This window comes from Mauremys reevesii, linkage group 3, assembly GCF_016161935.1.
Source record: "Mauremys reevesii isolate NIE-2019 linkage group 3, ASM1616193v1, whole genome shotgun sequence".
Classification (NCBI taxonomy): Eukaryota; Metazoa; Chordata; order Testudines; family Geoemydidae; genus Mauremys; species Mauremys reevesii.
The window spans coordinates 8,110,761-8,182,849 of record NC_052625.1 but is presented as its reverse complement, the minus strand read 5'-3'; the positions used below and the strand labels follow the sequence as shown (position 1 = coordinate 8,182,849).

The 72,089-nt window shown below is 44.4% G+C and overlaps 1 long non-coding RNA gene across 1 annotated transcript; it reads right to left on the bottom strand.

Moving 5' to 3' along the window:
• Positions 1-35,853: 35,853 nt before the first annotated feature.
• Positions 35,854-69,202, bottom strand: LOC120401673. The gene is made up of 3 exons (XR_005596636.1): positions 69,072-69,202; positions 38,019-38,236; positions 35,854-36,063 (listed from the first exon to the last, which is right to left on the bottom strand). It is a non-coding gene; the product is annotated as an uncharacterized LOC120401673 (long non-coding RNA).
• Between the last annotated feature and the right edge of the window lie 2,887 nt (positions 69,203-72,089).

Here is a 72,089-nt window from a genome sequence, read left to right as displayed (position 1 = left end):
AGGCTTCCGTGTACCCAGGACCTGCCCGATTCAGAAGCCTGGAAATATAAAGATGAATATGTCCAAGTCTACCATGGTGGGGGCCCGTGGAAACAGACTGGGGGAGAAGGGAGGAGGCCCCCTGACTCAGAAGAAGGACTTCCATCAAAAAGGGGAGAGAAGGCTTCTAAAAATCAGTGGCAGCATTGTAGGCCTGATCCAAAGACCTTTTATATCAGTGGAGAGCCTCCCATTGACTTCGTTGACATATATACAAGTGCCTTAGGAACTCCCGGCAATCCGAGTGCCGCTGTGGAAGTTAATGAGTTACATCAAAATACTGATCATTCTCCTTACATCCCAGTTTCCAATCCACAAGCTTTTGCCATCCCCATAGGAAAATTCTTCCTGTTTTCTTGCTGGCATTTTGAAAATCCCTCTAGATTTCTCTATGAATGGCATATTGACAATTGCAATTTGGTTGTGAAGAAACCAGTTTGTTTTATTATTAGCCTATGTGATAACATAACCAGGCCAGGCTTGCATTTCAACTCCTTCATCAGCTCCCGTTAGAAGCACACCACTGCATTAGGCCTTTAATAGCTTGCTAACGAGTTTCACAAATTATTAATAGAACATACTTAAATGACTCACGTGAGTACAGTGTGTCTCACCCTATGCAGGGATCTCAGAAGAAGATGCATTATTTCTTGCTAATTAATATAGAAATTAAATATTTTGGGGGGAAGTCTCATCCCTGAATGGCAGTTCAGGTCTCTTCCCGCTGGGGCGTATCTAAGTGCTGATTATTCTGTACCTCCTGCATTTCCACTGATGTCAATGCTTTGGAAAAACACATTGATGAGGAAGGATCTGCTCCGCTGATCAGAGAAGAAAACTCTTCTCCCCCCTTTGGAGCAAATTCATACTCTATTGGCTCTGCCATTTAATGACGCAATGCTCAGCACCACTTACGTTGTCTCTAAACCGGACCCCACTAAGAATACAAGGTTTGGCCAGGAAGGAGAACAAGCTTCCTCACAACACTTTCAGCACAAGCTGCTTCCATCTGGGCCAGAAATACCATGAGAAAAGGCTTTCTCATGGTGTTTCAGCACGGATGCTTCCAGATGCATCCTAGAAATGCAGAGGCAAGTGGCAAGGAATGGCTGTGGGAAAAGCTAACTGAGCATTTTGGAAACATCCACAAAAGGCTCAGCTTTGGTTTGGTTCTTGCAATGGGCAAGGCAGAAGAGGAATTGCTTATGTTTTCCAGCAGATTCCTCCACCCCTATGAGTTCTCCTTCACCCAGGGACCGGCTATGTCCTCTTTATAACCTGCCTGATCTCCAACAGCCTGGCCATAAGGAAAGTGACCTGAAGCTGAAAATCCTCTGACGAGCTGAGACTACAGTTGCTGATTGTAGCCCATAGGGCTAGCTTGCCTTTGCTATATTCACTGCCTTGCCTTCATTGTATTTAGCTGCTTTCATTATATTCAGCTGTAATGCAAGAAGCCTACAGTATCCTGTAAGACATTAGCTGAAGTATAAGCTAGCATAAGTGTGGGTAAGTAGGCTTGGCATAGATCAGTGGTTACCTTTATATTTTCGGAACTAAGGAGATCTTGATCGATGGTAGCTGTTAGAATGTTCCAGTCAGTGCCACCGCAAGGAACAAGGAAGTAATAACTGCAAATCCGCTTAAGCAAGAGGTGATGGGTATGATCATGATCTGAAATGGTAGTTACAGGTCTCAATATACTAAACGATAGAAGGAAACCTCAGCTTTAGTTGGATGAGGAAATACAAAAAGGAAAGGGGGGGAAACCCCTACTGAACATGCGTTAGATATAGTGGCAACAGCGTAACGTATTATAAAAGTCGTATCCCAGCACGTGGGGGTAGGAGAGAGAGAGATGTAGTCCTTGGAAGGGGCCAGAAAGATGGCCACTGGTGATGAGGAGGAAGGTGATGAGGAAGATAATGGCTAACATTTCAGGTCATCCTGCAAGGGATGGTGTGAGGATATGGATGCGCAGATGGACATTCTGTAGTCTCTCTGCCTACCTTACTGAGTTAAGAGTGTTTGTCACTTTGCTAAATGTATTAATAAACTATTTGGAAATACAGAAGAATTCCTGTAGTGTGAGTGTTGCAATTGTGCACATCGGGGTTCCTCACTATACAGTAATTTTAATAACCTTGGACCTGATCTTGGGACAAGAACCTGTCAACCCTCAAAGTGACAACTGGGCATTCTTAGGTAGTCAATACAATTAATACATGATCTATAGATCAGGCTACATGATCACCTCATTTCTCTCCATTAACCCCAAAAAAACCCAACTACCTCTGTGTATCAATTGTGTGCCCAGGTTGTCTATGTGCATACATCCCTCTTGCTTCAACCTCCCTCCATCCCCTGACAGAGTTCATCCCCCTGTTATGGCCAGTTTTAAATTAAGATTGCAAGATCTTTGGGTTAGGGTTTGTCTTATTACAGCACCTAGCCTACGGGGCCGATCAGTGCTACTGTACAGACAGACAATAGCAATGTTAATAAAACTCTCCATGACTCAGGAGAAATCTCTGCCATACAAAGCCCACCTTTCTGTAGAACCATTTAGCACAGATCCTATACGTACAGTTTAAAGCCAGAAGGGACCGTTATGATCATCTAGTTTCACCTCCGAGACACAGGTGAAAGAATTTCACCTATTGATACCTGCACTTATTAGAACAGTCCCCCTAGCACAAATGCAGGTACAGTCCTAGAGGATTGAGTTCCACTGCATAAGTCAACATCATACATTAGATCCCAAGAGAAACCTTTTTAAAAAAAACAAAAAAACAAAAAAAAACACAACAACCCAACACATGTGTGAGGTTTAAGCCTTAGTAGTCATCAACTTTCCATGGAAAGGTTGTGCCATAATGTGCATAAGTCATTAAAGGTCTTCTAACCTTTAGTATCTCCAAAGGACCAATAACTGTGACCCAGTCAATATTTTATGTTTGCAGGCAGGAGGAATGAACTCATCGGAACCAGCAGGTAGTGTATGTTCAGCTGCTTGGAGCACTGTTGAAGCCTGCCAATTCCCAAGGAGCATAGCTGACATCAGAAGTGATGGCCTGTGAAGGTCTCATTCAGAAGCTAGTTGAGGCCTGGAGTTTATGTATTAGACATGAAAGTGTATTTTAACATGCAGCTATTTTCTGTGTTAAGTCAAGGGCAAGCTTTGTAAATGCCGCTCTTGTTTCTTTTCATTATTGCTGTGAGTCAGAGTGATGCCATATGACATAACGGAGCTACGCCAATTCACGCTGGTGGAGGATCTGCCCCATTGACTTAAATGACTCTAAGCAGATTTATATCAGCTGGGACCTGGTCCTATAGTTTTCTACCTAGCTAAGGAACTTCCTATTAAAAAAGACACAATGCTTACTAGATTCATATTTCATGATAGCCTTTTACAGGATATCTTCCTCTCTTTCCCCATCCCAAGTCAGTCTGCTCCCAACCCACCCTTTGCTCCTCTCCCTTGCTCAGATCCCTAATCCTGTTCCCCTTTGCCTCTGCACAACCAGTTTACCACCAGATCACCCCAGGGATTTATCTTCCCACTTCTGAGCTCGTTCTGCCCAACTCCCAACCACCTTGACCCAGTAACAGCATGGCTAAAACCTCATCTTTCATCCCAGACTTTCTCCTCTCCCAGCCAGACCACCACACTGTAACCTGGACATCATGTCCAAGACCTCTCTCTCCCTTTCCCCCCCAATATACAGACAGTGGCTGAATCCTGGCATTTCTTTCTGTACAGCACCTCAGATATCTATCCCTTCCTTTTTATTGCTGTGGTTAACGTACTTGTTTTGCTTTGATCATCCCCTGCCGGGACTATGGCAACATTCTCCCGCTTCCCGTCCCAATCCCCTAACTCAACTCCTTTCTACCCCGTCCAAAATGCCACTTGCCTGGCCTGCTGGTCAGACCATGTTATTCCCTCTTCAAATCCTCCACTGGTTTTCCCTCAACTTCCACATCAAGTTCAAGGTTCTCACCCTCTCCTTTGAGACCTTTCATCCCTACCTACACCTCTGCTCTCACTTCCTAGTACACACCCCCCCCCATCCCTTCATCTAGCTAGCTTAGGGTTTTATATAGCTGCCCATCACCCCACTTCAAGCTTCCCACTTCACTACGCCCTTTATAGCCTCATGCCACTCACATTTTTATGCCTTCTTCCAAGCTACGTCTGATGCCTCCTAGCCTCCTGACCACTCTCCGTCCCAATCCCTCCTTAAGAAACACCTTTCTTCTGCCAGCCCTACCCAACGTTACTCTCCCTAAGTCAGTAGCTCCATCCTACAAGGTCTTCTGCAAAATATATTGGACTGTGAGACCACTAGGTGCTACGTATCCCAGGTCCTGATATAGTTCAAATATACTGTGGGGTTCAAATACGGTAACATTGACAGCTACGCAAGATTACTAACTGATGAGAAGACCACATTCAGTGAAAACTCCCCTCCTTTACTTTATGAGTAGAATAACCACCAACCTGCACTGAAGCACACAAGTCAATGAATAGAATGAGAATAGGGCCTGGTCTACACTGGGGCGGGGGGGAGAAATCGATCTAAGATATGCAATTTCAGCTACGAGAATAGGATAGCTGAAGTCAACGTATCTTAGATCAACTTAGATTGACTTACTTTGCGTCCTCACGGCACAGGATTGACGGCCACTGCTCCCCCGTCAACTCCACTTCTGCCTCTCGCCCGGGTGGAGTTCCAGAGTCGACAGGGAGAGCATTTGGGGATCGATGTATCGCGTCTAGATGAGATTCAATACATCGATCCCCCAATAGATCGATCACTACCCACCGATCCAGCAGGTAGTGTAGACATACCCTAATAGTATGATAAGGCTCCTTTGAAGACCTCAGCCTAAGGGAGTCAGGCACCCAACTCCTATTGGATCTCAATATGAGCTAAGTATCTAACTTCTCTAGGCCCCTTTGATAATTCTAATATTAAGCTTTTGGAACCAACTTGCCTAGGATGTCATCGAGGTTTGAACTCTCTCTCATTAAAAGCATGAGTTGCTACTGCTTGGGCCAAGTGCTAAGCCCTCTAAATGGCCACTATAACCAACCCATTAACCTGTTGTACGATCAGCCACTAGATGGTGACAAAGACCCAACATGCGCCGAGTCCTGGTTACTCTGTCCCAGCAGGGATCTTGCCCTATTTCTCATAAGCAAAGCATCTAGCAAACAATAAATACTTTAAAAAAAATAAGCATCACAATAAGTTGGAAGAAAAATGTTGCTTGCCTGCATCCAGGGGCGTCACTGCGCTCTAAAAGACTTACTCTAAGGCGACGTCAACACTACGAGCGAGGGCTGCGATTCCGCTGCTCCTGTACACATGCTCACACTAGCGCTCACCAAGCTAGCACAAGTGTAAACAGCAATGCAGCCCAGCCTAGTGCGCAGCGTAAATGTAGCCTAAGTATTATGCTTATTCCAAGGGGAGATGCTACCTTGAGCACTGCAGAGTTCTTCGGCTTCTGTGGAAGACAGTTGATGACCATCACTGGGACCAGGTTATTCTGTGTACGCCTTCTGGCCCGCTGTTAAATTAACGCCCAAGCAAGATACCATCCTTCCCAAGAGCTAGCTTCCCATGCTGGTTTGTCTGCTGCTTTCTGTAAGATCACTTCCTCGGTGACTGACATTTCCATTCTTTTCCTGCTTTTCTGACATTTCTAATTTGCAGGCATTTAAAGTGCCTTTCAAATGGCCCCTTCCTAGTTAGTCAACAGCCCCAGATTTTCCTTCATGAAAAAAAGCACTAAGGCCCCGGGCTATGATTTACACTTTTTCATCTCCTGTATAGAGCTAGTCTTGTATGTGATGATACCATTCAGTTCAGTTTACCTGAGAACTTACAAAAATACCGTCGGAGGTTGTTTTTTCCATATGTGTAAATATTAGGGATGGGAGTATTCCTTATGGGAAATTTGAAACAGTTTCACTTTTGTTGGCCTGACATTTCCTGCAGCAATTGAAACTTTTGATGTTAAAGATCCCATTTAACTTGTCTCTTTAAGCCTGGCAGGGAAAGGGGCAGGGGCTGGGGGCAGAGTCAGGACAGTATTTCCCTTCCTCCCCCACATCCAGTCAATCAAACTGTAGTAGGTGGGATGAGCGGCTGGATGGGAAGGGGTATGAGGAAGGAAATGCCAGCTGAGTTGAGTAATTTGGAGCAGAGGAATTCAGGCGAGGTTACAGAAGCAGGGCCACATTAAGGCAACTTAAGTTGCTGGGGGTGGGGAGGGCATTGCGCCACCTTGGCTCCATGGCCTTCTACTCCTCCTCCAGGAACAATCTTCTGAGCTAATGGGGAACATACCACCAGCCTCTTTGAACAGGCCAGGCTTCCTCCAGCCTTGGACCACCGGCTAGGTCCTTTCCTGGGGCGGGGAGGAGGCAGGCAGATTAAGCAGAAAAAACAAATCAGTGGAGGGTGTAACATACCCACCTGTACTTGCACCGTAGGCGCCAACTTTCTCTGTTCTCGGGGGGTGCTTGACCCCCACTTGGCCCCAGACCCCACCCACCCACCCACACTCCACCCCTTGCCCCAAGCCCCTGCCTCTTCCTGCCCCCGCTCCTCCCCTCCACCCGGGGCTGCTCCAGGCACCAGCGTAGCAAGCACGTGCCTGGGGCAGCAAGCCGGGTAGGGGGGCGGCATGCCGGTCGTCGTGAGGGCGGCAGTCAGGCAGCCTTCGGGGTTGTTTCTATGGGAGATCCGCCGGTCCTGAGGCTTCGGCGGGCAGCAGATCACCCGCAGAACCGCCGCCGAATCCACATTACTGGCAGACCTCCCACAGAAGCACCGCCAAAGGCACCATGACTGCCGTGCTTGGGGCAGCAAAAAAAACAGAGCTGCTCCTGCCTCCCCCGTGTCCCCTCCCCCCACGCCTCCTTCACACCACTGAACAACTGGTTGCAGCAAGCAGGAGGCGCTGGGAGGGAGGGGGAGGCGCTGATCCATGGGGCTGCCAGTGGGTACTGAGCACCCACTTTTTTTTGGCCTATGACTTGCACCCGTTTAGGGTGAACACTGTCCTGAATTGGGTGGGGTAGTCCTGAAAGGTACAGGTCAAGTCCCCGTCCCGGGCTGAATGACTCCAAGGCAGCATTTGTCCTGGATTCCCTGCAGTGCCTCTCTGCACCTGCCTTAGGCTCAAGGGAGGCATCAGCCTCTTCTCGGTGGGGGGCAGGACCGAGGTGCACCTTAGCCCCAATTTGCCATGAGGTCCCGCCCCCTGGCCAGGCCACAAGCTGGAGCTGGGCTGTGATAGGAGCCACCCAGGGAGCCCAGGCTGCTGCAGAGAGACCCAGACCCTCCACCTGCCCTGGACAGCAGACCCCAGGGGGTGGGGACATGGGCCAGGGGCTGCTCTCAGGCCCCCTGGCCCCCTGCCTAGGACAGGGGGAGGGTCTAGGGCTCCCCACAGCGGCCCGGGCTCCCTGGGCTCTTCTCACAGCTCTGGTTTCTGGCCTGACCAGGGGGTGGTGCCTCAGGGGAAGAGGAGGAACAGGGGGCGGGGCCACCCCATGCGTTTCGCTTTTGCCTTTCGGAAAGGTGGTCCCCCTACCTCTGTTTCTTGACCTATTGCGATTTTCAAAAGCGTCCAGGTTGGCCTCATTCTGCCCCCTCTGAAGTCAATGGAGAGCACTTTTGAAAGTCTCACCCTCAACCATGTAACTAAGCCCCCTGCCGCCGACTCTGATCTGACACAGGCCTCCTTGTGTGTCTTTCCCATAGATTGTTTTTGTTCAGCCCGGAACAACCACCACCTCAAGTTGTTAGAATCCTGAACCCTGACATTGCCGTGACCTGTAGCTCTTAATAGTAGGAAATGACAGTCAGACAGAGTGCAGGACAAGGTGGATTCCCTGTTAGTAATGGACATAATTACATTAGTCAGTCACACAACATAACTTGATGCTAAGAAATATTTTTGGCATGTCACAAAGAAGTTAGATACTGTCACACCCCAACAGTTACCAATGTCAAAGGCAACATAATACGGGCTTTATTTTAACTGTAACATACATTTGCATAATAATATTCTTCATAATTACAATGAGATCTATGCTTCCCTGTTTGGGCTTTTCTTTTTTCCTTCATTTTCTCCCTCTCCGTGGCAACTCCCTCGTACTCTCTCACCTCCACAAGTAGAAAATCAAACAATTCTCTCTCCTGACTGTTTTTTCAGGCCTGGGGGGTGAGGGTGGGGGAAAATGAGGCTCAGCACTTTCTCAAAAGTAGGTCCCTCTAAGGCCTGGTCTACACTAAGGCGGGGGGGGGGTCGAACTAAGGTACGCAAGTTCAGCTATGCGAATAGCGTAGCTGAACTCGAACTACCTTAGTTCGAAGTACTCACCCGTCCAGACGCCGCGAGATCGAAGTCCGCGGCTCCCCAGTCGATTCCGCCACCGCCGTTCGCGGTGGTGGAGTTCCGGAGTCGATGGGAGCGCGTTCGGAGTTCGATATATTGCATCTAGATTAGACGTGTTATATCGAACTCCGAGAAGTTGAACGCTACCCGCCGACCCGGGCGGGTAGTGTAGACGTAGCCTAAGGTACCTCAAGTTGGACACCCAAAAATCGACCTAACCGCCATTCACTAGTCACTTTTGAAAATATTTATCTTCATCTTTAAATATGCCATATAGTCATGAGATTAGCCAAATTATGTCAGTAGTTATTCTTTTTGTTAATGCTTATAAATAATGAGCTAAAACTGAACAACACCGTGGGATGAGAAAACAGGAATTGGACCTATATAGACGCAATTATTTTAGAAGGAAAACTACCTAGTGCCAGACTATCCATTCAGTATAACTCTAATTGTACACAGATGCTTATTGGTCCCGCTCTAAGCCTATCACTACAAAGGATATTAACTACAGACTCACTCTCTCTCTATAAAAGACTCCTTGGGGAATTCAGAGAAACACACACGCCCCCTCAGGTGTAATCAGAGAGGATGTTATTTAACTCATTATTATTTGCATTATAGTTAACACCCAGAGGCTACGTGCTGTAAAAACACATAGTGAGAGACAAGCCCCAGTTTGAAGAGCTTCCATTCAGCATGGATAGAAATATGGGGGCACAGGGAAGTAACGTGATTTGCTCAAGATTGGTGGGGATAGGATTTGGGGCTGATTACTCTCTTTGGATGATGTATTCGGTTTTGTTTCAGAGCTTCCCTCTCCTGCTTCCACTCAAGAGGACAGCTGTATCAACACAGGACTCTTGAGTGGAGTAAAGAGGTTATTTTACTTCTGAATTTGGCACTGGTGTGACCACTGCTGGAATACTGTGTCTAAAGTTCAAGAAGGATGTTAATAAATAGGAGAGGGGTCAGAGAAGAGCCACGAGAATGATTAAGGGATTAGAAAACATGCTTTATAGTGCCAGACTCAAGGAACTCTATCTATTTAGCTTAACCAAGAGAAGGTCAAGGGGTGACTTGTTCACAGTCTATAGTTACTTACATGGGGAACAGATATTTGATAATGGGTTCTTCAGTCTAGCAGAGAAAGGTATAACATGATCCAGTGGCTGGAAGTTGAAGCTAGACAAATTCAGCCTGGAAATGAGGTGTACATTTTTAACAGTGAGGGTTACCAAAGGTTGTGGTAGATTCTCCATCACTGGCCATTTTAAAATCAAGATTGGACGTTTTTCTAAAAGATCTGCTGTAGTTCAGACAGGAATGGTTGCAGGGTGTGACGGGTTAGATCACAGAAACCCCCTTGGGAGCCGCCACCCGATGTGCCAAGACTACCTCTGCTCCTGCTTTCCCTGCCAGCTCAGGACCCCAGCACCTTGTCTTGCTGAGCCAGACACTCCCGTCTGCTCCAACACAGACCCAGGGTCTGAATTACTTGCCCCAAAGTTGCAGGTTTACCTGAAAGCAGCTCACCGAAGTGTTCCTGTCTTTAACACTCAGATGCCCAACTAGCAATGGGGTCTAAATCCAAATAAATCCATTTTACCCTGTATAAAGCTTATGCAGGATAAACTCATAAATTGTTCACCCTCTATAACACTGACAGAGAGATATGCACAGTTGTTTGGTCCCCCAGGTATTAATACATACTCTGGGTTAACTAATAAGCAAAAAGTGATTTTATTAAATACAGAAAATAGGATTTAAGTGGTTCCAAGTAGTAACAGACAGAACAAAGTAAGTAAAAATAAAATAAAATGTGTAAATCTGTGTCTAATCAAACTGAATACAGATAAGATCCTCACCAGTTCCAAAATGCTCCCCTTTACAGACTAATTTCCTTTTAGCCTGGGTCCAGCAATCACCCACAGCCCTTGCAGTCACTGCCCTTTGTTCCAGTTTCTTCCGAGTATTCTAGGGGGTGGAGAGGCTCCCTCTTTAGCCAGCTGAAGACAAAATGGAGGGGTCTCCCAGGGGTTTAAATAGACTCTCTCTTGTGGGTGGAGACCTCCTCCTCACTCCTATGCAAAGTCCAGCTCCAAGATGGAGTTCTGGAGTCAGCTGGGCAAGTCACATGTCCATGCATGACTGAGTCTTTACAGGCAGAAGCCATTGTCCACATGGTATCTTGTATATCTCCGGGAAGACTTCTTATGTGGATTGGAGCCTTCCGAGATGCATTATTCCCCAAGTGCTTCCAGATCCAGTACTTAACCTTGCGAATTCCTTCCTAAAGAAGCTGACCAAATGCCTCACAAAGCTTACTTAGAAATCAAGCAAGTGTACAGCCAATATTCTTAACCTCAAGTACAAAATGATATATGTGTACAAATGGGATGAAAGATATAGTAGACCATTAGATAAATGTCTATCAGGGATGGTCTAGACAGTATTTGGTCCTGCCATGAGGGCAGGGGACTGGACTCGATGACCTCTTGAGGTCCCTTCCAGTCCTAGAATCTATGAATCTATAACCTTTACAGAGATATGTTACGTGGCACAGGCAGCACAAAACATATTCCAGTTATGTCATATTCCCATAAAGCCTTATGGGAGGTACCGTCACACAGGGATGTTCTATTATGCAGGAGATCAGACTAGGTGATCACAGTAGTCTCTTCTGGCCTCAGGATATTTGAAGGTGGGGTGGGCTGAGAACCGTTAGCCAGCAGTTTCCTGCTGACTTCCTGCAGGGAGGCAGGAAACAACTTGGGATCAGAGATGGGAGGAGACAGAAGGAGGAAGCATGGTGTTCTCTATCTTGATTGGTTCCTAGGCTGACTGAAAGAAGGAGGAAATTCCAGCATCTACGCTGACAAAAGCCACATCCTAGAACTTAACACATGTGAGTGTAAGCAAAAGTTATGGAAGAAGAAAAAAGACATGAAATAAATGTAAAAGGAACGACAGAAAAACAGAATGAGAGAAATAAAGAGAATTGCTGCCTGGAACCTACAGCAATAATTAGTGAGCACAGAAGTTATGAAAAAACCTGAAATGGATTATACTGTGATGGGCAATAATCCATCCGAATGACAGCAGATCATGGGGGATCACTTTAGATGGGCCAAAACTGGTACTATGGACTGTGGGACATGGATAAATGGGATCTGGCTCTCCATCACACTTGAGTTTGGTTTTGCAACTTTTTGATCTTTGCACTCGTATGTTGTAAAGTGGTTTCTAAACCACCTGAACTAAATTTCTAACGCACTTGACTGTGAAATTCAGACAACTCCTGAGTCATAAAATGAATAAACAAACTAGATCTTAGGTGTGAGATTAATATTTGACTGTTACTTAATTCTTGGGAAACACCTACGGGCTGGTTGTACTGGATTCAGGAGGCAGATGTAGTTTTAAACTTGGATCAAAGGGATTTTAGCTGGAAACAAATTACTTGGACTTAGCAGACTGCCTTATTAATCATATCTGTATCACCACTTTACGGGACTTCTAAAGGGCACCGTAGTGCAGACGTATTTTATCTTGTTATGTCTCATAACTATATTGCGTGATGTTCGTGAAATACGATTCCTGTCATGCCGTATACCAGAGCCACAGGCCTTTGGCAAATTTAAAAACTCTTAACCTACTTTAGATATAACTAATAAATCAGGGCAGGTGCTCACGCCACAACTTAGGTGGTATCAATTAGACCAGTGGAGGCTATGATACAACCTAATAATCACTGTGACTCCACCTACACTTAATGTGAATGTTTCTTTTTATCTTTTTCCCAGAGGGTCAACACGAAAGCTTAAATATGCACTTCAACATTGTCAATTTCCAAAGGCAGCACTGAAGACAAATGTTGAATACTTATAGTGGTGTAAGTAAGGGGAAAGCTGGGGGGGGGGGGAGGACAACTATTATGGGATGTGAGTAAAGACATTTTAGAATGGAGACAGGGGAGAGAAGCCCTGTGGGTGAAATTCATCTCTATGTCACGTAAACCCCATTTATGTCCTCAGATTAGGCCTTTTAAGTGGGACTTAAGTGGCGCAGAGATTTTGTGCAGGCTGCGGTGAATTTCACCTCACCACACACAGGTCCCAGGTCAGTAAGGTACTTAAGCATGTTAGGACTCCTCTCAGGTTTAAATTTACTCAGATGATAAAGTACCTTGGTGAATCGGGGGCATAGCGCTGGCTGTTGTGAGCAGACCTGCTAAAGGTAATGGAACTATTCAGAGTAATAAACGAAGTGGAAGGATCGCCAGTGGTTAGGTTGCTGGGACACAGGGTTCTATTCGCTGCTCTGCTACACAATTCTTGCGTGACCTTGGACAAGTCCCTTAGAGTATGTCTACACTGCAAAGAGAAACACCCAGGTCAGATGACTTGGGCTTGCAGGGCTCAGGCAGTGGGGCAAAAAGTATCAGTGTAGACATTCCCACTTGGGCGGGAGCCTGAGACCTGAAACTTGGCGAGGGTTGAGGATCTTGAAGCTCAGGCTCCAGCCCAAGTGGGAATACCTACACTGATACTTTTTGCCCCACTGCCTGAGCCCCACAAGCCCAAGTCAGCTGACCTGGCTCTGAGACTCAACACTATACATTTTTCTCTGCAGTGTAGACATACCCTGGGTCTTCTGTACCTCAGTTCCTCATCTATGAATGAGGATGATAGAACTAGAGCTAAGGAAAATGTTCAGCCAAAACCTCTTTTTGGTGAAAAATGCAGATTCAGCAACACCAAAACTTTTCAAGAATTCATGTAGGTTTTGCTGAATTTGTTTAAAAAGCAAACAACAAATTCCAAAAAATATGAAGTTTTATTTTGACATTTTCAAAATGAAACCTTTTGATTTTTCAGTCAAACTATTTTGTTTCAAAACTTCCTTTAATTTTTTTAATTAAAATTTAAAAAAAAAATTGAAGTGGGAGAAATTGAAACAAAATGTTTTGACTTTATCAGAACTAAAAATATATTATTCGATAAAAACCAAAAATATTTTCAGCTTTTCAATTCATTGAAAAATTTGAAAATGAAATTTTTTGACTTTTCAAAATTGCCAAAAAACAAAATCTGTTATTTGCCTAGCTGATTACCTAACCTCCCAGGAGTAGTGTGAGGATAAATACATTAAAGATTGTGAGGTGCTCAGATACTTGTGATGACTATATATAAGAAATCCATGGATCACTACACACTTACCTCCAACACCTCTCCCACCTCTCACCCCCACCCCCGATGCACCAAGAAAGTGGTCATCTATAGCCAGGTACTCAGATACCATTTGCTCTGAAGAGAAAGTCCGGAATACACACCTAACCACACTTCACTAAACAAGGACACGCCACAGAGAAGTACATCACATCATGGAATGGGCCACCCAAATACCCCAGAAGAACCAACTTCGATATAGGAAGATATAAACAACTGACTACACAACCCTACTTGTCACCGAACATACCCCATATGGGTTCTAGTGTGGGATCATCAAACAATGACAACCCAATACCTGAGGGTGACCCCATCCTGAAAGAAATCTTTCCCAAGCCCCTTCTTTTGGCCTTCTAATAGACCCCCAGCCTCACCAAGCTGGTCATCAGAAGAAAGCTCCTGACAGACCAGAACACGTCAACTCAAAGCAGCACCAGACTCTGCCAGAACAGATGCAAAACCCACAGACATAGCTCTGCTGATCACAACCCCTCAGAATACACTGTTCAAGATCCAGGGGTCCTACACATGCCTATCACAACATGTTGTGTAGCTTATCCAGTGCTACAAATGCCCCAACAACTATGTGGTGAAAACAATCACTACGCTCTCAAATGAAATTTGCACAGAAAAATGATAAAAGACAAACACACCCTACCACTGGTGGGTGAAAACTTTTCGCCCAACGATCACTCCAAACCTCAGTTCTCATCCTCAAAGGAAACCTGCATGACTTAAACAAACCTGGGAATGTAAATTCATAACTCTGCTGAATACTAAAAAACATGGATTTAACAGAGACCCTGATTTTATGGTTCATTACAACAATTTGTAACACACCCTACTGCCTGCTAACGCACCGTTGTCAAATGACTGCAGAGCTCTTAATTGCACATTTCATTTTAAGTGGTCTCCTACAGCACCTGTGAGCCCTTACATTTCACAGCCTTATATTTCACTTGGACACTCTGGTTACATTCTCCAGACCTGAGGAAGAGCTCTGTGAAGCTCAAAAGCGTGTCTATTCCACCAACAGAAGTTGGTCCAATAAAAGATATTACCTCACCTACCTTGTCTCTGAGATAAGGAGATAAGTATTGCGCCCATTAGTAAGTGTTTGCATAACTGAGCCCTAAGTCATTTCTTGAGGTATTTCATAATCCTAAAATTATGATTACTAAAGTACCGCCAGGACAACTAGTGACTTTGAATTGGTAACTGACAATATTTAAAACAAAAAATAGGATATTTTGGGGGCACCGAGGGTTTTGTTTGTTTGTTTGTTTGGCTTGGCTTGGCTTTTGGATTAACAGCTGCCTCACCACAGTGATCAGAAGGTAAATAAGTTTTCTTTAAAAAAAAAAATCTTCAAAATGATATATTTCAGTGGGTTAATTACTGCTGTTCTTCTTTGACCTTTTTTGGTTTTATCTGCTTTTCACTGCATTTACAATCAAACATTTTCCTTTGACACTGTGCAGGGCTCTGGGTAGAATGAGTTTGGTGTAATCAGGTGTGTTGCTGGTGAACTGCAGCCCACAGTACAAAGGCAGCACTGTTTTTCACAAGCATATTCAGTAATATTCACTCAACAGAAGAGCCGAGCGACATGGCAATATCCATCAACCCTCTGCATTAGCTCATAATTAAAGAAAGGTCAGCGGCTTTACCTTTATGAGAACTACATTTATCTTTGTACGGTTAAAAAACAAACATATACAAATTTCACAACGGAAACTTTTGTTGACATTCAGAAACATGAAACCCGAGACATGTAAAAATGTTACACAGCCAGCTGAGTTAATCTAATAAGGCTCATGAGATTGATTTACCTCACCAGTTGCAGAGCTGTTGAGATAATTTTTTGTAGCTAACGGCTCATGCTGATGTACTCCAGTTTTTTCATGCCTCGCTAGTGAAGAAAGACCGTGATTCACCCTGGTTAGTTACCTTTTCTCATTTTCATAGCCAGCCAGAGCCAAGATATATTCTTAATTTTGTTCTTCTGGATCCATTGATTAGTAAATTACACATAGTGAGAAACAATGTTCACCTAGAAATTTCAGCTGGCTACAGCTTTTGTCTTCAAATACTGTGAGCTACTTAGGAAAATAATAGAAGTAAAACCATTCCCCATTTTTAGAACTCAGACAGATGCTCTTTAAGGTACTGAAATGGGATTTTTGTTTTTGCATGCTTTACCAGTTCTGGAGGGTCCGACTAGATGACTTCCTAAGGTCTCTTCCAACCCTAATCTTCTATGATTCCATACAAATCCAGATGCAGAACTGCCAGAAAACAGCTAGGGCTAGAAGAGAAGTTCCAGAAGTCTCATGAGAAAGCATTATTAATATTACTTTGTTTTACACTAGGAACCAGGGTCCTTGAGATCAAAACCCCACTGTGCTTGGCAACGGTGAATATGCATAGAAGAGATAGTCCCTGCCCTAACTTGCTTACAATTAGAGCTGGGTGAATAATGAATTTTTCGGGTCACTGGTAATTCCAAAAACTCGAATATAAAATTAAATAAAATTCATTTTGGGTTGAATGGAAAACAACAATTTTCAGTGAACTGAAGAGTTGAAAAAAAAATAATTAAGAGGTCAAACAAAATATTCTATTTGATCCGAAACAAGACATGTTTTGATTCTGAGCTTTTATAATGTTTTTAAATTAAAAAATTAAGAAAGGTTCTAAATGAATTCATGTTGTGCCATGTTTCATTTTGAAAATGTCTAAATCAAACATTTTGATTTTGTCTGATTTTTTTTTTCCTGACAGGAACAATCTGGTGAAATCAAACACAAATTTGTAAAAATGTTTCAGTTTTGCCAAATCTGCATTTTTTTTTTTTGCTGAAAAAAAGGTTTTGGTCAGCAGAAGAATTATACACCGAGATTAGTCAATAACAAATACAAGTATTTGAAAATAGTGATTTGTTCATGGACAATTCAAACACAGAATAAGAGGGGAAATTCATCAAATGAATTATTCATTATGGGTGACTAAACCAACTCTAGTTATAACCAGTAACCACTCACCTCGATAGCCAGAGAAGAGTTTGACAATTTTCTCACTGTCACTCTAAGGACAATGGCTTCCTCTTCCAAAGAGACGTGGGGCCAAATATTTCTCTTACATACACCAGAGAAACCTACTGTCTTCAGTGAACCTGAGAGGAGACGCTGACCTACAATACTTCTTTTACTTGCATGGCTAAATTCCAAGTAATCACCTTCATACCCATCTAAATTCCTGCTGTACTTGCAATTACCTAAATTTTTCTTCCCATCCTGTGCTAAATTTTTCTTAGTGTTGATGACAATAATTGGGAAATGTGAATGAAAATGGCAGCCAGATGTACAGAGGAACACTAGCCTACAATTCAGAAGGCTCCGGCATAGGCTTTCTGTAGGACCTTGCTTAAGTCATCTTTGACTTTGGTGAAAGTTAGCAGCCTAAATACCTTGGTGGATCCAGGCCTTTGTTCCCCATCTGTGAATGGGGATGATAGGTGTCTTGTAAGCATAAATACATTTTAAAAGCTCGTGAGGTGATCATATTCTCATAGTGGGGGCATGTAAGTACCTTTGACAGATAGACCTGATTTAGCTGAATAATTCTGAAAACTCCATTTTAATTCAGATTTCTAAAAATAAACTGCCAGTGGAAATAAAGGTCATCCAGGCCATGTTGTCTATTCCTGTTTAAATGTTTCAGATCCCCAAGCACTGACTGCATTTCCAAAGAGAATCAGAGCAAATGGTTAACAATAATGTGAAGTTATAGTACTTAAAAAAGAACTACACTTTGCTGATATCTATTGTCAGCATTGGCAAGCAGCGGGAGGGAAGTAAAACACTGATAACATTGCTGTATTGTTCATGTAGGTCCCCAACCTTAACATGCATCTATATCTTCTGTCCCAAGAAGCTGCTCTCTTTTCATCAAACACATTCCAGGAGTCAGCAGTGAAAGTACGGACAGAACACAGCAGATTGATCCATTAACTCTCACTCTAGCTCTGCATTCCAAATGGGAAGATTTGGAAAGCTCAAAATGTGAACATGCTCACAAGATCTGATTTAACGCTGCTGCTACTTTGACTTTGTTGTAGGTGCTGCAAAACTTTTCAGGTGCTACAACTTCTTTGATATGTGTTGTTTAATTAAGTACTGGCACAAATCAAGCTAGTCTTTATGTGCCTTGAGTTATCATCTCAAAAATGTAAGGCCAGATTCTCAGCTAGTGCAAATCCATGTAGCTCCACCGATGCATGAGACTCTTAATATATGTCTAAAATTAATAATGAATAATGTGTACTCTCTTTGCCAGAAAAGATGCAATTCAATGCACATTCGTTCCCCTTTGATGGACAGTCCCTTAAAGATCTTCAATTTAGCAATGGATAAAATTAAAAGTCCAACCTGTCACAGCTCTCAACATGCTTTTCATGCCTGATTGTTTTCATTTGGATTGGGTTTACCCACTAACACATCTTTGATGTTATAATTTTCTTACGTTGCTGCAGCCACAACAGTTGTATGTGCTTGGATAACCCACACAAGCAGAGTTTGGCTCTCTGTCTCTCTCTAGTGGTTAGTCCACATACAGAGATTTATGCTTCTGCTACAGCCAGTGAGCTGAGGTGCCTGGGTCTTTAGCTCAGACAGTAGAAGCTCTTTACTTTAGTTCCAGAAGTGCAATAACCACAGATGATGACTCATCCAAGACTGAAGACAGAAGACTGGAAGATTGTGGTTCATCAGAGGAAGAAATTGCCTTTTTTTTCCAAGTAGCACACTGGCCAAGTGTGTTTTTGTCCCCCTCTAGTAACAGGGCCATTTAAGAGACTATCAGCTACTAGAGCTGGTCAGAAAATACTCCATCTGCCCCTACAGATAATGTTGCCTTGTTGGCAATGTATCAAAAAATGAAATATTTCGGTCAAAAATATAAGTATTTATATTCAAAATAGCACCCTGGTGCCTCCTGGAGCTGTAGTTCAGATGCTGTATGTTCCCACAGCTGTCTCGCATGACCTTCTCATAAACAAACTAGGGAAATACAACCTAGATGGAGCTACTATAAGGTGGGTGCATAACTGGTTGGAAAATCATCCCCAGAGAGTAGTTATCAGGGGTTTACAGTCATGCTGGAAGGGCATAATGAGTGGGGTCCCGCAGGGATCCGTTCTGGGTCTGGTTCTGTTCAATATCTTCATCGATGATTTAGATAATGGCATAGAGCGTACACTTTTAAAGTTTGCGGATGAGGGGAGGGGTTACAAGTGCCTTGGAGGCTAGGATTAAAATTCAAAATGATCTGGACAAACTGGAGAAATGGTCTGAAGTAAATGGGATGAAATTCAATAAGGACAAATGCAAAGTGCTCCACTTAGGAAGGAACAATCAATCAGTTGCACACATACAAAATTGGAAATGACTCCCTAGGATGGAGAACTGGGATCTGGGGGTCATAGTGGATCACAAGCTAAATGAGTCGTCAATGTGATGCTGTTGCAAAAAAAAGCAAACATAATTCTGGGATGTATTAGCAGGAGTTGTAAGCAAGACACGAGAAGTAATTTTCCCGCTCTACTCTGTTCTGATTAGGCCTAAACTGAGTATTGTGTCCAGTTCTGGGTGCCACATTTCAGGAAAGATGTGGACAAATTGGAGAAAGTCCAGAGAAGAGCAACAAAAATGATTCAAGGTCTTGAAAACATGAGCTCTGAGGGAAGAGTGAAAAAAATTGGATCTGTTTAGTCTGGAGAAGAGAAGACAGAGGGGACATGATAACAGTTTTCAAATACATAAAATGTTGTTACAAGGAGGAGGGAGAAAAATTGTTCTTAACTTCTAAGGATAAGACAAGAATCAATGGGCTTAAATGGCAGCAAGGGTGGTTTAGGTGGCAGTGGAGAGGAGTGAGCAGGCAGACCGGGAGTGCCTTGGGGGAAGAGACGGAAAGGAGTGAGTGATGGGTGGGGAGGGCCTCAGGGGAGGATGCGGAGTGTAGCAAGCCGAGGTGGGATCAGGGAAGGGAGCAGATTGGGGGTGAGAAGAGGTGGAATAAGGGTGGGACTTCAGAGGAAGCGGCAGAGTGGGAGCAGACCCCTGGTCCAGGCACTGGTGGGCTCCCCGCACACTTCTATGGTGCTCATGTGTAAGCCTCCCCAAACAGAAGACTCACACGCTGCCTATGTCTACCGTGCAAATGTCCGAGATACTTCTCCCAGGTGACAAACCCTTTGTCATAGGGAAATTCAGTAAGATGGAGGACATAGAGAACGGCCACTGAGGAGAATTCAAGAAAACATTCAATGGGAGATAGATAACAGTAGGTCTGGTCCATGACCTCTACATGCTCTTCAGAGGCACCGTTTCCCACTGAAGCTCAAATCTGCTGAGTTTTGCCAACACCCAGACTCTCTTTTGGATGCATCCAGCCTCTGGAACTGTAACTTTACTGTGATTCACAGTTTGTTCATCTCAGGATGCACGTATACAGAGGCTCTCACCTTCAGTAGAAAGTCCAAGCCTTTTGGCAGATACATTCTGTGCTCCTTCCTCAGGCCACTGGCTTTGATATGAATTTTGTCTGACTACAAAGAGATTAAGCTTTGCAGAAAATGACTGTTAGATGGCATAGAATAAGCTTGTAATATATATTTAGGACTAAAAAATTGCTTGGTCAGAATTACTCTTCTCCTCCTACATATTATCCGACACGTAAATGCACATTTGCTGACAATGATGTTGGGTCCAGTTTTGCACCTGTTGAAGATGAGAATTTTGCCACTGATTTCACTGGGAACAGCATGCACCTGGTATCTGGCACACATTATATAAGTCAGATTTTACTAGCACATATGATAACATTTACAAGAGTCTGGTGTCAGACCATATAATCTTCACAGGACTTTGTAATCTTTCAAGATTGTAATCTGTACATTGGCACCATCTGAAATAAATTAAAATAAGAAATTGCCAGTTTAATAACTTGTAAATTTTTAACATAGATATATTTAAATATGTCCCAGACATTAGTCTTAATTTTTCTAAGTAAGCTGTTCTCGAGTTATGACAGAGAAGAGCAAATCACAGGCTCAGAAAACAAAAATTGTGCCAACAACTTTCTTTAGATTTTCCTGAGAACACTTCAGCACAAATATGGAGTGTGACCATCTCCTGGTCTATAGTGTTTTTCTTAAGCACCAGCTCCTGGAATCATATGACGACTTGGGAATCACAGCTGTTATTTTAAATAAGTCAAATTTCTAGCTCTCACAGTTGGGGAGAAAAGCTTGGGAATGTGATAAAAAAATCAGAAGCCAAATAAAAAGAATCCATAATTTATTATTTGAAATTCTCATTATTTTTTAGGTCAATCTTATGAACACTTGGGGTGGGCGATGCTGGTGTGTGTTATACAGATATCAGGGAGTTTATAATGTGCCACAAGGACTCCTAGGGTTTTTTTTGCTGATACAGACTAACACAGCTACCACTGAAACCTATAATGTGTTTGTGTATACTGGTCTATCTGGCAATCAGCCAGGAAACAGAGACAATTACGTATTTCATAATGAGCCAGATTGTGATCACCTTACTCAACAAGTGATCCTACTGCAATCTATGCGGGGAGTAAGGTGCTACTTAGTAGAAGGAAGGGAATCAGAATCTGGCACCTAAATAAGCCCAGTGATTTCCAGTGTGCATAACAGTGTCAGAATCTGGCCCCAATCAGGATACAGGTTCCTGCTCCAAAAGAGGATTTTTGTTTAGATTCACAACAGGGACTGTGAAATCCTTTGAAAATTCCCCAAGGTGTTAATTGGTTTTTATGCAAACCCATCTGATATCCTATCCGCTCCCAAATTTTTCTTCCAACTGCCTACCATTGCTAACACTGGTTCAACTTCACCAGAGTTAGCAATGTTGGGAGCGCTGGCGTACATGCACTGCTGGTATTGTTAACACCATATCAATTTAGTCTGCTCACAGCAGGGTCACATGACCCCAGCAGCTAGTGGTCTATGTACACTTGGGGGCCAGATCCAAATTGTATTAAGTCTTTCCATTGATTTCAACGGCCTTTGGATTAGGTACCAATAAAACTTCACTCCAGTTAGTGAGGGTGCAACTTTTTCCATAGACTTTTTGTTGGTGGGTGAAGGGGTTGTTTCTTTCTGATGGAAAGTGGTTTCTTCAACTAAAAATGGACATTTTCATTTGGGGGGGGGCGGAGTCACATCTTTGGTGGAAATCTTTGCGTTTTCATTGAAAAACTGAAAACTCCAAGCTCCCAAATTGAGCTTTTAAACCAAAAAGTTTCAGTTTTCTAAAACCCAGTAGTTTTTCAGCAGCTGAAAACTGGAAAAAAAATAAAAGTCGGATGAAAACTTGAGAAGATTCAATTAAAAAAAATGCGTAAAATCATTTTTTTCATTGGTGTGTGTCAGGGGATTTCACAGAATCATAAATCTATTATATACAGTAAAGAACTTCCTCTTTGCAGCAGCTGCAGAATCCTTTGAAATGGGTGAAAGATCTATGGAATGCACTCGGGCAAACAAGGCGGAAATTAGAGAGGGAGCTGTATCAAGAGGAATATACTATTTAAATGAAATCCATTGAGAGCCAGATTTCAATCCTCTGAATACAGCTATTCTTGCTCACATGGGGCAGCACCTTATGCTACAATTAGCCCATTTGGCTTCAGTGGGACTTTGTGAATTGCAGGTACTACTCAATGTGAGCATAGGCATCACAATCTAGCCCACTGTAATTTAGAAATAAAATTCTATTTGTGTATTGAGTTCTTATCTAAAGGATGAGGGAACCTACTGTATGCTAATGAAGGCTTATCAGCTGTGCTGGCAAAGTCCCAGGAGATGATAAAGAGAAAGAGAATGGGAAAGAGACACTTTGGCTATGAAAACAAGTCTCCCTGGAACAAGAGATGATAGCAGTGCTGCAACTGAGAGAGAAAGAAACTTCCGTTCCTGGGACAAGATCCCTTCCTGAGGCATGTCACTGAAGGAGACACACAGATTTCCATGGACAGATTGGTGCACCAAATACATTATGAATCTTGCTGCTGAGGACAAAAGGTCTTTCTACCATATAAAAGAGAGAATTACAAAAGCAACTAGAGCTACCCAAAAAAAAAAAAATCAAAATTTTTAGGTTCCCAGCCTGAGACATACAAAAAGAGCCTGATTTCAGATGGCAGGAGCTCAGCACATTTGGGGATGGGGAAAATCAGATCCTTTGAGGGTGTCTCAAATTGGTCACCCAAAATTCACTAGTCACTTAAATCTTGGCCTGAGTTTTTTCCATCTGATTTAATGAGCATTTTTCTAGCAAGGATTTTAGGCCTATTAAAGTGTCTCATTCCAGCTATGTTTATAGAGTCACTCACATTTAATAGTTTCCCTTCACTCTAATGATGATCTCTTCATCTGCCACATGCTGACCTGGATTTCAGGAGTGGTGGCAGGGACAAGCACTCCCAGAGAAAGAAGGGATAAGGAAACTGACTAAGGAGAGCTATAACCAGCTGGGGGCACGTCTACACGACGACACTGCAGCTATGCTCTTGTAGCCCCACAGTGTAGACACTTCCTACATCGATGTAAGGAGGTTTTCCCCCTCCGTATAGGTAATCCACCTCCCTGAGGTGGCAGTAATTAGGCTGACAGAAGAATTCTTCTGTTGACCTCGCCACGTCTACACCAGATGCTAGGTTGGCTTCACTAGGGCACTCATGGGTATGAGGTCGATCTAAATTTTACGCGCAGACCAGGTCATAGCGTATACACAAGAGCGAAAAGTGTTGCAATACCCTCCCCAAAAGGGATTGTGATGAAGATGGCTGCAGCGAGTGTGTGGGTGACAGGCTAAATACCTGGGGAATAAGGAGTTGCTGTGCTGAGCATAAGAAATTTCAGATGCAAAATTATTTATTTTGGGGAAAAGTTATGATCAACCCTGGTTAGAGCCTTCAGGGGGGGAAACAGTTGTTGGAAACAGAACTGTGGTGGCAACTGGACGCTAGGGGTGAGGGTTTCAAAGCCACCAATGAGATTTTCATTCCCAATTCCCCTTCATTTTAAAGGGGAACTTGGTGTCCAAGTCCCTTAGACAGCTTTGAAAAATCTGAGCCTAGCGGCCTGGTCTAAAGCCCCCTGAAGTCAATGGGAGTCTTTCCATTGATTACAGATCAGGTCCCGGGCTTATGGGCAGTTTAGAAATGAGGGTGGATGGATGGAGGCCACAATGGAAGGATTAATAAAGCACTTGAGAACAAGGATGTGGAATGGAAGCCTCCTGCGTCAGTCACTATGGGGCTATTGCTGTGTCCCCTTATACAGCTGCGACTGTATCCCCTTGTAAACATCAACCCTCAATCCAATCACCTGTGTCTTATTTAGTGTAAAGCCTACAGGGTCACATCACATGGCCCATGAAAAGCAGAGCTGCCTCCAGCCCCACACAGGGAAAAGAAAAATCCTCACCAGTCTCCTGCTTCAGATCCTGCCAGTAAGCAGGAGTGGGGCAATGTGAGAACATATTTGCTGAGCAGCGGCCAGTTGACATTTCCAGATGCCAGCCTGATGACAGTCAGGGCCTGCTCCCTCTCTCTGGGTCTCACAGGCAGGGTGGACAAAGAAGAAATCCATCTGTCCATGGGGAAAAGGGGTGAAGCATCCCCATTCCCAGCTATTCTCTCAGCAAGTTCCCCTTCTCATCTGCCTTTCTGTGGGGGTCTCGTCAATACACCCCAGTGCTGTTCCGCCTCCTCAAACATCTCCAGGTGGATCGCAAGCCCAGACAGTGAGTCTCCATCTTGTGATAGGGACGGTAAATCCTGGCCTTTTGTCCCTCTGCTCCTGGCCCTTTAACCTACCCAACAGAGAGCTCTCTTAAATGGTAGGTCCCATCGGACAAGGACCATAATTCCCTCTGGGCCATCAGTGCTTATCCAATAAGCACATCTCAGCTCTAGAGAGTTTAAAGGGCCAGTTTCAGGAGCAGAAGCAGTGTTGGCCAGTCCTACAGCAAGATGGGATTGGTGGATGGGTCTCCCATCTCCCTGCAGACTGTTCTCAGATATTTGAGGAGCCCGCGGACCTATTTCCCCTTTTCCATGCTCCAGAAAAGGACTATGGGGAGAGGAGAGGAGCTTTCTGTCTAATGGGAAGAGGCGACCAGCCAACTAGAGGTGAGAAGAGCACCCATCCACCGCCACCTACCCACAAGACTAATCAGAGCAAAAGGGGGAGTATGGTCCTGCTGCTGGAAAGGTCTTGGGGGACAATGGGAGAGGGTGGTGCCACTGACCATTCTTCAGATCCAGAAGGTACCAGTATGAAAGATCTCCCTGAATGCAAGGAGGGGATGAAATTTTCAAAACCAACTGGTTACTTGCAGTACCTCCATTCTCAGGTGCCCAGCCTGAGACAGTCTAAAGGGCCTTGATCCTCAGAACAGGCAGAGCATCTGCCCTCTCACAAATCAGGTGTCTCCAGTTGCGCAGTGGCCATGGATCGTCCCTTCTCAGGGTGCCCTCTGGCATCAAACCGCAGCAGGAGAGGTGTGCCTTCCTCAGCTCTCCCTCTCAGACTCCAACATGCCTTCTCTCATGTCCAGTTCTATCCCTAGCTGGAGCCAGTTCGTTGTCCCACACAGGGCAAGATAGTCCTTGAAAGCCCAACACAGTCCATTTATCCACCTCATGGCCTGTGTCTTCTCCCAAGCTGGCCTTCCTCCGGTCTCCATCTGTTCTTGTATTCCATAGCCACTCTAGCCCTTCCTTCTGGAGTCCTTTCCAGGCTTCTTCCTACCTCAAAAACCTCTTTCCTAGGCCTCACTGGCTTTACAGGCTTCCTATGTCTTTCCCAGAGGGCTCCCCCGTGATATGACATGACAGTTCTCCTCTGAGATCTCTAATCCCTAGAGGACACCTACCCTTCCTCAGCTGCACCAGGTTAATAAAACGGACTGGCTGGCACCAGCCCTCTAACCCTTAAATGGACAGACCATCCAGTCAGAGGCACCCACAGGCTCCCTAACTCATCAGGCCTTTGTCAAAATCATGGCCATTATTTATGGCCGAAAAATAGCCCATCCTCCCTTTCCCCTCCCTCTGCTTTTCAGACAGCAGTCTACAGAACCAGCATCACCACCACAGTTGGGTAGATAATCAGAATACCTAGCTCTGATATGGCACTCTTCATCAGAAGATCTCAAAGCACTTCACAAAAGGGGGAGTCGGTATCATTATCCCCATTTTACAGATGAGGAAATTCAGGCCCGGGGAGGTGACTTGTCCAAGGCCACCCAGCAGGCCAGTGGCAGAGCTGAGAACAGAACCTAGGTCTGCAGAGTCCCAGTCCAATGCCTTATCCTCTAGACAGCACAATGCAGAAATCCACATTTGTACAAGGTTCTCCCCAAACCTGGAGCTCCTTCCCACACCTGACTACTGTGATCTTTTTCAAGGTAGCATTGAATGTTATAACCCAGCCAGAGTCAGCCAATCCATGGAGTTTCTAAGACCTAACAACAGAGAAAACAAAGGGTAAATTCAACAGGATTCTCACTTTTTGTTGACAGTCATCCATCCAGAAGCAAGCTCCTGCACCTCATGTCTTCTTCTCCTAATGCTGCTCCTCAGTGCCATCTAGTGACGAAAGGAGCTACAGCTGCAGACAAAGAACTTGCTGGATTCCCCCATCTACTGGCAGAAAATAAGGAGAATGTGGAAGAAGCGGTGGAACCAGTGACAGACAAGAGCAGAGGAGGGAGAGGGAGGGGAAAAGAGAGCACTGCAGGGAAGGAGTGGAGAAAGAACCAAAGCAGGAATACCTGTAACAAAGACAGAGGTGAAAAAAGCCACCCACAACTCAGCTGCAGTAAAAGGCAACAAGAACAGCATTTGAGAGAAGACACCACAAGGCAAATCATCTAGGTTCTGTGTTTGTACAATTCTTAGCTCACAATGGGGTCCTGGTCCATAACCAGGACTCTTAGGAGCTACCACAATGCAACTTATAAATAATAAAAGTAACAGGTACAAAAAGAGCAAGAAGCAGCCAAGTAGAACACAGTAAACCAGAGCAATGGTGTCTGCTCGAAACTGCCACAGGTAACTGAAACCCGGTGGGAGCGGTTCTCCTGCCAAACTGAGTCTGATGGGACATTCATTGCTGCAAGTGGTTATAACAAGCTCAGGGAAACCTTGGCAACCTATGGCCAGATCCTCAGCTGGTGTAAACTGGCAAAGCTCTATTGCAGTCAGCGGTGGTAGGCCAATTTCTCCCAGGTTTTATTTTTTCATAGCATTTACAGCTGGAGGGGACCATTAGACGTCTAGTCTGACTTCTTGTACATCACAAGCCATTACATTTCACCTAGTTTATGCCTGTATTAAGCCCAATTACTTGTATTTAGCTAAAGCAGGTCTTCCAAAAAAGGCATCCATTCTGGGTCTCAAGCCATCAAAAAACCATGGAGAATCCACCACTTCCCTTGGCAGTTTGGTCCCAAGGTTCTCACTTTAAAAAAAAAAGTGCCGAATTTCTAATTGAAAGTGATGTCCTCAGCTGACGATATCCTCATTGACTTCAATGGAGCTAGACTGATTTACACCCGAGAAGGACCTGTCCAAAGACCCCTAATACACTACAACCCCCAAAGGTCTGTATGTTGTAAAATTTCTCACAGAACAGTCATCAGATGGTAAAATCTTTTACACCTTTATTGGTCTGAGTTAGATTTGAATTAGTTTCTTGGGTAGGGTTTCCAGGTTTCACTATCATTCTGCTCAAGTCATCCACTCACTTTGATCTGCTATGTTGTTACCATAATTATCTGCATTACCATCCATTATCCCCATCAGCATAGCTTCAAGGATCAACTTTACAGAGTCAGCTAAATCACCCAGAGTCATAATTAGAGCAGGGAAGATATTGCAAAAGACATTTAATAAATAGACATTTGAATTTTTAAAATTAATTTGCTTCAGCTGTGCTCATGTGCCTCGTGTATTTGCTTTTGGCAAATATTCTGGCAACTTAACTTTCTGGCGGCAATGTTTGTGGAAACAGTAAGTTTGAAACTATCCTGGAGGATGCACCTGAGAAGAAAAATTGGCATTCGTAATGGTGAGTGTTCTCACCAGAAACCTGACAGGAAGGGTTATACTTATCCAAACTAGTCCAGATGCTGGGCTGTAATTGAAAAGACCTGGGTTTGGTTCCTGGCAATACCACAGATCACTTGTGTGACCCTGGGCAAGGTTGGTGATCTCTCCAATTCAAAATCCTGGGGCAGTGCAGTTACCTCTAATCGGGGCTTGTGGCAAAAAGTCTAGGCTTAAACTGTAGGGCAGAGCCACTGGACAAATAACGTGTGGATTGCCCCCTCTTAGGCCAGACTCATCCTATAGAAAAAGCTTTCCCCTCCTCCTGATTACTCTACAAGCTGTTCCATTCCCAGGCTACGATCAGGCCAAAGATTCTCTGCTAGGTTGACTCCAGCTTCTACTCCCCCTTCCCTGAAGATATTCTGAACAGAGAGAAATGTAGGCCCTGGTCTTACAAGCAGCTGTGGGAGAGCACCCTGTACTGTTCACACAGAGCTCTGCGTCTTATGCGGCGCTCTGGGCGAGCGCAGGGTTTGTCTGCACAGGGGAGCTTGTAGGACTGAACGTTGCTGCTTTTCTTGTTTTCTCTGTCTCCCTTTGTTTCTTGATCCCTTTCCTTGTTCTCCCCTTCCCTCGTTATATCCTTTTCCTTTTTTATCTTTGCCGTGACATGCTTTCTTTCCCTGCCCCCCCCCCTTGTTCAGGTCTGCCGGTCTTGCTCTTCACATTAAAAAGCAATTGGAGCTTGTATTCAACAATTAAATGATTCCTTTATCCCAGCATATAGGGCAGTAACCAGAGCGAGCGGCCTGCTGCAGTTCCCTGATCTATCCCCGCAGACTAGAGCCCCACCTTCCAAGATGGAATATGAGCTTCGGTCTTTGTAGACACACCCTATCTTCCTACACAGAAACAGCCTCCTCCACATACCTCAGCCAACTTTCATCTCTCTCTGATGTTCTCCCACTTCAGTTTCTCCCTCCTAATCTCTCTTACCTTTGTCCTGGGCTGCGAGCCAAGTGCCTCAAGCCTGATAGTAAAAACTCCAAAGGGACTATGTAGAATAGAGTACAACCCCCCATTTACCAACGATGGTTTTGGAGACATCACAAGTATTCAGATCCATGGAGGTATGGATAAGCAGAGGACTTTCTGGGTAACTGATTCGTGCCTGGAGACATATGGGGTAATTTCACTCATGCAGATTTACACCACTTTATCAATGTAAACTATTGTTGATTATTAGTGTTCAAGGGATTTTCAAAAGTGACTAAAGAGAACATTTTCAAAAATGCCTGAGTGACTTAGGAGCCTAAATCCCAAAACATTGGGACTTAGAAGCTTAAGTCTCATTGAAAGTCATTGGGACTTAGATACCCAAGTGCATAAGTTACTTTTGAAAATGGGACTAGGAGCCTGTCAGGTACTTTTGAAAATTATGCCATTAAAAGTCACTTAGGGTACTTGTGATCCAAAGCGTTTAGATGCTTTTAAAAATCCTACTCTTGAAGAATATAGTTGTCAATATGTCCTAAAGGACTGATTTTGAAAGAATTCAGCCACCCACATTTGGGGCCATATTTTCAAAAGAGCTCAGCTCCCTTTTAGGTGCCCAGATGAAGTAACCAGACTTTCAGAAATGCTCAGCAGTTCTCCTCTCCCAAGGGGGAAGAATGGGGATTCACCATGGCCAGCAATGGTTGGTGAGTTCTTTTGAAAACCTAGTCTTAAATATATTTTGATCACTCATCTGCGTAATTTCAGTCTCTTTACATTGACGCTGCGTCAGAGTCTGAATCCCTTACTTACTACAGGAGTAGACCCACTGACTTTAATGGGAGTTAGGTCAGCACTGGATATTTCAGAAAAATCCCTCCTTACCTACTGTACGACAGCAACTCAGATTTCAGATATTGATTTTTTTTTTGACAAATTGCTGGTGAAGGATTGTATGACGAGAAAATTTCTGAGCAATGAAGCCATGTGAGAAATTCATGATCCTTGCACAGACAACTTGCAAACAGAAAAGGGGCAAAATTAATCAAATTACTCATACTTCTGGATACTGGTCAAACACTGTCCATCAAAACTGTTTCTTGACAGAAAATCAGGCTTTTTGACTAAACCAATTTCTCTGTGTGTGAAAAGTGCCTACTTTCCATTGGGGAAAAAAATGATTTTCATTGAAAAACCAAATGCCCCAAAACTAAAAAAACAAAACCTAAAATATTTGGATATGCTGTTGCAGTGCCCCATGGGACATGTACTTTGCTGTCTTCATGTCCCATTCTCATCTCCCCTTCTCATCTCCCCAGCTGAATGACATCTCGCCTGTTGTACTGTCTCCCCTCTAAGAGGGGACATTCTTGTGCATCATGGGAGATGTAGTCTGACCAAGAAGACCAACCTATAGAGAATGAGAGTATGAGGCACATAAACTACAACTCCCATAAGGCACCACAGCAGCATTTTTTAATAGAAATATTTTGGGTTTGGGCAGAAATTGTTTGGTTTTCAGCTGAAATTGTTTGATATTTGAATTTTCACACAAAAAAAATTGATTTTTTTCTGACCAGATCTAACCATGAACTCTATAGCCTTCTCTAATGTTTTCACATGGGTATTACTGCCACACATGGCATAAAGTAATAGAGCCATTTGATAAAATACATTTTCATGTGTATTTTTGGTCATTTGGATTCTGCCTAAGAATCCACCTTCATCAGATATAAATCGATCATTCGAAACCTCAAAACAGCTTCAAACAGCATCCACCGAAGATAAATACATACATGCATCCACAGAGCCATAAATACAAAACACCTGCCACATCAATATTTTCTTCTTTCTCCCCAGATGTGGAATTCCTCCACCCACTTCCCAGGTAAAAGGTCTTCTATTTAGTGACTCAAGGGCAGGTGAGCTTTATGAGCTACATTTTCAAAAGTGACTAGTGATTTTGGGCTTCCTCCTTTTTGGGTGCCCAGCATGAGACATGGGGGGGGGGGTGAAATCCTGGCTCCACTGAAATCAGTGGCAAAGCTCAGAGCCAGGATTCCCCCCACCCTCTGATTTTCAAAACAATGTTGAGTGCTCGCCCCATCTCATTACAGAAATAAAAGGAAGTATTTCTTCACACAACGCACAGTCAACCTGTGGAACTCCTTGCCATAGCATGTTGTGAAGGCCAAGGCCATAACAGGGTTCAGAAAAGAGCTAGATAAATTCATGGAGGATAGGTCCATCAATGGCTATTAGCCAGGATGGGCAGGAATGGTGTCCCTAGCCTCTGTTTGCCAGAATCTGGGAATGAGCAACAGGGGAATGGATCATTTGACAATTACCTGCTCTGTTCATTCCCTCTGGGGCACCTGGCACTGGCCACTGTTGGAAGACAGGATACTGGGCTAGATGGGCCATTGGTCTGACCCAGTAGGGCAAATTCTTATGTTCATGCTATGTGGTTACAGCTTGATTTATTCTGGTAGTGCTTAATCACTCAGCTGAAAGCACTTGTATAACCACATACACAGTGCCACCGAAGAATACACAGAGCAGTATGATGCGCTCCCAGGAATTATTAAACAAAGTAAAATGGAATAATGGTCAATACAGAACTGAGCCAGGCTTAACGTATTTCAACAGGAAACAAAGCAAGCACTGTTTTAATCTGCGCTGTCAGGGCTTGCCTTTAGGTACACAGGAAAAAATGTTTACTAAATAACTCAAATACTTAGCAGTGAGCTACGTTTTTATTTCAAGCCGAATTAGCTGCAAGCATGCACATGCACATGCAAAAACCAAAAAGGTGAGCAAAGGGCCAAAAAAACTGTTGAGGGTATCAAATCATTCTGCCTGGCTTTTGGGAAACAAAATCTTCCATTTTCAAAGAGTGGATCCTTTTTAAATAACAAGCTTCCCTATTTCCAACAATTGTGTCTCAGTTCCCATCACTGGGGCATTGTTGGGATCTGACAGTTAGGCTAGGGAAGCCCCCGGCAGGGTTGAAAAATGCAGAAGGGACAAAGGCCGCTTAAAGCGATCTTTTCCCACCTCTGTTCCTGGTCTGAGTACAGCTCAGCCAGGATGGAAATCAGGGCCCTGTGTGGTGTTGTTCCCTTGTGCACCGCATCAAACTACATTCTCAGTAACTCAACCCAGCGAGCCTCTGGCTTATGCTCCCTTCTGGGGCCTGTCTACCTCAGAAGGCTGGCCAGGCCTACAGGTGTTAAAAGATCAGCTTCTACTATGGAGCCAAATTCAGCTTGGCACTTATCGCCGCGTTTTGCAAGGGTCAGTGTTTGCATTCCGTGCATGTCCTACTACCAGTTATCTACAGGGCAGAAAACAGTGGTCAGCGTGAAGGACAACATGCTGCTTAATCTCCCAACATTTATTACTTTATACACTCTCCCTTTTATTAATTAATGTTATTAATTACATTAAGGGTCAAATAGTCCTTACTTACTCACAGAGAGCTCCCATTGACTACAACTCGCAACTGGCCTATCCAGGGTACCTCTAGCCTGAAAAGGGACTATGTGATCTGAAAGGCGGCCATGTTCTCGCTTACTCAGAGAATCTGCCCTCTGTGGGTATTCAAAGACTTTTCTGCTCAATGTTGCATCGAAGGACAAGTTCTGTTGCTGTTAGCACTGCAGAACTAACCCAGATCTGAAAGTGAGCTGGATTCTATCCTCTCTTGTGCATCCTCATCAGAATAACTGGCTAAATTTCTACCAGCTACACCTGTTATTATCTACATTCTGGTAGCTCCTGAAGGCACCAACCAAGATCAGGGAACTCTCTTTCTAGGCCCTGTATAAACATGCAGGAAGAGACGGTCCCTGCCCCAAAGAGAGCTTACAATCTAATAGACCAAAAGTTCTCAAACCAGGGGGAAGGCCCCTCCATCCCCCACCTGGCGGGGGGGGGCATGGAATGTATGGGGACGACATGAGAAGATTTAGGAAAAAATAAAAAAAACCTATTGCACATATTTTACCCCCAGCAATGAATAACTAGCAAAGCTGAATCCTCCAGACACATCAAGTCCTCAGCTGGCACAGTGCATTTTGACGGATTTCTGTTTAAGCTTGCCCAGCATTATACAAAGTCGTGGCCATCTGTACGTTCATCCATTTGTTATGACGCAGTGTGCACATTTAATTGTGAGTGTGGCCCACAATTGCAGTTTTGCTTTTGTTCTTATGACAATGGATCATTGGTCATTCGTGCAACAGAGAGAAAAAACCCAACTCAAGTGAAAAACAAAGAAGCCAAAACTTATTTAAGCGAAGCACAGGCACCACATATATCGGTTATGTATTTGTGTGGAAGGGGCATAAACTTCTATAGACCCAAAGAAAGGGAGTGTGATCAAATACGTTTGAGAACCGCCGTAATAGACAAAGGATAGCACTGGCTCACAGAGATGTATTGACTCACTGAAGGTCATAGGGAACCAGGAAGGGAACCTAGATGTTCTAGATCACAATCTAGTGGCCCATTACTGGATCATGCTATCCCTCTGCAGGTCCATTTTAGAAAATGGCAGACGCTGTAAGCAGCGGCGGCTCCAGGCACCAGCACTCCAAGCGCGTGCCTGGGGCGGCAAGCCACAGGGGGTGCCCTGCCAGTCCCTACAAGGGCGACAGTCAGGCAGCCTTCTCCCGCAGGAAGCCGCCGGTCCCTGGTCCCGCGGATTCGGCAGCAATTCGGTGGTGGGTACGCCAAAGCCGCAGGATCAGCAGACCTCCTGCAGGCAAGCCACCGAATACGTGGGACCGGGGACCTCCTGCAGGCAAGCCGCCAAAGGCTGCCTTACTGCCATGCTTGCGGTGGAAAAAAGCTAGAGCCACCCTTGGCTGCAAGTCACTGATCATACGAGTAAAGGTTTGCAGGACAGCAGCCTAAACAAGAAAAGAAGGTCGGCAGTGGGTTCAAACACCCCACTGGGTCCCAATTCCTCTGGGACTTTCGTTTTCCACTGAGGAGGGAGAGCATGCTATGCCAGCCCTTTAGATGATACAGTGCAAAAGTACTGCTTTTACACATCCACATTTCAGAGAAGAGCCACCCTTTCCACAGAGTCTCTTTGCAAAGTGGTCCCAGTTCATATGGAACCTGATCCGAAGCCAATGAGGGTTTTTTCCATTTCCTTCAATGGGCTCTGGATCAGGGTCAGAATTTAGACAGAGCAGAAAAAAAAACTGAATCTTACCATTGTCCATTGATAAGAGTGCAAGTTTTTCTGGAGGAGGCACATAGAAAAGAGAAGTTTCTCGAAAGACTGAGGAGAGATGATCAAAGATGCCTTACTCCAAGTCAATGGGAGTCGGGTGTTTTGCAAATCTCCCCGTCAGTCACAGAAAAAGACACTTGCAGCTGAACTTCGGGGATGCGGCATTTGCCATTCTCAGTAGTCTGTTATTTGACATGAGTTATAGAAAAAAAAATGGCTCTGTGTATAAATGAAAAATCAGTTGAATGTGCACTTTAGGCATATTTGCACAGATTTGTATAAGGCAATCCAAGTACTAAGGAAAAGAGGAAGTGTACTTTAATGTACAGGAGGTAAAACAAACATCAGTCTTTTCTGGTACAAAAGCATCCGTGGCACATTGTCAGCTTTTCAACATTTACAGTATGCTCTGCACAATAGCTGCTTAATACCCTGGCTTGTAGTCAAAACCATCATCTATCCACAGTTCTTAAAAAAAGAACTTCCTTTGCTCTCTGCACATGGATAATATAGTAAGGCCTTTCTACCTATTGCCATCCTAGAACAAAGCTGGCCTGTTTCCCTGGGGAAACTATGCATTTCTGCGGGCATCCGTTGAAACTTTTGGTGAAGGCGAGACCTTTTAGGGTACGTCTGCTCTGAAGAGTTAACTCAGGTGATTAGCAACCGGCTCTAAGCCCCAGGACTAGCCTAGCTGGGGTGTAAGCAGCCCCACTGCAAAGCCCTATCTGATTTACTATGTCCTCACTGGTGCTGCGCTCCGCCCAGGGGCGGCTCTAGGGATTTTGCCGCCCCAAGCAGGCTGCCTCCGGCGGTTTGCCTGCACAGGGTCCGCTGGTCCCGCGGCTTCGGCGGACCAGCGGACCATTCGCAGGCACGCCTGCGGGCGGTCCGCCGAAGCCGGGGGACCAGCGGACCCTCCGCAGGCAAGCCGCCGAGGGCAGCCTGCCTGCCGCCCTCATGGCGCCGGCAGAGCATCCCCCGCGCTTGGCGTGCTGGGGCCTGGAGCCACCCCTGGCTCCGCCACACGTGTAGCTAGGACTTCTGGGTTCTTTGCAGTGCAGTAAAGTGAGGCGCTCTATGATCCTTTGCAAGTGAATTGTGAGAGCACCTGTCTTTCCAGACTCACAGGGGAATTGTGGGAAAGCACAGGTGGATGATCAGCACTTGAGTGATTTAGTTTGAATCCTCACTACATGATGGCCAGGTTACCAGTGAAGGAGAACGCTGGTTCTAACCCATTGCTCCAGCAGTGCCAGCTAGCCTAGGGTTAAAGCTCCACCACACCAGTGTGAAAGGTTTGTGTGTGGGGATGGGAGAGGGGTTAGCAGCAACACCCTCATGACAGCCCAGGCTAATGCTACAGTGAAGACATGCCCTTAGGGTCAGAGTTCCAATGATAAAGGAGAACTCGGGTGTTCCAAAGCTTGCACAAAGACATTTAATATATGATGGGATGAAGTAGAGGAAAGCATATAATCTTTCTGGCAGCAAGGCTAGCTGATGAGCTAAGAGCTGTGAATGCCCAAGCAATTTGCAGACCTGAAGCAAAGCTCGGTGCAGCTCCACGACTTGTCTCTTTCAGCCACAGAAGTTGGTTGAATCAAAGAGATTTCCTCACCCAACTTGTCTCATGCAATCTGTACCCATTAAAGTATCTGTTAAAGCAAATAGTCACCTGTGGCCCTGCGCAAAAAGGAAGCTTCAACTATCTCCTCAAATCCTTCTTTTAACTCTGTCCATTCAAATGATTCTCATTCATTCCAACTCTGAATCGACCGCAACCACCACCAAAATGACAGAAGCAGAATTTCTCACTAGTGCTTCACCGTCTTTAATATAAACCCTCCTCGGAATCCCCTCTAGCCAAGCCAAACATTTCACAGTTCTATAGTAATCCGTATGTGTTTTCATCGAGATGTCAGTCTCAGCCTCTTTTTGGAAAGCTCCTCCCCTCTTGCAGACCTGAAAACAAGTACACACCAATACCAAATGCTGAGGTTCACTAGTTCTTGGTTAATCTTTAACCTTTCTGGGCTGTCTGAATTGATGGGAGGGGAAGGATGGTCTTCTGCATAAGATCCATAAGTTCCAAGGCCAGAAGGGACCATTGTGATCATTTTGTGTAACCTCCTGTATACCACAGGCCTCAGAACTTCCCCAAACAAATTCCTAGAGCAGATCTTTTAGCAAAACACCCAATCTTGATTTTAAAAAATAGTCAGTGATGGAGAATCCACCTTGGCAAGTTGTTCCAAAGGATGATTACCCCAACTGCTAAAATTGCATGCCTTATTTCCAGTCTGAATTTCAACCTCCAGCTCTTGGATCGTGTTTTACCTTAGTCTGCTAGACTGAAGAGCCCATCATCAAATATTTGTTCCCCATGTAGGTACTTACAGACTGTAATCAAGTCACCCCTTCTCCTTGTCTTTGTTAAGCTAAGTAGACTGGACTCCTTGAGTCTACCATAAGGCTGGACTAGGGCACAGCAGAACAAGGTTCAATTCCCAGCTCTGCCACAGATGGCCTGTTTGACCCTGGCCAGTCACTTAACCTCTCTCTGCCTCCGTTCACCATCTGTAAAACAGGCTTTGTTGCAGTGCCACTTTAAGAATGCTAATCCATAAAGGTAGCTGAAAGTACAGGTATGTTTCTGCCTTAATTGTCTGTTTCAATTCCCTTGGTGTTTGACAGTCAGTGGAATGGGCGAAGACATGAAGCGTAGATATACAGAGAATAACCCTCAACAATGCCACAGCCCTCAATCTGTCTGCTAGCTTCTAGAATGCCTCAACTCACCCTCCACTTTGATAACACTTAAGGATCTGGTACATTGATATTTTTGCATATAGTTCCTCCTTGCTTCCTCGAGAGAGTTGGAACTGAGGATCTGATGTTGGTGGGATAACTAACGAGAGCCCAACAATACCTACACAATCACCAAAGAGTCACAAGCATAAATACGATATACATGACAAATCCCATCAGGTAACAAACCCCACATCTTCCACCTCAAACACGTAGGGAGGAAGTGGGAGCCCAGCCTATTCCTAAAACAACCCAGATGTTCTGGGAAGCTGGTTGCAAATAGAGGCTGTTTCTCACTTAATGCTACATCTTCCGCAGGTATCAATCGGCACTGATTTCAGTGAGACGACACCATAGATTTGAAATTCCCAGAAGCAAGCCCTGACACTAATGCTAAAGAAGGAATGAACCCAGGCTAGTGTTCACCTACTGCCCAAGCATGACTACCTCGTCGCGAAGTCTTTATTGCCGGCAATGGCAGTTGGATGGAGAAAAATGAAGCTGGAACTATTTTACAAAGCACTGGAACCGGAGAGAGCAGTAACACTGGTGTCTATTTACCTGGAAAGATATGGTAGTGTCCTTTTTCAGCTATGGCAAGCTGGCCTCCTGGGAGATTAAACACCACCAGATAAAAGAATTCTTGTTGTTTTTTGAGGTGCTGCCAGTGTTATCAAAAATTAAATACAAGGTGAGACAGAAAGCTCCGTACCTCAACTGGGTCAAAGCTTTGGGAAGCTCAAATGTTTCCCTCTCAGCAAAAAAAACAAAAAACCAACCACCCCAGGCAAGGAACTGAGTCTGACACTTGTTTTCATTCTGCCAGTAATCAAGGGAGACACGTACCAGGCAACAACATGGAGTACTGACCACCTCCCAACACCCCAGTCACATCAGAGGTTGAGTGCGGAAGGATAAGAATTGGCTCACATGTTTTCTCATCTTCACTTTAGCTGGGATTTTCAAAGCTACCTAAAAGGAGGTAGGCATCCAGGTTTAATTGAATTTGACCTTTGAAAATCTGTCTCTGCTCTACAGGCACTTTGAAAAATGAGGGCTTATCTACATTAGAAATGCTAGAGCAGCACAGTTGCAGTGCAGACACTTACTTCAGCAGCAGACGGGGTTCTTCTGTCATTATAGTAAATCCACCTCTGCTAGAGTTGGTAGCTAGGCCGGCAGAAGAATTATTTGGTTCACCTAGCAGTGTCTGCGCTAGGGCGTAGGTCACACAGGGCATGACATTTTTCACAGCTCTGAGCAATGTAGTTAGGTCAACCTAATGTTGGAGTGTAGTCCAGGCCTGACTGGATATTAAAGTTAGTTCCTGCAGAAAGAGAAGAGTTCAGGTGTTGCATGTAAGTGTCAAAGCCACAATTCATAGATGCCATGACCAGAAGGGACCACTGTGATAATCTAGTCTGACTTTCTGCATAACACAGGCCAGAGAACATCCCCAAAAATCACTTTCGTTTGAAATAGAACATTTCTCTTAGAAAAACATCCAATTTTGATTTGAAACTTGCCAGTAATGGAGAATTCACCACAACCCTTGGGAAATTGTTCTAGTTTTCATAGAATCATAGACCATCAGGGTTGGAAGGGACCTCAGGAGGTCATCTAGTCCAACCCCCTGCTCAAAGCAGGACCAATCCTGACAGATTTTTGCCCCATATCCCTAAATGGCCCCCTCAAGGATTGAACTCACAAATCCTGGGTTTAGCAGGCCAATGCTCAAACCACTGAGCTACCCCTCCCCCTCATCTCTTAATAACGTACGCCTTATCCCCAGTCTGAATTTGTCTAATTTCAACTTCCAATCATTACCAATACAAACTTGTACCATCAGAGCCCAGTTTGGCACCAGTGAAGATTTGTGTGAAACTGGACCTAAAATCAGGAGTGACTACGGATAAAGATGACACCAGGAGAGGCTTTAGCTTTGTATAGTAGAACTGAGATTCACTTCCTGACTTGAAATGTGTGTGTGTCTGGTTGTTATAAGTAATAAGCCCAGGTTCTCATGCAATAGTGAAAGTCGCCAGAATTAGGAAAATGCAAACGTTAAGGTTCCATCAGCAACATTGCACAAGCTGTGCATTTTACGCTACTATTACAGCAAACAGCAATATGTCGAGCTACATTTTTCACCAGGAAAACAAACAGAAAATAAGTGCAACATGGCTAAGCTGATGTATCTACTGGAACCTTAAATTCTGCATTTCCTGACTTCGACCCCACAGTTTATAGATCCAAAAGCACACAATGTTGACTTAACTCTTCTCCCTTTTGAAGTCAATGGTAAAACTCTTATGGACGTCAGTGGGATCTGTTAGGCCAGTGCTGAACGCTTTGTAAAATCCTACCCTGCAACCTGAATGATTCTTTTCTTTGTTGCTGCTGTTTAAGGATTAAAAGAAAAGACGGTCTTAAGAGCAGCATAACTCTCCAGATGCCTCAAATTCTCGGGCTTGAGCTACCTCACATGATGAAGCAGACATCTTTTTAACTGCTCTACAAATGTAAGGTAGCACAAACACATAGGACTTAATCCACTTCTCATTGATGTCAATGGAAAGACTCTTCCCTTCAAAGGGCATGGGATTGAGCCCTTAAACCACCTCGTAACATGAGAATTTTTAAATGGCTGAAGAGATTTTGCTCAAAGTTTCCAGAAGTATTGACTTTTGTACCAAGAGTAAGCATGTCCCCAGAAAGTGATGTTCCCCTCAGAAAATGATGAGTATATAAAACACTGGGTTATAATGGAAACCGTTTGCACCTTGACTATAAAAGGAACTACCAAGTGTCCACTCTCATAATGCCAATCTGGCAGCATTTTTGGTTTGATTATTGCATTCTCTGTTAACCCCTTGATTACATTGTAATAATATAAATCCGTATTCACTGCAAACTGCAGGGAGAATTTAGTGGGGACATAACATGGTTTGATGGCTCTATAACACTCTTTAATTAGAAAGTGCATCATACAACTTGCTAATTCATTTGTGACAAAATTAGTAGATGCCCATGTTAGTGGATAGGTAATATGCCTCAAGTATGCTTTGGGTCTGATCCCACAAGTACCTCTTGCAAAATGATGATTGGCCCAAATGTCATTGACCCACAGAACCTCACAACAGGTCATTTATTATCAACATATCCATAAGATTATAGGCTTTCTTGGGGGGAAAAACCCCAAAGCCAGGGTCATAGTACCCTGACATATGTCCCTGCACTGTTAGTAACGCATAGAAAGAATAACAACAAAGAAATCGGAAAAAATGCTGAGTTTTTGAGCATATACAGATTGTACACTTCTAGCAAATGGGAATTCTTTATCCTGATGCACTGTCATAGACCTGGCCGGGCTTATGACAGGAAACATAATCTTTGTGGCAGTACAGTACGACAAGATCCATGCAACCTGACCGGCAGGCATTTAAAGGTAAATATTCATGAAAGCCTGTTGAACGGCTAAAACCTATTTTCTAAACTGTGCATTTTAGATCTCAGATTAAAAAGTCTATGAACATAATGCATATTATTGGAGACATGTGCCATGACCGCTGCTTGACCCAACGCCACATAGGTAGGGTTCCTCATTTTGGCATTACAGTCCCTAGTATAGCATTTCAAACACAGAGAGTCACAACATTTATTGCTTGTCAGATGGACTGTAAAATCTACACTAGTGTTCATAATAGGATTGTGCAAGTTGTTTATTGTTTGAAAAATAATATGAGCATTATCCTCTGTACCTTTCAAATGAGTTTTCACTTTTATAGGAATTAGGAAGTCCAATTTTTTATTACTTGAAGTAAATATCAGCTTTACAAATGACGGCTCATTTAGGGCACATATTTCAATGGTATTAAAAGGTGGAAAACAAGAATTTGCTAGGTAAATGGAAGCACAAAACATATTATAGTATAGAACCCTGATCACATACCTATATTTCTGACTACCCTTGAATACAGACTTAATATTGAAGAATGTATGATGATGCAATTTTAAAGTGCTGCTGAGAGATGTAGATATAGGACCAGATTGAGGAGAACATCCCCATTCCGGAAAGAATTTAACCACATACTTAACTTTAGGCATGTGCCTACATCCTACTGAAGTCAAAGGGATTTAAACACATGCCTAGATCCATCTCTATTCAGATCATCACAAGGCTTAGGGGCTTTCCTAAATCGGGACTGTAGGTTGTATCTATTTTATACACCTATTTATCAGATTGTAAATTTACCATAGTTATTAAAATATATATAGTTTGACTCATTTTTAATGCTGGAGATGAGACACTCTATTTTGGCAAAGTGGACTTCCCCAAAAACATATGTCTAGAGACCACCCGAGCAGGTTAGGTGCTCCCTCACGACTTGGTGGACGATGCCCTATTGACTTTCATTTTTCTAGGAGGGCTTCTCCCTGTCAAGCATTGTCGTTGCAGGGCTAACATTGCACTTCAGAAGGCACTGATAGACTGGCCTTCTGATGCCTTTCCTAGAAATCTTACCTGCTGGAGTTGGTCCCACCTGAAAATAGAGTATACCAGCTAGCAAGCTCATCTTTTAGCCATTCCTTTGTCACCTCCTTGTGGAAGTAGGGCAGAAGGTACTTTTGAAGGCCACTCAGAAACTTCAGAGAGCACAGAATGTGGCAGAACAATCATTTAGTGATATATCCCAGGTGATAAATATTACAATTGGGGCAGCAGTGGCTACTGGTTTGTTTATGGGAGCAATCCACAGTGTTCATTTTAAATCTACAAAGTCCTACACGATTTGCGTCTTGACTGATCAAAAGCTTTTTGAAGTCAAAGGAAAGATTCCCTCTGGGTTCGGATCAAGCCTTTACAGACCATCCCCCTCTTTAGACACCATCCCAAATTAGCTAATGATCTTGCTAAAAGTCTTTGGATTTGAACTCTAGGAGGGGATTGTTGATTCTAAGCATCACGTCTCTTTGATCTGACAAAGTCCCAAGTTTCCTGAGGTTCAGGGCATGGCAAAAGTGGAAGATATTTTCTTTGGCTTTTACTTAGTAGATTCAGTGGTATTTTTTTCAGGTGATCTGGCTAGATCTATTTTGAGTTACTTTTTGTTATTGCTATTTGTATTAGAGTAGCACTGAGAGGCCCTGACAAGGAGAAGGGTTGCATTGTGATAGGAACGGTGTAAACACAAGAGACAGTCAGCCCTGAAGAACTTCAAATTGAAATACCCAAAACAGAAAAAGGAAGTTTTGTTATCGTCACCACCACCCATTTTATAGATGAGAAACTGAGGCATTTAAGTATTTTACTTAAGATTACACACACACAGTCTGTGACCAAGCTGGGAATCGAACCCTAATCTCCTGACTGTCTAATGCCTTACCCATCATGCCTCTCTCAGGAACACAGGACTGGAATAGTCCTCTTGGGCCATTAATTCCACTCCCTTTCAATCAATCACAGACAATCCTGTCATAATAATAATAATCCCATTCAGAAAGCTTTTCCAATTTGCCATCTTTCTTGTGAAAATGCACTCACACTGTAAAATGACACGTTTTATAACTAAATCAGAAACAAACCACTAAAATATGCATTCTTCACTTCCTGCCTAACTAAAATAAAAATAGAAATGCATGCAGCATTGCTGGTGAAGAATCACTAGCCAGCTCCATCTACAGATGGCAGTATTTCCGTGGTAAATAAGCAATCCCTCTTTATAAAGCACATTGGATTCTGGGGATGAAAATTAGCTACAGAATACATAGGCTTAGCAGAATGTGATTTTTTTATATATCTATATAATTTTGGTAGAAACATTGATATTTATTTTAAGCATTTTTCAGGGTTTTTTTTTAAATCAATTTAAATTGTCATAGTTGCCTGAATTGGCAGGGGGGAGGTCAGTAGGTGTTGAGATTCAAAAAATAAAAAATTTATCAGCATTAAAACTCAAATTGTCAACATCACATGTCAAAATATACTAAGTAAATAGCCTTAACTCAAACTCTAACAAGTGCTCAAGCAGCATTTTTCTTATTCCTAAATGTTAATCATTATCAATGGACACATTTTTTGTCAGTGAGTGTGTGTACGGTGAAGTCAAACATTTACCAATAAAAATCAAATCCTTTTAAGCATAAGAATAGGTGTATATTGGTGTTTCATTATTGTGCCTTATGTCAAACCAGCTAGGAATGAGAAAAGAGATTGGTTGAGCTTCCCTGGGCTAAAGATGTTACAGAAGAGAACAAGAATGAATACTGGGCCGGTAGCCATGTACCAAGGTGAAATGTGGACCCTCAACAGATTTAAGAGCACGAAATTGAAGAGAATTAACTGATAAATACTTTTCACTTCCCTTCTCCAAGTAGGAGGAACAAAAATATTTGATAAGCCACAGAGGCTCACTTACAAAAACCACAGCATTAATTCTTGTGATAAGCTAGTGGTTAATTTGTCTTGAAAGGGTCTATTGTTCAGAAGCAATTTAAGGACAAATTCCAATTCATAAAAAACACATTTCCTATCAGTATCTGATGCAACATCCAAGAGCGACAGGAAACTCCGGGCAGTAGGCTTTTTGGCAATCCGTTTTTCATATTGAGTCATAAAAAATAAAATGTTGCTTTTGAATCTATTATTTATTGGTGGTTTGGCTGTTTTCTGGATGGGGTCTGAAAATATTCTTGAATTTGGCCAGATAGGGGGTAAAAATTACTTTCTAAATTTGACCCCATTTGTCTGCTCTGGGCTCAAGTATGATTGTGTGATAGTAGTGCCGAGAGAGCTCAAGACCCCATTGAGCTAGGTGCTGCACTACCGTATTGCTCCCAGCTGTCAAAAGTCAGGAGTCAGGCTCCCAAAAACTCCTTGGATTTTAAACAATAAATTTGGGGTCTTTTTATTTCCCTTCTGGTTTCTTAGTTGTTAGGAGTCATGTTTTCCAACTTTTCTCTGCAACCAGCAGGCCTAGAAATACATTTTTTTTAATGAAAGCTAAGATTTTAAACACAATCACAGGACTCCAGGAGCTGGGGCTTTATTGCAAGACTTGTGAGTAAAAAAAATTAATCACAAATGGTAGCACCGCTGGTACAAACACATAAGAAACACACCCTTTGTTGTTGTTGTTTTGTATTTGGACAATATTTGCATGCTTTTACTCTTTTAGTTCAAGTTCTTGCTCAGTCTGGGAAGCACATCACTCACGATAAGGCAAGGACAAATTAGAGCTATGGTCCCCTCCCACACCTATCCACAGAGCAGGGCTGGCATACCTAAAGGAGGTAGCGGCACCATCCTCCTTGTTGGTGCAGAATGTACATCTATGTGCACCAAGCACATGCAAGAGAGAGACTGCTTCTGGACGCTGAGCACCTAGGCAGTGCTCTGGACAAATTCCTAAGTATTCCTGAGCTTTAGAATGATTGTCCTCCCAGGCCACTTCATCCTGTCCTCTCCTCTCTCCATTTCCTACTGTTCCTTTAAAAAAAGGGCACTGAATTTACAGCTGGGTGAGAGATGCCCATCAGTAGCCCTGGAGCCTGAAATTGCCCTCAGAACAGCCATAGCACAGGAAGCACCAATCAAAGCTCTCCCACGGTGCGCTGCCAGCGTGCTCGCAACCTTGACCTGGAGGCCATCCCTAATACAGGTGAGGCATCCATCGGCAAGGGACCATCCACCAAAGAGTGCCAATTGTGATGGGCTCGTGCGTGCGACGAAAACCGCTTTGAGACTAGCTCCTTTCACACAGGACTGCAAGAAGCCATCAGACATAAGGAGACTTCCTGGCACTACCGAGATCTTCTGGGTTCAAACCAATGACCCGGAGACAAAGGGCTAGATTCACTTAGGTGCTGCCATACTGAGTATTGCGACATCCTACCGCCTAGTGGATCTCACCACCCTGAGTTTGGCACCTGGGACCCCTCTACAATGTACGGGCAGAGTCAGGCACCTAACACTGGGATTCACAGAAGCCAGCAGCCTGAGCGAGTCAGCAGGAAATACCAAGGAGAGGGGTGGGGCCCTAACAATCACAGACTGTTCCACTACAGCGCCTGAGAGAAACCTAGACCGGAATAGCCCATAGCCCAGGGCACTCTGCCGAGGTGGGAGACCCAGCCTTAAATTCCTTCTCCACACCATGCAGGAAGAGGGGTCCCATGTCCTGGGTGAGTGCCCTAACCACTGAGCTAAAGGGGCCACCTCTGTCCCCCCAGGCCATTTTGTGTGGGCATAGACATGCTCTAAACGCACCAATTGGATTGGGCCCCAAAGGCAAGAATGACAGGGAGTGCCTGGTTGACAAATCCCACTGGCGCTTAGGCGCCAAGCTGCTGGGTGGTGTCGGGACTTAGCTGTGTGCATGCTCAGCTAGTGAAATCTAGACGCTCTGGGGACATTAGTAGTGGAAACCCAGGCACTTGAAGCCCCTCCAGAGTGAGAGGACAGCTGAGTGGGGAAAGGGTGTGTGTGAATGCCAGCGGCACCTCAGTGTTGGACTCGGGTGCCTAAAGTGGCAGCTAGGCACCTAAATCCCTTTGTGAATCTTATTTGTACTTTAAGGCCTCTTTTCCCCACCAGAGAGGTGTCAAGGGGCCTTAGCGGCCATGAAAGTCAGGCTCACCCATCCTACATTTCATCATAGTCTGTTTCACCTTTAACATGATACTTACACATCCATTTCTGAAAAAAAAAATCTCAGTCCTATTCTTTTCCCATTCTCCACACACCTCTTTTCAAAACCAAAGTGTATAGCAAAAGTTCAGACATGTTTGGGACCTTGTTGAAAAGGACAGGATCTGATCTATGTAGGGTTGTGGTAGCCATGTGGGTCCCAGGACATTAGAAAGACAAGATGGGTGAGAAATACCTTTTAGCGGACCCATCAATGCTCTGATCGTGCAATCAAGACCACAGGTGCTTCTGGGCTGTGAGCATTACTGGAGATATAGTGAGCCAGGATCACATATGGCTGGTTTATTAGGCTGGTGCAGGCAGACAGATGGGGTGGGCGGGTTTCTTCAGACGTGCATGAAGTTACTGAGAGTCTCTCAAGCAAAAGCAAGCAAGCACGCACGCAAATGACTCCCCTCCCCTGCAAAGAGAGCTGGCAGATGTGAGGTTGACATGATGTAATTGTGTACAGAGGTGATGTGAGCTTTTTCTTGGTTCCTAGAAGCCAGTGCTGCAGAGGTAATCAAAATAATGACAGTATTTGCTTCAAGTTTGGGGACAAGAAAACAAATTAAGTGCCTTGCAAAAACAAAGAGTGCTCATAAAGAGTGAGAGGTCAGGCAGCGGCTTGCAGAAATGGCAGCGGGTAGGGCACTGAACATACAAAGTAGTGAGTAAAGCAAAGTGCTGACTCTTCCTAGGCCGCTGGTATTAAACACACGTCTCTTTATTCCGCAGCCCCTCTGGGTTTACTTCCCCCTCCCCAAGCCTCCTTTATTAGCAGCTGGTTATCTTATTAGTTTGGCTGTAGGAAAAACGATGGTATGGAATAATTGACTCCTCCTCGGCTCCCCTGGAGTAAATATGTGGCACTGTATACATTGGCAAAACAGGATGGACACTTAATGGTGAATCAGTAGCTGATGAGCGTTTTTTCTGGAGTTGATTTGTTTAACATCTGACTCAGAAAGTGAGATTTACAGCATTGTATTCTTTGGGGGACGCGCAGTGTGTTTTTACGGCGGCTGGCAAATTTACTAAAGTTAACTCTTTAAAAAGCAGGAGTTTTTCCATTCTCTATAGTATCAGAGGGTGGGCAGAAATCTATTTGACAGGTTGACTATCTTAAGAATAAAGAGTGTCTATGTCTCAAAAGCGCTGTGGGTTCTTCAGTAGTTTTGCACTGTGCTTCTAGCAATGCCTGTGTTTGTTTCTTACGTGGGTTCTATATTTATGAAGAATGATGTACAGTGGAGCTCCGAAATCGGCTATTTACTTGATCTTTGGGTAACAAAGTCAAGCCAAACTACTTTCGCTGGACAGCCAATTCCATTACAACTCCTAATTACTGTTACATAGATGCTGCTATTAATAAACAGTACCAGCCATCACCATGCAGCTCAGGTGTAAGCCTCAGTCTAATGGGATTGATTTTGGAAGAGAGTTAGAGATGGGTCGAGCAACTTGGCACACACAAAGAGTAAACAGACAGGTTTCCGTTGCTAAATTTTAATAAAGTAACCAGCTAATTAGAATATTTTCTGTGATGATCACCCCTTTGAGTGGCAAATAAACCTCCCTGTGCCACTGTCTGTTTGTTTTTCTGGTCGACACAGGCAAAACATCATACAGGTGTATATACAGTGTGGGTGATTCTGAACTCTTTTTAGACTCTCGGCACTGATGGTTGTGCCATACGTCATTCAAGAGTAAATAGCCCTCTTTGAAATAAGTCTGGGATTTGGCTTGCCAGTCTAACATCACAGGGAATGATCACTGTGCAGAGAAAAATGTGGACAAACTTTATTGAAATTAGCTAGAATGATGCTTATTTACATATCATTACTTTTAAAAACAAATTTAAAGGGGACCTTCAAAAAGGGCATAAGTCCAGTTGGCATTTCCCACCCTTTGCTTCAATATTTATAAGGAGGTTTTGTTTTGTTTTTACATCTTCTGCTTCTTTTTTACATTAGAAACTGACTTTCTAGGCTGGAACACTGATGACTGGAAAACTCGTGAAACGGTTATATCACAGCTATTAAGAGGGGAAGGGATTTTTAGATCCTCTGGTTTTGTTCATGCTTATTTGACGTGAGTGACTAATATTTTGAATAAAGGAAGCCTTTGTTAACAATTCACTCTTTCCCCTTCAGTAGTTGTGTTAAGAACTCACAGTATATCCCTTATAGCTCCTGCTGCTCCTCCAGAAAAGCCAAGACCAGGTTATTCCCGGTGTCTGTAGTGTAAAACAAACAAGCAAAAAGTTTGAAAAATTTAAATTTGTCAGTCTTTCTTTACACATCAGATAGAGGCAAAGACGACAAGCCCAGTTTTGAAAAATCCTTTGCAGGTCGCCTTTAAAATGACTGGTTGGGGCAGTGGAGGGGAAGAGGAGAAGATTTTCAAAAGTACTCAGCTTTTAAGGCACCAAAATAGTGTTCCTTGGACAGGACACTATTAATTAGGGCTGGTTGAAAATGTTTCGTCAGAACTGTTTTTCAACCAGTTTTCAACTATAAATTTTATTTTATTTTTTGCAAAGAGTGGAGCTTCCGGCAGAAAGCTTAGATTTTTCAGAGACCCATTTTGGTGGAAAACAAATATTTTGATTTGGAAAGGCTTCTGTGGTGCCATATGGGCGTTGTCCCTTGGTTCTTTCAAGTCTCCCATTCTCTTGATGGACTAGGCTCCCAGCTGGACCATAGCTCCCATACACCAGTACCGGAGCCACCCTTAAAGAACCACCTCCCCTCTGCAGTGGGGAACAGTGGGACATCATGGGAGATGTAGTCCAGCCAGGCAGCCCAGCCTGGAGAGGAGAATGGGAGCTTGAGGCATCTGAGCTATACCTCCCATGAGGCAAAGCAGCAGCATTCCCAAATCAAACTATTTTGGTATTCAAATTGCCACTGAAAATGTATTTTCTATTAAAAGAATTGACAGTTTTCCCATTGATACGTATCCCTAGAGTTACAACTGAAGAAGGCCATGAGGTATAGAACCAGTGGCTAGGTAATCTCTATTAAAAAAAACCCAACCCACTTTTTGGACTCAGAGTCACACATCTCCAGAGTGCACCACATATTTGCAGTTGGCAACATACTAGTAATGGGAAAACCCAAGTCGTTTTGTAACATCTATTTATTCCTTTCTTAAAGTTACTCAAGTGAAGATGTACAGCATGGGAAAGCTTTGACAATCTATATGAAATCAGCGGTTCTCAACCAGGGGTCTGGGCCCCCCGGGCGGCTGTGAGTAGGATTCAGGGGGTCCACCAAGCATGGCTGGCATTAGACTCACTAGGACCCAGGGCAGAAAGCCAAACACCCACCATGTGGGACTGCAATGTGAGGCCCTGAGCTCACCGCTCAGAGCTGAAGGTGACACCTGAGCAACTTAGCTTCATGGTGCCCCTGTGGTATGGGGCCCTGGGCAACTGCCCAACTTGCCACCCCCTAACACAGGCCCTGGCTTTTATATGCAGAAAACCAGCTATGGCACAAATGGGCTGTGGAGCTTTTATAGCATGTTGGGGGGCCTCAAAGAAAAAAGTTGAGAATCCCTGTTTTAAATCATAACCCAGCGCCCTAATGCCACCTCACTGTGCCAAAGAAATAGAAGTGAGTTTTGAGGGTTATTGACCACTGAGGATTTTCCCGATGAATCATAATTCTAGATTCTCTTTTTGCCATCTCTGCTAAGTAATTCTGTGATAAATGTGATTCACTGTGCAAACACAGCATTCAACAGACTGCAAAGTGGCTCATTTCTTAGTGGACACACGTGAGCTGGCAGGAACTGTAAGGCATTCAGAAGCACAGGTTCAAGACATGTGAAATTCCCTGCGAGGTCCACTTCTGTAGATGGACGCTGCCCTAGAGATAACCTAGCCTGGTACCTGCAGGCAAAGTGTCAGCTACCTTTCAGAAGTGGTGTGCCAAGTCTTCATTTATTTACTCTAATTTAAGGTTTCACTGGCCAGTCATACATTTTAACATTTTTAGAAGGTCTCTTTCTATAAGTCTAGAATATATAACTAAACTATTGTTGTATGTAAAGTAAATAAGGTTTTTAAAATGTTTAAGAAGCTTCATTTAAAATTAAATTAAAATGCAGAGCCCCCTGGACCGGTGGCCAGGACCCGGGCAGTGTGAGTGCCACTGAAAATCAGCTTGTGTGCCGCCTTCGGCACCCATGCCATAGGTTGCCTACCCCTGATCTACAACATTCCTTACATACCTCTAAAGACAAAGAGATGTCACTGTGACCCTATGAAGATGACCAGAGTATGAACACCTAGACAGCCAGATTAGATCATATAGAGACCCAGAGAGAGGTCTTGGGCCATATCCTCAGTAGTGTGAATTATCATAGCTCCATTGACTACTTAAACTAGCTGAGGATCTGGCCCCATATGTTCTCATCTGTCTTGGTAATAAAGGGTTTTCCTTTGAGAAATAACTCTGGCCAATCAGCAGTGCGCAAAGCCGGGCTATCACTCAACACAAAAGAAGCTGCTGCAAACTCAAGACAGATGTATCTGTTTCTGGAGATCACTGGGGTGACATTTTGAAAAGTGCTTTTGTGACTTCGGTGCCTATGTCCCATTTTCAAAAGGGACTTAGCCACTTAGGGGAGGTCTATACTACAGTTAGACTCCCGTGGCTGGCCTCTGCCAGCTGACCTGGGCTCAAACTAAGTGTCTGTTTAATTGCTGAACCCCGGGCCATAAGACCCTGAGAGGTGGGTGGATCTCAGCCCGAGCCAGGTGGTCTACATTCCAATTAAAGAGCCTTGCAGCCTGAGCCCTGCAAACCCGAGTCACAGGCCAGCCAGGGGTGTCTAACTGCAGTGTAGACATATCCTAAGGAGCCTAAGTCTCATTGGAAAAAAAAAATCCATGGGAGTTAGATTCCTAAGTGCCTAATAACTAGATCCATAAAGGGACTTAGGCATTGACTTTTAGGCGTACAGCTCCCCAGTGGAATTCACAGCCCTGAGTTAGGCATCCAAGCTGCCTAGACAATGGATAAGGAGAGTTAAAAGCTAGATCCACAAGGGGCTTTAGGCACCTCACTTCCACTTTAGGTGGCAAAGTCCAAATTTTGGATCCTGATACAGGGTTAGGCAGCAGCTAAGCAGGGGTAATTCCCCAGGCAGCGAAGTGTCTGACAATTGCACAGTCTTGACAATGAGGAGCTGCTCAGTACCTCACTTACACCTAAGCCCCGGTGGGATTCAAAAACTCAGCATTCCCCTTCCTCTTGCCCGCAGAGCCTGATCCGCTAGGTGTTTTCTGAGCATGCCTTGCCCACCCAACAGAAAGCCAGGGAGGAGGTGTCCTCCTTACATCTAACAGCCCAGAGGGTGGGGCAGCGGTTCTCAACCAGGGGCACCATGTGTACCCCTGGGAGTACGCAGAGGTCTTCCAGGGGGTACATCAACTCATCCAGAGATCTGCCTAGTTTTACAAACAGGCTACACAAAAAGCAGTAACAAAGTCAAACGTCACGCAGACAAAATGAAACAATTGGTCAGTAACCAAGCGCTGGGTCGGGGGTAGTATTTTTAAGTGAAGTGAAATGCGAGATAGGCAAGACAAATCAGACTCCTGGAAGGGGTACAGTAATCTGGAAAGGTGGAGAGCCACTGGGTCAGGGCACTCACCCAGGATGTGGGAGGTCCAATTTCAAAGTGGAACGGCTTCAGCAGCAGTGATTGAGAGACCGACCCTAGTGGTTAGAACCCTTAACACGGATGTGGGAGACCCAGGTTTGAATCCATGCTTTGGAACAGGGACTTGAAACCCAGGCCACCACAGGTTACATGCATATCCCCGGTTGTGTGGGTTAGATGTGCTAATGTGGCAGTTAGGTACCTAAGTCTCTGTGGATCTGGCCCTAAATCACTCGTGAAAACAGGACTTAGGCTCTCAAGTCAATTACATTCTGGAAATGTTACCCTTGCTCTATAAACCAATTTACTGTATGACCAGGCCTTGCAATAGCACTGGCCTCCCCACCAAGAGGGCTCCGGAAGAGCTAGAGCCTTGGCCGATGCTGCTCCGTGTACCGCTGTTGATGTCAGAGGAGTTCCGTCCATTGACAGCAGCTGAGCAGCTAAGCCATCAAACCGTCTTTGATACAGATTCCTTTTTCCACTGAGCACAAATCTAATGTCAGGTCTAGATTCTACGGTGGGAGAAACACCTGCAGCTGGTGTACACGAGCACTCCCTCCATCACAGGTATGCCAGTGCGATAAGCAACAGTGGGAGTTTTTCAGAAAAAAATTCAGCATGGACAAGGCCCCTAAGGGGGAGAATACAACCAGTTCACATACAAACTGTGAATGGCTAACAGCAAGCAACACAGCCACTGCAATTCCATTTTGTTCACACACACCCCTCTTCTCCATCTTTTGCTCATGTAAAGAAGCATCAGAATCACTGCCAGGAAGATGTGGCATTGGGAAGTTAGGAAGAGAGGTAACAAAGGGAAACTCTCGTAAGGACAGATCTGTAGTCTGGAAGGAATGTGAGTACCACTGACTTTGGGAATCGTGCAATTCCGTGACATGGGCCAGAAGAAAATTCCAGCTTGACTCCTGCAGGGATCATCTTATGCCATGAAGCATGAAGTTTTATCTCCTTTATCTTAGCATGCAGAACTACTGGTCATAGGGCGTAAGCAAATAGCTTTCCATATTGTAAGCATCTGCCCCATACTTTGAGAGACGAGGGAAAACCTCATGACTTCAAGCTTCAGTCCATCTAGTTTCAGGTGATATTTCAGAGGGGCAAAACAACCAACTTGGGACACCCATGGAAGCAGAGTGACAGGAATTCCCATCTGTCCAAAAATCTAACTCATCGCAATCAGATTTGCCTCATTCAAGATAAACAGGTAAAGTCTCTAGTTATGAGGCCCAAGAGAATATCTGCTTCCCAGTAAATACCATTTCTTTAGTACAGGACCAGGCGAATTGCATTTGTGTTTACTGATGAATAGGTGAGGCTTTGGCCGCATTAGAACATGGAGCAATAGTGACATAAAGTGGCCTGCCAGGTTAATCACAGGTGGGTCTCAGAAGTCTTTCCTGGCAGACCTATCAGTAGCTGTTTATCTTATTCTGGCACAGCATTTCTGTAATGAAATAAGCGTCAGTCACTTGCTCTCTTCTTTATGCTTTTGGATACTGTAACCAACCAAGTATCAGAGGGGTAGCCGTGTTAGTCTGGATCTGTAAAAGCAGTCTATAAGGTGCCACAGGATTCTTTGCTAACAGACGTTTTGCAGCATGAGCTTTTGTGGGTGAATACCCACTTCGTCGGATGCAAGAACCAACCAAGTGCAGCAATAGGTAAATACAGCATCAGCTAGGACAGGTTATCTGAGTGCTGCCAGCCCCTCTTATACTTACCAAACTGAAAAGTAGCAAATCCAGGAAAATCCCTCTTAAAATTGAAAAAAAGTTGTGACAGAAGGATGTTCCAGGTTAGTGTTTTGACTCTTCAAAGAGAACTAGTTGACCCTGTTTTCTTACGTATACCATTTAATTTTTGCCACCAACTTTTATCGTATTAAGGATATTTCCAGAATTACAGGAACAAAATTCCAAGGCCAGAAGTGAAACACAAGGCACCATCAGGTCTTTTCATAGTCTGTACATTCAGAGCACGCCACAAGTTTGACATGGGATCAGATTAACTGTCTACTTTACCTGCAAAACTGATCAATATTAACTATATTAGTGTAGAAAGCTAGGCAAAGTCCCCCCCGCCCCCGGGGATTTATTTGTGTTGGTTTTGCTGAATCATTTCCATCATCTCCCACCCCCAGAAAAAATAAATCCCCCAGAGGATTTCATTTTTAAATTTTCAAAATGAAAATTTTGAATATTTTGGTTCAAAACAATGTTTCATGGCAAAATTTCCTTTAAAAACCCAATTAAAAAAAAAAGAGTTGAAATGAAATGTCTTGAGTTTGTTGAAATAAAAAGTGTTTCATTTGAGCCAGGATGAAATTTTTGACAGCTTAGATTACCAAAAATCTCTCTTTTTTTGTTCATCCTGAAATTATTCTCCTCCACCCCCATTCAGAATTGCATTTGAACAGAAAAATCCATTATTCGCACAGCTCTGCTAGGAGATACTAGCAAACCGTGCTAGTTCTTCACCACACTCATTTGTTTGTACATTGCAGCCTCATCTGCTACTATTTATGTTTGTGTCTTTCTGTCTGCAAATCCTCCTGGGATAGTCTATTTCTTAGGTTTTGTACAGGGTCCAACACAACAGTACTTCAATCCCAACAGGGGACTTTCGGTGCTTCTATAATATAAACATTTTACTACTACCAATACCCAGGTCTCATTACAGCAAATGGATCTCGCATTGTAAAACAATTTGAAGTGTGTTTAAATTAAAAGGGAATCAACATTTAAGAATAAAAACCTCAGAAAAGCAATATCCACCATTGTAGTATGATGCTGCTAAAAAATTCAGGTTGGGATCATGGGACACGAATCTATAGCATGGCAAGCACTATTGTGTGTCTGTGAGAGATGGAAATCACATCTAACATCTGCGGCTTCAATTTTTACATCTGTACATGTATAATAAATAATAATAATAATACCTGCCCCACTAGCATTGTTGCAATTCTTCAGTGGACGTCAGTGGGACCAGGATCTGGGCCATGATGTTGTCATAATTGTGACAGAGAGTTAGCCCTTAAGCTCCCTTTACACCACTTTGGCAGTGTAAAGGGACCTTAAAGTGGAGGCAAGTTACAGTTACCCCTCTTGAAGGCCTGTTTACACTGTCAGAACAGTGTAAAGGGGGCTTAGTGTAAATGCAAACCAGGCCCCCGGATCCTGGTCCTGCAAATCTTATGCATTAGAAGTAACTTTATGCACGTGAGTCATCCCATTGGGACAACTCACAAGCTCCATAAGTGTCTGTAGGATCAGGGTCTGGGGGCCTTTGTATTTTAAGAAAACTAAGACCCAAATCCCCAGAGGAAGTAATCTGCTGTAGCCATTTCCTTGGTGCAGATCACATCCTGCTCCTTGCCAGCTCAGCTGTACTGGCCTGAGCATTGGAGGGAGAGTCAGGTCACCACCATCGCCCAGCCTGCTCACCTGAACGGGAGGGGGACTTACTGAGGCTGCTTGTACACTAAGGTGCTACCCAAGTAAGGGTATCCAAATCCAGCCCTAAATAATAGCCTACCAAGCTGTTAAACTACAATATGGAAGCAAAGCCCCACTTGCGATACAAGACTAGCTGCACTGGTAGAGGCTTTTTGGAATTTAGACCAGGGAAGTGGTGACATCATAGAAAGAAGAAAAAAAAAAATCTGCTGGGCATAACATCTTGCTAATCCAAAACGACTCACACTCATTCCTCAGCTGAGCACTCCCTATACCTTGTTCTACACCACAACAAGGCTGGCTCCAAAACATTTGGACAGAAGGAATAAAGCCATAGGTTTAAGGGGGCAAGAAAAAAAAATCCTTCCTGCTCTTTGATTAACTTGGCTTCTTGATGGAGTTAAGTGCAAACAGCTGCCTCGACTCCAACTGTAAAGCCTAAATCTAAACACGGTGTGTTTGCATAACCCAAACTTCTAATCAGGCAGCTGTATAATCCACCCATTTAAAGTATCCCTAAGAGTTTCGGGGAAATGTGATTTTCTTACAGCTAAGCCAATCAACAACCCCTTTAAAAATAAAAAACCTCTAGCTGCTGAGATACTGCTTAGAGCAGTGTATCTCAATGGGGTGGGGTCATGACCCCAAGGTGAATCACAAAGCTCTCCTCCCGCCCCCGAAGGTACGAATTTGAATCTAGAATTCCCACAACAGTCCTGTGTTGCTAGGTAATAAGTTAGCAGAGCTTGAGAAGTATATAGCAGGAGTTACATGCTTGCTGACATGTCTATTACTATGCACATTGGCTCGATTCACAGCCCACTGAAGTCGAGAGTCTTACTCAGACTCATCGGGACTCAAAAGGACTTCTTGGGGGTTGTTTCACGTACCACATGCTGGATAATAACACATGTTTCTAAAACTAAACTGGCTCTTCAGTAAGAGAACTATTTACAGAGATGCTGCAACTGTGGCTAACATTCCAGCCATGTGCACACAGACTGACTGCCTGGTGCCTTCTCCAAACTCTCCTGCAACCAGTGTTCCTTCTTCCAATTCCATGCAGGCTGCTACAATGGTTATAGTACCCCCTCATCCCTATTGAAGGGAAGAACATCTGGGGCTGAGAGGGGAGTGTTAGCAGTGGGATCTCAAGGGCAGGAGTCAGAAGAGATGCACTTGATTTTCAAAACACACACATATGACCTAATACTCTACAGCCCATTGAGATCAATAGAAGGACTCCCATTGACTTCAGTGGGCTTTGGATCCAGCCCTACACTTTTTCTTTTAGGGCTCACTCAGCTACACTGGTATAAATCAGGAGTAACTAAGTCAAAAAGCAATGGAGTTCTACCACTGTAAATTCAGTGAGAGATCAGAATGGTCTGTGTCTGTACAGCACCTAGAATAACTGGGACCTCGCCCATGACTGGGGCTTCCAGGCGTTATGATAACAGTGAATACTCCGTTCTTCTACTTCTTCGGCTAGAATCTTCTACTTTCCCTGCACTTTATATGGTTATTTGCCAGATTTTCAACATAAAACCTGTCTTGTAATTTAGTGATTTCACTATGTAAATCACACCTGGTAAAGCCTGATATACAGTAGGACAGCCTGAATGCAAATGTTTCTCAGTCAATACCAGGGATTGGTAACCTCTGTTAAGATGTTCTCAACTCATCATCCACAAATCAATTTTTTTGTAGCTGAAGGAACAAACTTTATGGCCATCATAAGGTTATGTAGAGCCAGATCATAGGAAGCCAGTGTGGCCTAGTGCAAAGCACACAGGCCTGTGATGTACTTCCAGCTCTGTTGCTGGTCTGATGTGTGACTATGGGCAAGCCACATAACCTACCTCAGTTTCCCCCCACCCACACACATCTGTGAAACTAAGCTAATGATGCTCATCTCCTTTGTAAAGCACTTAGAGCACATCTGATAAAAGGAAGCATTACAGGGAGCGATTTGTTAGTGTAGCATTTTAGAAATTAGCCATAAAACAGATACATTTTGAATCTTTTGACTTAAGATGATAAAAAGTACAGATTCAACCTACCCAACACCCCATAAAAAACAACAAAATGAACTTACACAAGTTCTAATAAATTGGTCCAGTTAGGCCATAGAAAGAAATTCACACAATTCTTCGCTCATTTTTGCCACTGTCCAGGCAAATAGGGCAGCGGTCCATAGAGCGGAAATGTTATTGCTGCACAACTATTCTAATTTGAGCCAATGAGGTAAAAGGCTTGTGGGCTGAGATTGGAAATAGCCATTTATTTTTCAGATACAAACTGCAAGGTAGTAAGTAAGATGGCAAATCTTGAACCTGTCCAGCCCCACATAAACAGTTTTGCCTCTCAATGCCAGTATTAGAGCTGTGTGAACACAGGAATTTTTTGGTTCCCTGGCAATTCCAGAAAATAAAAATTAGTTTTGGGTCAAACAAAATAGGAATTTGACATTTTCAGTGAATTAATAAGTTCAAAAAACAAGTTATATTGGGTTGGATAAAACATTGCATTCTGACAAAAAACCTGTTCTGTTTTGATTTTTTTTGCTGTTTTTAAACATTTGATTTCTTTTCATTTTATTTAAAAACAATTTTGAAAAGTAATTTCAAACTGAAACAAAATCAAAAACAAATATATTTTCCTCTCAAGGTTTTTTGCAACCCAAACAGCTTGGCAAAATCAATGCAGGTTTTTGAAATGTTACCACATCTGTGTTTTTCACTGAAAAATTCAAATTTCATCCAGCTCTAGCCAAGAGATTCCCTTCTAAATAAGCTAACTGCGTAGTTTGAAACTGAAGAGCTGTAAAGGCCTTCCTTAGCTTATTATTCAAAATTGCCAAATATTTTCTGAATCTATGGGTGGCCTTTAAATAAGGGAGTCTAGGAAACAGGTTTGTTGTGTCAACATCCACCGTACCCTGCTGTACTAAATTATAATGTGACTATTACTCTGACTCCTCAGTTCCCCACCCCAAACCCCTTGATCTTTATCAAAAGGCCTGTTACTTGGGTGATGGGTACACAATGGCTAGAATAAAAATATTTGGTGCGGCACACTCATCTCCGAGTGCCACTTAGGAGGAAGCCCATGTAAATGCTTAATGTTTGAAGTTCTAGGTCATTCGCTTTGCCAAGAAATCAGAACTCACAGCAGTGCTATTTACGAATGCTACAGCGCAGCCAAATTAGCTGCCTCCTAGTTTTCCAAATGAGGTTCCACCGCCTACGCGTGTCCATAAAACAAGCAAAATCCTATTGTTCTGGGAGCCACAGCTCGGTTCACCTTTCCAGATGCTCTTTCGCTCTTTTGGCCGATCTCACACACAGAAGCAGCAGAACGTCTGGCAAACAGACAGAGTAGCACAGTCCGGCAGGAACCCCCAGAGAGATGGAGTGGCAGGTGATGGGAAATTGGAAGATTATTTATAAAACACCAAAATAACTTCAGTTCATCCCTGTCCTGATTCTCTTTTTCATCGCCAGGAGGGGAGACCACCTCTATTTGGTTTCTTGGAGTTGGTTCCAGTTTCAGATTCCCATTTAATTATTTGTAAAGGGCTGAGGGCAAGGTTGGAAAAACGGAGTTGTACAAACAGAAAGGTCTATATTCTCCTCTCAATGCGAGCCTTTAACTCAACCCCCGCTGTGAAGTGCAGGAGAGGCCTGCTGCTAAGGCCAGATCCTGCACTGGGAATACACCTTTGGTGGTTCCTTCTCAGTGACTGAGCGCGCGCTTCAGAGGGAACATTTCCAAAACGGTAGAACACAATCGCAGCCTGGGCTTAGAATTACAGCATTGTCTAGTAGGAAACCGAGGCACTGTGGGCCAACTGCCATCCCATGGGAGGCTTTAAGGGAGCATAGGTAACCCACTTGCTCTCCAGCAGGCCTGCATTGTGAATCACAAGTGGGCAAGGGCAGAACAACTGCAAGTGGGCCACTGATCATTCTCACATGCAGGTGGGCAGGCGTGTGAGGGGAAGGGCTGGAGCCTTGGCTTGCCACTCTTTCCTCCCCTGCAATGTGCCAACCTGCACAGCTGAGTTGGTGCACCCAGGGAAGACATTTGTGCCAGGTTTAGGGCTGATGCAGATTACTTCCTCCTCAGAGCAAGCTGGGAACCAGCCTATATGAATTCTGGGGAAAGGTGAGACTCAGACCCCCGCCCCGAGAACCAGAGGCCTGCCCCTTCAGAGGAGAGAGGGGCCATGGGAGCCCAGAGATCATTTGGGAGAACCATGGTCGGGGGAGAGAACAGGGATGGGTAACGGGGAGGGAAGGTCAGAGGCCCAAAAGGGGACATCAAGCAGAGCAACAACTGGGATCCAGATTGTGACCCTTAGGTTATGTCTGAAGTGCCACTGGAGATGTGATTGCAGCACATGTAGACATGCTCAAGCAAGCTTTGCTCTAGCTAAGTGGAGTACCAACAACAGTGAAGCCACGAAACACGAGCTTCAGTGCTAGCTGTACAACCCCTCCCCCCCGGGACTGTGGGTGGTTACTCGGGCAGCTAACCCATGCTGAAACCTGTGCTGCTGCGACTACATTGCTATTGGTACTCATGTTAGCTAGATTAAAGCTCAGGCATGTCTACACGTACTGCAGTCACCCTCCCTGACTGCAGTGTAGACAAACGTAGAGTCAATCTGGTTCCTGATCTGCTTCTGGGTCATCACAACTCTGTGCTGTCCCTTCTTGAGGACTTGGGGCAAAACCACTGTTAAACCATCACCACTGTGGGGTTTGAGCCTTTGTTGACGAACAGGGCACAGCATTCATTAGTTTTGCTACAGCAATTATGCCCACTTTAACGCCTTTTCTTGTCGTTTTCGGTTAGTCTGCCTTGATACACAACATCTCATTCCGGGCACAATTTATTCTCATTTGAATTCAGTTTGGCCAGTTTCCCACTAACTACCTTGAGTACAAAAATAGAACCATTTCCATTCAAATTTGTACTAAAAATAAATTAATAAATAAGCAAGCAAGCTGTAATTGAACATTTGAAATAGAGCAGGCAGCTCGTGCTAGTGAAAAGAAATCAAAATAGTAGCGACATTTCCCTTAGAAGTGGCTATGACTAGTTTCCATCGGCATACTCTCCATTCTGCAGGTAATGTAAACGCAGGCTTAGGCCTTTCAATAACAGACGTGTAACTGGATCCACTCACCACTCTGGCGCCTCCTCAGCCTGTCTTGGGAATTAGCTCTGTGGTTGAGTGCGCCCCCTTTGGGTGGTGCATTGCCGCCGTGACTCCTGCTCTTAGACCCGCATCTCTCCAAAGACCACGGCGTCCTCTTCAGCCACACAGCCCTCCGGCCCTGTCGCACTCTGTGCGCCCCCCTCTCAGGGGATCTGCAGTTCGCTGTTCGGCCACTTCCCGCCAGTGGCAAACTGCAGTCTACAGTTTAGCCACTTCCCGTGTGGCTCCAGCACCCTCTTTACCCTTGTATCAAGGCCTCAGTCTGCAACTCCCTGTCAGCCAGCCAGGAGCTGTCTCTGGCTCCCTCGGCCCCCATTTGCAGCACTGCTCTGTCCAGGGTGCTGGCACGTCTCTTGGCCCTTCAGGGACACAGTCCTTCCTCCCTGGGCTCCCAGCAGAGAACTGCCTTCCTTTGTCCTGCAGCTCCCTTTTTATATGGGCCTGCTTGGCCCTGATTGGCTGCTCCCTTCAGCCCTCCTCTGATTAGCTGCCTCTGGCGCAACCTCGCTAGGGCTGCTTTTAACCCCTTTTCTGCCAGTGAGGGGCAGCTGCCCCATCACCAGATGTCTTCAAATTAGGCTGTTACGTCCATGCACTTGGACCACTGTGAGCTCTTTTGGGAGAGGAACCATTTCAGTTTGAATGTGTCCATTGTTATTGACTGGGCTGGCTGATGGAACAGTATCGCCTAGTGGACAGGGCACTAGGTCTGGGGAATCAGGAGGCTAGTCATTCCTCAGGTGTGGGACTCTGGGTGAGCCTTTTTGTCTAGTAACATTGTAATCTCTTTGGGGCAGAGACCATCTCTCACTAAGTGTTTGTACAGTGTCTAGCATAACGGGACCCCACTATCAGCTGGTGCTCCTTATAACAATGACTTAGTGCGTTACGCCTGGATTGCCTATGACCAGGAGTTCAACTCCTAGCAAATGTCAGTTCAGCCCTTCACTCTAAGGTACAGGATCCTGGAAGAGCAGGTGAAAGCCATGCAACTTTATGTGTAGATAAATTTCTGTCACAGCCACATCAAGCTTTATGTATGCGGCTCTTTTAACGCTTCCTCCAGGCTCCTATTGGACTTCTGTTACTCATCTCTGAATTCACAGCACTATGTAAATAGCGTTCCGTTAGTGAGGTGCCCAGAACTGAACGCAGTATTCTAGAAGTCGTATCACAGTATCATATAAAAATGACTTCAATCTGATTTTTTTTTTGGTACTGCCCACAGTTACATTGCCCTTAATGCCACCCTATTACTTACATAGAAAGTGGGTTAAAAAAAATCACTAAACTATTGACAAGATTGTGTAGGGTTTTTTTTTCCCCAAAAAAGAGTCTGGTTTTTTTTTAATTTTGAAAAATATCAAAAATGTTGATGTATTAGTCACTTAGGATTTTTTGACCTGCTCGTGGCTGGATGCAAAACCTGACAAACGTTTGAAGAAAATGAATCAAGATTGTTTTGTTTTTTAAACTCAGAAATCCTCCAGATTCAGAAGAATTTGACATGTTCCACTTATGTGCAATTTCCTGCCACTTCTCTTCCAAAAAGTTGATTTTAGCTTTACTGCACTGCAAGTGTCTCCACTCTACTGAATGAGTTTTTTGAGTGACAAGAGAAATGTGCTTTTGAAGGAACATCCTGGCAAAGGCATGACTATAATGATACCCAACATAATTAATTAGATCTGTGGCACAAATGTTTTCAATGAGTGCCAAACTGTAACATGGGGGAGGGCCATTAAATGGATTCCAACAGCCCCCGTGAACCACGGAACATTGGTAGTTTTGAGAAGTCATGGCAGCTGCAAAAAAATTCGGAGGGGGGATTTTTAGATCAATCAAAAGGACTAGTGGCCCCTTCCACGTGGACCCACTGCAGTAACATGCCTGGCAACAGTCCACACATAGGGACACAAAGAGTACACATCTGCCATGCTCCATGTGAAGTACAAGTTTACAAGAAGAGGAAAAATGGGTTTCTCTCACAGAATCAGAGTTAAGCTATCAGTGGTCCCCAAGGAGCACTAGCTACTGTCTGTCATCGGACTCCTACCAACAGTTTATTAATCTACTGACCTCTCCCTCTCAAAATGGTAAATTGTCTAAGGATGAGAAAGGCAACAGTGAGCGAATAGAGCCTTCCATGGCAGGGTGGGAGCGGGCAGGATTTTTTAGACCTCTATACTTACTTTGTGATAAAATGTTTCTAAGATGGTGTCACTTCCCTTCCAGACAGCCTCGCTTTTCTTAGCGCCAGATACCGAATCAGTGACCTTCTGTGGATCTCAGCTAATCTCAGGATATGTCACATCTGCAGCAGCAGGAACAGCTGAGCAACACTTATCCAGACATAATTGAATCTTAAGATTGTGGAGCAGTGTGTGATTAATTGGCTGCAGGGTTCCTGATAGAGAGGACGACGCTAATGGCCATTCTGGGGCACTGGATGGTACTCTACTTATCTCAGAACATAATGCGCATTAAAATAAATGCTCCTGATCAAGGTCACAAGGAGCTGTGAAGGGTGGATTCAATGCATTTCAAACCCCACTTTCAATTCCATAGGCGTGTGTGTAAAAATAAATGCCGATTATTTTAATGCCTTCGACATTTCATTCTGATTTGGGACAGGAAAAAAGTTTCCCATCCTGAGTGTTTAAGGAATCTGGAAAGTGTTTCCCCTGCAGCGCTAGTTTTCAGTCCCTAGAGGAAAGTCTTCCACATCATAAAACCAACACAATTGGGCAAAATTAACATTTCCTGTTTAGAAAAAGTATAGTCAGAGTTTTAAGGTGCAAGATGAAGAGGCACTAGCAGTACCACGTAGGAAAGTCATTGTGCAAGAAGTTTATCTCTAGCTAGTGCTAATCAGTCTCCCAGTTTCATCAGTAATAAAATTTAACCAAAGAAGAACATTTTAGAAAAGGCCTTCAGACCTACAGCTCCAATACATTTTTATTCACCCTATTACAAATAGGCTGCATTCGGAATACTAAATAATTGGCTGCCAATTGACCACATTGTTTAAGTCAATGGGGTGGAAGATTATATTCTCATATTAAGTGATCCGGCCCCTGCAATTAATTCTTTGACGGGCTCTTTTCGGCAGCACCTATCTTCTCAGTAAAGTGAAAGCGACAAGTTGTTGTGAACAATCCAAGCTTCGATTTCCCTGTCCGCCACTGAGTGTGCGCCAAGGTCCCAGAGAAGAATGGCATACATAGCTATGATTTCTAGTGGGAAAGGATCTGGTCACTTGACCCATGAAGATTTATAGCTAATAGTCATACAAAAAGAGCTGGGTATGTTTTATGAATCCTTCCAAACCCACTTCTCACTGTTGTCTGATTCACGCTTATTCAGCATCCAAGTCACAGGGCATTAAAGCATCCCATGTTCTCTCTTCGGTGGCCTGGGCTTCTGAATCACAGACAGCGCAGTGCTGCTCTTTTACAAACCTGTAATCCAGTCGTGTGGCTCTGAACCTGCCGAGCTGCAGAACATTTTATTAGGTTGCTTCTTGCTCATGTAAGCACTTTCCCTCTTGCCAACCCGAGGCTTTGTAACACGGGGCCCCTCGGGGCATCGTCAGCAGTGGGGATCCAACCCTGGACCGAACAGCGTGAGCCACTGCTGCCAGAGTTAGAAGCCCCGGGTCTGTTAACACCATCTGCAGCCGGGAGTGTTCACCCACAGCACAAGTAGACAGACACGTGCTAGCTCTGCTCAAGCTGGCAAGCTAAAAATAGCCGGGTGACCGCAGCAGCCTGGGGGCAGTTTGGGCTAGCTGCTTGAGCACGGCTCACCCGACGGCCTGTGTATGTACTTGGGTGGCTAGCTCAAGCCACTGCGGCCACACATGCTAGCTGGAGGATGTCTGTCTATCTGCACTGAGGGGCGCACTCCCTGCTACAGTGTAGACATACCTGAAGGCTGTTGGGGACTCCAACCTCTTCGTGGTCCAGCCACTACTTGAGAGTGACGGGGCATGGACTACGGGGCATAGAATCATAGACTATCAGGGTTGGAAGGGACCTAAGGAGGTCATCTAGTCCAACCCCCTGCTCTAAGCAGGACCAATCCCCAGACAGATTTTTACCCCAGTTCCCTAAATGGTCCCCTCAAGGATTGAACTCACAACTCTGGGTTTAGCAAGCCAATGGTTTGGGTAAGGAAATGCTTTGCTGGGTCTTTATCTGAGCCACACTCAGATCTGTGCAAACAGAGAGGACAACAATTCTCTACCTTATTATTTAAAGCATCATAATTGAGAGCTTTGTCCCTCAAAGTAATCTATTCCTAAATCTTTAAGCTGTGAGGGTGAGTCTCATCGACACTAGTGGCACTTTACACTGTTCCAGCAGGACGAAGGAAACTTAAAGGGGTCTTAGTGCAAATGAGCAGCTAGTCATCACTTTCCAGTTGACTGGGAAGAAGGATGGTCTTGTAGTTAAAACTCTAGGAGGCAAAAGATCTGGGCTCAGTATGACCCTGGGCAAGTCATTCCCTTTGACTCCATTTTCCTATCTGCAGATTGGGATAATATTCCCTTTGTCTGTTTTCATTGTAAGCTCTTTGGGGCAGAAGCGTTTGCACAGCACCCAGACACAATGGGGTCCTGATCTCAGCTGGGACATCCAGCTGCTACCGTGGTATAAATAATGATTGTGTCTTTTACTTTGCTTTTGACTTCCTTTCTTATGCTGCTCCATCGTAAAATGTAGTCTCAATAAAGCATCTAAATTAAAATGCAGTTGTCTGTTTTCAAGCTTCATGAAAGGTCCAGTGGGGCCCTGAGGTAACCAGTTCAAAGCCTCGTTTGGCATGAAAAGCTACAAAGGTGTTAAAGTGCACAGCAAGTATTAACTCTTACAGCTCCAGTCCCACAATGGAACATGCCCCTGAACTCACGGTTGTCTACCTATTCATAGTACAAAGGACAGGGAGCCTAGATCCCTAATGTGCTTATGGGGTCAGTCAAGTTTGCCTTTGTTAATGAACTATGCTATTATGGCCAAATCCTGGTCACTATGAAATGAAGAGTGAAATTCTCAGAAGCTTCTATGGAACGAGGGTTTGGTCATTAATAAAGTGTTTGAAAACCATGGAAGAGTAGCAGGATCTTCAAACACACTCTGGAGCATAATGATCTTCTAGGCTGGCTTCCTGCACATCACAGGCCATAGAATTCCACCCAGTGATTCCTGTAGCAAGCCCACAACGTCTGGCTGAGCTACTCCATACCTTTTAGAGAGATACCCAGCTTGGCTTTAAGAACTTCAGGTGATGGGGAACCACTGCATCCCTACATAAGTTGGTCCAATGATTATTTACCCTCCTTGTTAAAAGTTCCACCCCCCCTTTTCCAGTCTGAATTTGTCTGGATTCAGCTTTGTTATGACTCTGTCCACGAAATGAAAGAGCCATCTACTGTCAGAAATCTTCTCCCCGTGTAGGTACTTGTGGATCGTAATCAAGAATCCTCTTCACCTTCTGTTGGCCAAGGTAAGTAGACTTTAAGTCAACCAGTCTGCAAAGCCAGCTAACACTCCCGGGATAAGGAGACTGCAGCGCAGCCCCTTTGCATGGGCCAGTCAAGGGTGACAAAAAGCACCGTGTCTATTTGATCAAGGTGACCAAAGTACCTTTTTTTTTTTTGGCACAGCCCTTACAGCTGCGGTGAAGCCACAGTGCTAACCATGATCAGGCTACTTCCTCAGTAGGGATGGCAGAAGTTTAAGGTGATTTGCTTTGCAGCTGTACTGAGTTTGGCATTTGGTTTTTGTTGATGGGAAAACATGGTTTCAAGTATTCAAAGGAAATGTGACAAACCTGGGAAGCTGCAGGGAACTAAAATGGTCACAGAACCCAAAATGGAGGTGCTTAGAAGTGGGTGGGCCACACCCCACTTTTTCTCATCTCAAGCTGACAGACAGGAAGAGAAGTGGGTTGGGGGAAACAAATAAGTAAGCATTATACATCTTCCATTTTGGCTTTGGAGTTCCGTGTAGGGTGACCAGACAGCAAATGTGAAAAATCGGGACAGGGGGTGGGGGGGTAATAGGAGCCCATATAAGAAAAAGCCCCAAAAATCGGGACTGTCCTTATAAAAATCGGGACATCTGGTCACCCAAGTTCCCTGGCCATGACCAAGATGGCACTCATTACAAAAGTGACCTCCAGAATTGAATGGACTCATTTGACCTGAAGGACCCAGGCCAAGTTTTTCAAAAGTGACTAGTAATTTTGGGTGCCTCTGGTATTTGGCTGCTCAACTTCAGAAATCTTAAGGGGCCCAACTTTCCGGACATGCTGAGCAACCACCCTCTGAAATAATCAGGTCCCTTTAAAAAGAGGTTCAAGTCAAGCATCCAAAACTTGAGACACCTCAAATTACTAGTCACTTTTGACAACTTGGCCTAAGCCCTGTAGCTTAAAGCTATACCAGGCACCTAGCCTCTGGGGACCAGGCAGAGGGGGATACGGAACACACGCGTCTTTCTTTCCTAAGTCAAGTACTAGCTTCTACTGAAGCCCCAGTGAGAACCCGAGACCTTCTCTTCTCTGGGATTCCCAGACATCTGTGCCCAGCCATTGGGGGAGCTGCACCAATGCAAATCCCTACAGCAGACAGGCAAAGCCATGATGCACCCCAGTTCCAAGCATGTATAAGCTACACCAGTGCAAATTGATGGTCTATTCGGGGGGTTTGCTCACCCAGTGGTTGTTACCAAGGGAATCTCCAGTGTAAACCTGGCCTTAGACACAAATACCTTGCTCTTATACAGCACTTTGCAGCCATAGATCTAAAACACTGTACAAAGGAAGTCACTATCATCTTTAAAATGGAGAAACTGAGTCACAGGCATGAAATTCTCTTGCCCAAGGTTATCCAGCAAAGTAGTGGCAGATCCGGAATAGGACCTAGGTTTCCTGAGTCCCCGTTCAGCACCCTGCCCACTAGGCCACACTTCCTCTCCAAGGTAGTTCCAAGAGAAATTTAAAAATCTTCAGAAAACCAAACATTTTAGGTACTAACATATGAAACTAAAACTAACTCATTTTCTTTTTTAAAAGATAAGTTTAAATGCAAGAAGAGGTAACGCATCCAAATTGTTTTTCTAGGCATCTCTCCTGAGATCTGCAGTACAGAAATAACATTGCTTTGACACCGCAAGCACGTACTTCTGTGCTCTGGGGGGTGTGTGGAAAAGTTGCCGTTTATTTGGATCTTTTGAAGTCTAGTATCAATATAGCTTCTTAGACCCAGGGGAGTCCTCAGGGTTTGAGATGTGTATTTTTAACTTCTGCACTCACTGGCATTCCATTCACGCTCTTTGCCGGTCTTCCTTCATCAGCGATTGCTCAGATTTTGGCAGCTCGGGGCTTATTTGCTTTAGTGTGCTTCCTAAAGGACTGAATGGGGAGGTGTGGCCTCTTATACCAATTAATTCACACACACACTAGAAATCAAGGAAGTCGCCAGTTAAGGCAACACGGACACGCAGACGGACCTCATTCCACATGCCTTACTGCCCACACATCATAACACCTTAAGGTGCTCAGTGACCCCACAAACAAATTCCCTCGCACCTCCAGCATTCAGCCACCCACAGTGCACGCTCAGCCCCTCAAAAGCAAACGTGGGCAGGGAGGATGGAGTGGGAGGGGCAGGAGGGAGACAGTGTATCGAGGTGGGCGAGAATGAGGCTGTAGAATTCAGGCACTGAAGGGCAGAGCGCTGCTCCTCCCTGTGTCTATTCCTCCCAGCAGCACAGCCCCATACAAAGCCCAGGTTCTGCAAAGCCCCTCTGTGACTTAACCCCAAGGGCGTCTCTTTGTAACTCATTGAAACATGGATTTGCTTCAGACTGAAGTGGAGGAATCCATAGAGATGCGCCCCTGGGAGTTCCAGGACCTGTTCCTCTTTCCCTGGGACAGACTGCCTCCTGGTGTTTGGTCTCTGGCAGTGCAGTGCCGCTCTGGCCCTGTACTGAGCTCCTCCTGCCAGGCACAGCTGAGCCTTACATCAAGCATTGCTGATGCCTGTCAAAAACAGCACCACTGCTGCCTCACTTAGAATATCATGGCTGGAAGGGACTGCAGGAGGTCATCTGGTCCAACCCCCTGCTCAAAGCAGGACCATTCCCCAGACAGATTTTTAATCCCAGTTCCCTAAATACTCCCCTCAAGGATTGAACTCACAACTCTGGGTTTAACAGGCTAATACTCAAACCACTGAGCTACCCCTTGCTGCTGCCTTGCTTTTCACAAGATGAAGAGGGCTCAGAGCTGCAAGCAGGGAGGCGCTTCAGGGGAGCCAGCCATTCCCCACCATCCTCAGAGACCAAATGAAATGCAGCCTGTGGATAGCACACAGCTGCCATGCTCAGCATGCTGAGCTCATATGTGCTTTAACATGGCTAGCATACACAGATACACCCCTTATGCTGAAAGACTGGGGCCTTGCAAAGTTTGCATTCAGTTTAAATGCAATTGGTCCTGCAGGCAAACAAACAGCAGCTTCCCAAGCACGGCTCATTTCCTCATATGCCTTCTCTCCATACAGCACTGGAGCACAAACTCCAAATGGCAACCTCTTGCCCAACACCAGAAATTTGGCTCATCTAAGCATGGAATGGTGACGGATCGCTGGCTTTGGAAACATGCCATGTGATGCCAGGCATTAAAACCATGCCCCAGCAGTCAGCTGGGTCAGTCCCAGACCCAGATGATTTAGTTATTTGAAATTCATCCTTCAGTGCAGATTGGGGCCCCACAGACAGGTGCTGTTCTTGGAATGCTCCCATCCTGGCCAGAGACAGCCCTGCAGTCACCCTGCCTCCGTTCCCAGAAATGAGCCACTGACAGAAACAAAGACCCCCAAGAGAGGGGGAATACATTTGTGTATTCAGCTTCCCAAAGTGAGCCCCCTTTCACCTTTTTAGACCAGGGTATCTATCACTCTCCTTGGGGGGCTTGAGCCGAGCCCTGTCCTCCCCACCCAGCAAGTTCATTCCTTTAGTTCAGGGTTTCCACAGCCCTCCTTCTGAGTTCTGGCCTCCCCCGCCCACAAACTCACCCCTTTAGAGCAGGATTCCACAGCCCTCCTTCTAGGCCTATTCCCTGGCTGAGTTCCTCCTTCTTCCAGGCTCTCAGCAGCTCTTCATTAACCAGTCTTGAAGCCTCCTTTGAGATCCACCCACCCAGTCATCCACCCACTCCCTTCATCCTTCCCACCTGGGGCTATTAACCAAACACTTGTCTGAGCTGGCTGGGGTCCTGGGCCTGGGCCCTTAACGGAACAGTAGTCTGGGTTTTTCCTATACCTTCACCTGCCCAGATACTAACTATTCCCCAGAACCAACTTCCTTTCTCCCAATGTCCATTTTGGTTATTCTGGACACCTGGTAAAGGGTTACTGTCTTCTCACACTGCTTCTTCTAACCTTAAAGGGCCAGTACACCAATACAGTGCCAGATCCACAACTGGTGTAAATGGACACAGCTTCACTGAAAGCAAGGGAGCTATGCTGGATCTGGCCCTCTGTATTCAAGGATTTCACATTCCTTTCACCTTTATTATTTCCACATCAAACTACTTCTTCTGCAATATACATCCCTGGGGGAGCAATAACCGGCGACACCAAGCATGCATGTAAGAGAAAGGAACACCCCGATGGTTAAGGCAATGAACTGAGATTCATGAGCACTGAGTTCCTCCCTGGTTCTGACCTCATGCATGATATGGAGTAATTAATTTACTCTCTGGGTCTCAGTTCCCCGTCTGTAAAACAGGGATGATACTGTTTTTCAAGCTGTGCAGAGGACAGAAATTCTGTTTTACAAAGCATTTCCACATTTCAACATCGGCTTCCATTCCAATTAGGAATGAAACCCAAAAGATTCAAAATTCTCCATGAAAGAAGGTTCTCCAAAAGATGGGGTTTGGGTCCATCAAAATATCTGGTTTTGCGTTCACCTTTTGAAATTTTATATTCTGGTCTAATAGATGCCAATACAAAATTGAAAACATGTCAAAATAAAAAGTCATTTCAAAATGAAAATCCAAAAAATGTCAAAACAGGACATTTCAACATTGTCAGCAATTTTTGTCCAGAACAAAATTTTGATGAAATTGACATGATTTCTCAAAGCATTTCGGCTTCAGTGGAACTTGCATATTCTAACAAAATATGGTTCCATAAAAGCTTTTCTGACCAACTCTACTGCTTTTGTCTGTCTTCTCTGTTTAGCTCTTTGGGGCAGTGGCTGTTTTCTTACTGTGGGTTTATACAGAGCCTAGCACAATGGAGAGTTACTTTGGTGGGGGTGTTCAGATCAGGGGGTCTCACAAGAAATTTTGTGGTGGCCTCAGACTGCAGCCACCAACTCTTGCTGGTGGTCACTCTGACAATTTTTCCTAAAATACTTAATTAACTAGCAGTGGCAATTGGGGGTCTCGCTGGAGGGCTGGAGGAGGTAGCAGGAGTCAGGGAGATGGTGGGGGTTGAGCCTTGGGCCAGAGCTTGGGGTCACTCTGCATGGATAGGGAGGCAGTGGGGGCCGGGGGGGCGGGGGAGGGCCAGAGCATGAAGCCCTGTGGCTGGGGAAAGGAGTCCACCACCACATGGCAAGAGCCTGCCGCCCATCACCCCAGGGATGAAGCCTGAGTCCCACTGCCCCCGGGAAAGTGGAGAACTCCCACTGATCATCTGCTCCTACAGTGTCTGTGTGTCCAGAATGGAGCAGGGACCAGACCCTGCTGGTGGGCCCAGGGGAGGGGGCCACTGCTTTTCTCCCCCTCTCCCTCCCCCCACCGTGACCCAGGAGGCTGTGGCCGCATGAAAAACCCCTGGTGGCCGCATGCAACCACGGTGGCCGCATTTAAAAAACGCTGGTCTAGATCCTGCTGCAATACAAATAATAAACATGCTTCGAGTAGGCATTGCCGGTACCGTTGCATGATGCATTAAGAACAGTGCACAAAGGAGAAATGTAAGTTGGAGACACCAATCAAGTTGGCAGGAATTCAGAATTCTTTATTTTTTTTAACCGTTGCAAAGAGACATTGAAACAAGAGCTTCCCAAATCTCTGCAGACATGTCTGGGCCATTTCCATCATCAGCGGGCCGCTTCTTATGGAAGTAGAGAATTAGACTTTCATTAAAAGAGTTTCAAAACTTCTCTGTTCATTTTCAGCTATTCACCAAAGTCATTTGAAGTTCTCTTATGCGCGCCTCCATTTTTTGCTTGGTATTTGAGGCTGCCTGCTACTATATAAATAACCAATAAATGATAAGGGAGACACTAGACGCTCTGTTCAAATATTCTGATAGTCAACTGTTCAAAAAAGTTCTTAAATTGCCAATAAGGTAAAATATAAGGGAGGAAAAATAATTTCCTGTCCCATGCTCTACATTAAATATAGCTTTATTTATAAAGGATCAATTTTTCTCAATGATCATGTAGGTAAAAAGAAAAAGAAAAAAATTGTATGTTGTGTTGTTAATAAAATAGCAAAGTCTATTTATTTCCATTGAAATATGAAATATGTACATTTTCATTATAAACTTCAAAACAGGTAGGATATACCGAGTCTATTTCATGTATTGTTATTATTTATATTGGAGTGCCAGTCATGGAGCAGGACCCCACTGTGCTAGGTGCTACAAACATAGAACAAAAAGATGGCGCCTGCCCCCAAAAGCTTACCTGTGTATTTACAGACTGATCCAATGCCCACCTGTCATTTGAAAGAGCCCCATTGACTTCGCTGGGCACTGTATTGTGTATCAAAAGGATGCCAATTTCAAATGGTTCAGAGTGGACTGTAATTAGAGGTGGGTGAAAATGCAAAATGTCTTCTACAAATATGAATTCAAATTAAAGTATAAATGTGCTGTCAGCAGTGTCGGAGCCCTTTGTCTCGTCTCTTTCTGCTGATGTTTGAGTGATGAAGGTATACAGGACTAGAAGAAACGAGCCTGATGCACAGAGTGAAAGTGGCACCTGCTACGACCAAAAACTAAAGACCCAAGTAGAGTGACCAGATGTCCCGATTTTATAGGGACAGTCCTGATTTTTGGGTCTTTTTCTTA